This window comes from Prunus persica, chromosome G7, assembly GCF_000346465.2.
Source record: "Prunus persica cultivar Lovell chromosome G7, Prunus_persica_NCBIv2, whole genome shotgun sequence".
NCBI lineage: Eukaryota > Viridiplantae > Streptophyta > Magnoliopsida > Rosales > Rosaceae > Prunus > Prunus persica.
In genome coordinates, this window is record NC_034015.1 from 7,532,150 (window position 1) to 7,603,988 (window position 71,839).

The following is a 71,839-nucleotide window of genomic DNA, read 5'->3' on the forward strand; positions in this document are numbered from 1 at the left end:
TTTGTACTTTATACGTCGTAGTTATATGTAACCGCCGTATTATTTTTTTGAAATGGTTTTATATGTAAGCAACTTTTCGTCTACTTGACTTACACATTAGTTGTTTTTATATTCTTATTTTATTTAAATCTGTCATCCAAAAAAGAAACTTTACATATTGCAGAATATTAATTTCCTTCGTTTTAAATTTCCTCCGGAAAAAAAACTCTATTTATAACGCACTGTAATTGAAAAATAAACTGAAAGGTCACGGGAAAAAAAATTCTATTCATAATTTAAAAATTAAAATCCACGTCGGTTATATTAAACCTAACGACGTTAAATGAAATGATTCCACGTCGAACGAAAAATATTTCGTCGTGTTAGTTAAAAACGACGTAGTTAAATGTAACCGCCGTATTATTTTTTTGAAATGGTTTTATATGTAAGCAACTTTTGGACTTACACATGCACTGTTTCCAAACCCGATTAAAAATTTCAATCTCCAGAGAAACCTTTTCGTCTTTTTTCCTTGTCAGAGCATTGTCAGAGTTTCTCATCGTCTTCCTCTCGTCTTCTTCGTCGTCCTTGAACTTAAACATCGATCATCTTCCTCTTGCTTTCATTGCACGCAAAAGGTAAGCTTTCATTTTCACTATTTTGGTTACTGTTTTGCATGCTCATACGTTTTTTGTTTGAAAAATCTTTTTACCTTTTTTCTGGCCAAAATCATTTTACTTCTTTCCAAGTTTGATAAAATATACAGACAAAGAGGGAAAGTTTCCAACTTTGAAGACAACTACCTCAACTAAATAAGACGACGGTAGACCACGACGGTTCGTCAGTTGTTCTAGCGTCGTCTGAAAATTGACAAAGTTGTTTTTAAAATAATAGTCTTTTTTTATATGCTTGTTTAATTGCAGGTTTGATTTCTCTGAACAATGGTTTTTGTTTTTCCCTTATTTGATAAAATATAAAGAAAAAGAAACTAGGGTTGGTATCTAATATAGACGACAAAATATCTTATTGTTTTACGTCGTGTGAATGTTAATACCACGACGGTGTATTACTATTAACGTCGTATGAACATAAATACCACGACGTTATATAAATAATGGTTTTAAACATTTATTACGTCTGAGATTATTTCATTGCGTCGTCTAAAATCATATCATACGTCGTATTTTTTTAATTACGTCTGAGATTATTTCATTGCGTCGTCTAAAATCATATCATACGTCGTATTTTTTTAATACCGTCGTTTGTGTTCTTAATGTTTTCCTGAAATATTTTCACTTGCAGTTTTGTCTGTTAAAATGGTTTCTCAACAACAAACTAAGGATTGAAGTTTGCTTCATCATCTGCTGAGACAGAACCAACCAGCCAGACAACAATCTCTGATGATTCAAAGACTGGTCGAGGTATGAGCACAATGCCTCGTGTTGTGAAGAGAAAGCTTCAGAAACTGAGGCCAATTGTTGAGTACAATAAAAGGGGGAAAGGTGTTGGCCAAGCACATATTGAGATGCAGTCGTATATTGGTGTGTTGGCACGCTCCAGGATCCCACTTGTGGACAAGAAATGGTCCCAAATCCCCAAGGATATAAAGGAGCAGATTTGGGAAGCAGTTGACATGGCTTTTGTCGTAGGCCAAGGGGGCAAGACCTCTGTTTTAGCTTCTGCTTCCAAGAAATGGAAGGATTTCAAGTCTACACTAACGAGGCATTATATCCTTCCATACACCAATGACAGGGAGAAATTAAGCCAACCCCCTGAAACATATAAATTCATAGAGAAAGCACAATGGGATGCCTTTGTAGCTTCAAGGCTATCCAAAGATTTTGAGTCTGTGCATTCTCAACATGCACAGATTAGGGAGAAACTCGAGTACAATCATCGATTGTCTCGAAAAGGATATGCTGGATTGGAGGATCAATTGGAGGAAACCATGCCTGGGGTAGAAATTGATCGATCTACCTTATGGAAGAGAGCTAGACAGGACAAACATGGTAACATCCCTGATCCAAAGGTGGCAGAGAAAGCAAAATTAATTGTAAGCCTACTATCACTCTGTTTTAAATTTTTATTAAACTGTGAATTATTCTTATTACGTCGTATGTTATATTTTTCGTCGTGTGAATGATATTACCACGTCGAAAAGTTTTTAAAAACGTCGTTAAAGGTCTAAATAGGAATCACTACTAATTTTCTGTAATTATAGCATAAGACGTCGGTGGTTCATTTTCGCGTCGTTTGAATGATATTACCACGTCGAAACTTTTTTAAAAACGTCGTTAACGGTCTAAATAGGAATCGTCGTGATAAGTTATAATAACGTCGGTTTATACGTTATTGCGTCGTGTGAAATTATATAATACGTCGTTTGTAAATAAATAACCGTCGTGTGTTTTTTTGTTTATCTTTGTTTTAGGATGAATTGCAGAAACAAGTCTCGGAAGGCAAAGTCAGAGTAGATGGCAGCAATGATGTGCTGACCATGGCTTTGGGCCCCGAGCATCCAGGCAGAGTGAGGAGAGTTGGTGCTGGTGTTTCCCCAAGGCAATATTTCAATTTGCCCAAACCACAGAGGGTGAGCTTTGACGACCGTTTGAAGGACAGTTTAAGAGTTCTCCTTCAAGAAGAGACTAAAAAGATGGAGGCTAAGGCAAGGGAAGAGGCCTTAAGGATGGAGGCTAGGACAAAACAATTGGTAGAGGCTGAGAGGGAGCATTTCCTGAGTCAGCTTTCCCAATTAATTCCCAATTTTGATCCAAGCATGCTTAAACCAAGAATTAGCCAAAGCCCCAAAAATCCAATGTCTGACAAAGCTAGCTGCTCTGGAGGTGATGTGAGATCCCTACATTTGGAGGATGATACTGCCAAAATGGGGAAACATCAGCCAGATGAAGAGAAGGAAGAAGAAAAAAGAGATGAAGAGAAGGAAGAAGAAAAGGAGAAAGAAGATGAAGAAAAGCATGACGACAAGGTATGTTCACATAACTTTGCCTTTTTTATTTGTTTTTCAAAATTTCAGACGTCGATATTTTTATTTAATCCGTCGTTTGTTTAAAACTTAGACGGCGGACTTTTTTTAAGACGTAATAAAATATTTAAACGACGGTTTTTGCACCGTCGTTTAAATGGTTTCAGACGACGCTTTATTCATAAAACCGTCGTCTTTATTGAATTACCACGACAGTTTTTTCACCGTCGTTTAAATACTTTTAAGACGACGTTTTATTCCTTAAACCGTCGTCTTTATTGAATTACCACGTCATTTTTTTTATTTCTTTAAACAGGTTATTGAAGTTGGTGCTTATTCAAATATGGAGGCGCCATCTTCTTTAAAAACCCTTTGTCGTTTTGTGGAAACGACACTCCTGCCTGAGGATAAGACACTCCAATTTACAATTGATAAGGAGGTGTTTGGTGGTGAGCGCGATACCTTCTTCCTGCCTGAAGATATTACACAATTTGCAGGCATGGAAGAAATTGGAGCTACTGTATTGGCTGTATATATGAGGTTTGTACTTCTAAAATAATACCTCGTTGGTTTATATATTGCGTCGTCTTAACTAACTAACCACGTCGTCTTAACTAACTACCGTCGTGATAAATATATTATAACGTCCTCATCTATTTCAGTACGTCGTGTGAAATATTATAATACGTCGTTTTTTTATACATAACCGTCGTGTTTGTTTGTGCTGACTTGTTTATATTATTTTATGTATTTAGGTACTTACACGATGTTTTGAAACAAGACAATATGTGCAGCATGGTTGGCTTTATCGACCCTGCTACAGTTAGTGCCAACTCTGGCATAATAACTGAAAGATCACGACTGGTAGCAGCTCGACTTCAGAAGACAGACGGTGAACAGATTTTCATGATGCCTTACAATCCAGGGTTAGTCTAAGGCCTTAGGATTTTGTTTTTATGATTTTCAATAAATGACAGCTTATAAACTAACCACGTTGGTGTTTTATTTTATTTAGTCGTTTGAAACTACTAACCACGTCGGTATTTATTTATCGTCGTGATAAATATATAATGTCGTCGTTATCTACTTTATTTCGTCGTGTGAAATACTATAATACGTCGTTTTTGTAAATAACCGTCGTTTTTATATTAATTTTGTGCAGCCGTCATTGGATCTTGCTGATTGTAAGAGCAAAGAAGGAGACCGTCTATTTTCTGGATCCTCTGCCAGGTCATCGTGTGGTCGACGAAGAGGCGAAAAACATCGTGAACAGTGCTTTAAAAATATATAATACCCACATAGCCCGAGCAGGACGTAAAAATGTAATTTGGAAAACTCTCTCAGGCACACCAAAGCAACCCAGCAATGTCGAATGCGGGTATTATGTGATGCACTTCATGAGGGACATCATCATGGATCCTTCCTTGGGGTTTGAGAATAAGGTAAGAAGAAATTACCTTCATACATTTCACGTCGTTTTTTGTATTATCAACGACGGTCATGTAAAATTAACGTCGTTGAATGGATATACTACGTCGGTTATGAAAAATATCGTCGTCTGTGATTGAATTTCTTTTTATTTATAAACCCTAATAGTCATTGTTTATGCAGTATGCCAAGGGAAACCAGGAAGCTTCATACCCCCAAGAAGCCATTGATGAAGTCCGGAATGAATGGGCAGAGTTTGTTTTCCAAATTATTATACAGGGCAATTATTAAACACTTGATATTTATGTATAATGTACAAATTTTCTCTATAATATGTAATGTAAAAATTTGTTGAGGTTTTCTTAAATTAAAAAAAAAACAAACATACAAATTGCTTAACCGACGTGTAATACTTTTCCAACGACCTAATAAAGTTAAAAACTGTCGTATTTTGTTGTTTCGTGTTTTAAACAAATACGACGTAAAAATATAGTTAGACGACGTTCTTTGAACAATTGAGTCGTTTATGGTTTACAACATCTTCAATTTCTTAAGGGTTCAGGGTATCATCGACGACGTTTATGTAACGACAGCGGTTAAGTCGTGGAATATATATTTTACGTCGTATAGTTAAATAGCCGCCATGGTTTCTCATTTTAACGACGTCATTTTAACGACTTAGTAGTCTATTACAATTTACAACGTCTACAATTTATTAACACCGACGTGGTTTGTTGTTGTGGTAAGAATATTTTATTATTTTTATATCAAAATATTCAAAATAAATTTAAAATAAATCAAAAAATTGAAAAGTCAACTCCTATGAAGTCATTGATATATTTTCTTCCACATAAACCTTGAAAAAATTCATTTTGAATAACAAAAATTTAAAATGACCATCCAAAACAAAATTATTTTGATGAGTCATAAAATCACTTCTAGTTTTATGGTTTAGGGTTTAGAGTCTAGGGTTTAGAGATTAGGGTTGTTATTTATTGGGGTTTATTTTTAAAGTATAATTTTTGGGTAGTCTAGGGTATATGTTAGGCTTTAAAACCATAAAACCTTTTATAAACTTAATTTTTTAAATTGTATAATTTAGTTTTATGGGTTTAGGGTATTAATTTTTAACGACGGTGGTTGCGTCGTGGAATACATATTTTACGTCGTACAGAAAAACATACGACATGGTTTACGCTTTAAACGACGTCATTTTAATATGTAAGTCAGTTTATATAATTTACAACGTCTTTAATTTCTTAACACCGACGTGGTTTTTCAGTCGTCGTTATATAAAAAATTCAAAATTAATTTAAAATTAATCCGAAAAATGAAGCTTCAAAATGAATGGCCTTACGTTCTTAATCCGAAAAATGAAGTTTCCGTCGTGGAATATTAAATTTACGTCGGTACTTGTAGAACTTTCGCCTTGGTTTTTCTTTCGACGTTTTAAAACGCGCGAGCTCTAAAAATTTTCGCGCGACCTAAATTTTTTTAGATTTGGCTCTTATTCTTATACTTCGAACCCTGAAACCTAAAATTTTTAGATTTCGCGCGACATAACATTTCGCTCTCTCACTTCTGCTCTAATTAAAAGTTGCACTCTCCAGGCTCCGTCGAATCTGTGAGCTCGTCCAACCTGTAAGTACAAACCCTATCTTTCCCTTGTAAATTCATTGAATGATATTAGGTTGTTTTGTTAAAGGGTTTTATGTGTATGCTTTGCGATCTGTTAATAATGTGCTTATAGGTATGGGTTCATGGATTTTCTGTTTAATGGGTTCATGGATTACATTATCTGTTATGTTGAATTGGGAATGGATTTAATTTTGTCGTATCTTTTAATCACCCTATGTTATGTTGAATTGGGAATGGATTTATTGTTTTCATGCTTGGTTTCATGTATATGTTGGTTTCTTGCTTGGTTTCATATATATGTTGTGTTCTTAATGGGTTTTGTGTTCTTGAAAATAAACTGAGACACGACGAATTTTAAGGCATACGACGACGATTACACGACGGTTTTTTTAAACTACCGTCGTTGTATTACTTATACACGACGGTTTTTTCATAAATGCCTAATAGAGAATATAATGATGTTATTGGTGATGAAGTCTTAGGTGATGTGATAATTGAGTGTGAGCCATTTACTAGAGGGATGTCAAATGTTGACACATTTGATGAACTGGTGGGTGAGTTAGGCGGTCAAAATATTCGAGATGGGTGTGAAGATATATGGATTGAATGATGCTTATGTAATTGGCAGTGTATGACATTAATTTTGTAATATATTGTAATGTGATTTCTTCACTTTCTACGTTCAAATAAAACACGACGTTATTGTGAACCAGTTATTCAGCATATTTACCGACGTCTTAAAGCAACGTAACAATGAAGAACCACGACGCTATTGTGAAGCAATTATTCAGGATATCACGTCGGGGAAGGATTAAGAACCGCCATGTAATTCAAAATAACACGACTCCAATCCCATAATACCGACGTCTAAAAAACGAGATATATAATCTGAACGTTAAAAAATACGACGTCATCATACATTTTCCACGTCGCAAGTTCTTTTATAAACGAAGAGGAACGAAATGAATTCCGACGGAAATTCATTATAACCGCCGTCTAATAACAATTAAACGACGTTATTTGTAATACGGCTCTCATCATAATCGACGCCGTCTATATGTTCTGTAATACGGCTCTCATTTATTTGGAACCGACGTTGTTTAGAAGTTCAACGTCGTCTATATTATTAAGTGCGTCGTGAGTAATGATGATAGATATAAATACAACGTCGACTATATAAATGCCACCGATGTTGTTTCGCATTTCAACGTCAACTGTATAAATACATACGTCGTAAATAATGACACTGACAACTATTTCCACGTCATCTTTTTTAGAAAAATCGAAGTGGAAAATTTATTTCACGACGGTTGTTTGTAAATAAGAGAAGTAGTATATTTCAATAACGTCGTCTTCTCATGTATTTAAAGACGTCATATTTTTTCTTGTCGTGTAAATTATATTTAACGGCGTAGTATTTTAGTTGTCGTCGTTGTATGTATATCTTGCGGCCTTGTTCTTTTAACATGTGTCATATTTTTCCTTTTTAACGACGGTGATTTGTTTGAGTTGGTCGTCTATTCTCATCCTCGACTATTTTCTAGAACTTTTAGCAGACTAAACACGTCTGTTTTTATTGTTTTCCGACGTTGTTTTATTTAACAAACGTCTAATATTTATCGTCGTTGTTTGTTTCTGAAAATATGACGTATAAATTTTGTAATACGACTCTCATATATTTGTAACCGACGTTGTTTCGTTTTTCAACGTCTACTCTATAAATACATACGTCGTAAATAATGACACTGACAACTATTTCCACGTCATCTTTTATCGAAAAATCGAAGTGGAAAATTAATTTTACGACGGCTGTTTTTATATATGCGACGTAGTAGGTATCAATAACGTCGTCTTCTAATGTATTTAAAGACGTCAAATTTTTTATTGTCGTGAAAATGATATTTAACGGCGTCGTTTTTTTATTTTCGTCGTTGTATGTCTATCTTGCGGCCTTGTTCTCTTAATATGTGTCATATTTTTCCTTTTTAACGACGGTTTTTTTAGAGAGTTGGTCGTCTATTCTCATCCTCGACTGCTTTTTTAGATCTTTTTGCAGTACAAAGACGTCGTTTTGTATTTGTTGATGACGTTGTATATTTTAACAACGACGGTGATTTAGCGTCGTGGTTTATGAGGGAAAAGATGACGGTGGATTCCACGACCATTGAAAAACCGAATACACGACGGTGATTTACCGTCATCTTTTTGCTTTTTTGTAGTAGTGTAGATTTAATACTTTCTTTTAACTTTAGAATAAGACTAGTAATGTGCCCGCACGATGTTGCGGATTTTGAAATCATGTGAAACGTGTATAAAGTCGTGAAAATATGCAGGAAAAATTATACTATTTATATAAACATGGAGATCTAAATAGTGATAGGATGCTTAGTTTAGCAAGCTTAAGTTACAAAAAATAAACTAATAACATGTTTTATGTGATGCTTGTTATGTGAAAATATTGGCCATATTTTAATAGATCAAGCAATTATAAAAACATCAAAATATGTGGTGTTTATATATACGGTATTTGGTGGTGGAAGGGGATCTAGGTCTTGCTAGCTCTACTGTACAGGTGGCTTACGTTCTTTCTCCTCCTCTGTATAGGTTTTGACTATGTTGGGATAAATTTGGAAAATAGTAGGTATTAGTGTATATAAATAGAAATATTTGAGCGAGGGCAATAATATTATGACATAATCAAGTTAAAAAATAAAACATGACAAACAACAGTCTAGATACATCAAGCATCTATTAATCTAATGGACAAAAGTATAAACTCAATCTATTATACCAATTGAAAACAAAATCAGAACAATTGTGACAATTATTAAATAGGTATAGAGAATTAAGCCAAAACACTTGAGCTTCGACAAAATCAAATCAAGGGGTGTTGATTTTGTTGCTATAAATTTGGTAAATGGTTTCTTATCTTGTTAAGTATCAGTGTCATCCGACAATGCCATTACAAAATTTCGGTTAACAAAAAAAAGTATAATGGATGCGAAGTTCATACATTTGATTTTAAAAGTACTAAATCTTGAACATGCCCGGTTCATAACCATAGTCAAATCTTTAATATAACATATACTCAGTTCATCAATTCAATGAAAAATCAGTCGTACCACATATCTAAATCATAATTTCAATGAGAAAAACCTCTATACAATACTATTCTCCTCTGTTTTTCTCTCTCTAGCAGTCATTAACATCCTCATCATCTTGGTCTCTCACTCTCTCTTTATCTTATACATGTTCATTCATGTTCATATATTGGCAGCAAACCACATCAAAAAGCTGCTGAGATAGTTTTTAATATCTCTAACATGAAATCACCAAATATATATATATATATATATATATATATATACTACACAAAATTAATATAAAAACACATGAACATAAAAATAGAAAATAATAAAGAAATAAAACTAATATTAACAACAATAGATTATTACACAATATAGAGTAACCCATCAACAGCTGATGAATTGATTGTTTTTGTTGGGGACGAAAGCAAGTGTTTCTAAAACAAAGAATAAAAACATAAAAGTTTTTGAATCTTAGATTCCCTTTTTAACTTTTTGTTCCTTTTTGTATGTTTTCCCACAATGTGAAAGTCAAAAACATAAACGATGTGAAAGTCAAAAACAAAAAAACAAAAACAAAAAAAGCCAGGAACCCATGTTGGGAGTTCTCAAGTACCCAATTACCAAAAGACTCAAAGGATTCACCAACATGCTCAGATATTGTAAACATCTAAACCTATCATCATAACTACAACAATAATAACTACAACAGATCATCAAAGCAGCAGAATCAATTTGGGCAAGGAACCAAAGGATTCAACAGCATGCTCAAAAACCCATCACCAAATCATTAATCTGTTAAAAAATTGAGGGGATTCAAACCTGAAGAGAAACGATGGAAGAACTCGCAGATCAAAAATCACTCAAACGAACGTTGGATAGAGGATGAAAGATGGCTGAACCAACGAAGAGCAGATGAAATGAGATGAAGAATTAGAGAAGACGACTATGATCTTTGAGGCCTTGAAAGTACCCATGTCTGAGAATTGGAGAAGACGACTATGATCTCTGAGGCCTCTCTCTCTCACTTCTCTTTGATGAAGCGGCTTTGGTTTCTCCAAAAAGAAGCGATCAGGCAAAAGGGTTATGTCGCCATGCATCAGGACAAAAAGGCCATTGTACTATTCATTAGTCAACATAATTAAGAGGGCAACCAGTTAAGTAGGGGCACAAACGTCATTTCACTATTCCAAAGCTACAGTTTAGGAATAGTAACTCGTTGGATTCAGTTTTAGTATATATATTTATAATTTTTTTTTAATTTTAAAAAAGAAAGAACCAAAGGAAGCCGCGGGAAACCACCTCCCACCACAACCCAATCCCCATCCTCGCACTTCTTCCACCCAACCCAATAGTCCATGGATTAAGAAAATAAAAATTAAGAAAGCAAGCTGATTTAGGGACTCAACAGGTTTCTGAAGTGTGCTGGTTATTTCTTTTGGGTTTGTTGATAATCATTTGTATAGAAACCACAAAGGGAATAATCAATTTTTGTTATTTCCAGTAATTTCTTTATGTGGTTCTTTTTTTAGATTAAGCAGGTGGCCAACCAAAACCCTTGGGCGATTGGGTTGGGTGGTTGGCAGTGCAAGGTAGGAAGATTTGGGTGGTCGTGGGAGTTGGTTTCCGGCGTCTTTGGTTCTTTTGTTTTTTAAATATTATTCTAGAGGGCAAAAGGCCAGCTGTAAAAAAAACACTATAATTTTTTAAAATGACACATAGGCACATTTTGAATAGAAGTACTACTAACTGACGTGATAGTACAATACCATTCTATAATTTCTCGACATTAAGGGGGGTGTATTCAATTTAGATTTTAAAAGATTTTAAAGAAGTTTAAAAGTTTAGGTGTATTCAATCACGATTTTATAGAAGTCTATTCAATTCTAGGTGTATTCAATTCACACTTTTTAAATTCCATTCAAATTTGGATGTATTCAATCACGACTTGAAAATACTTCATAAAAGTTTGGGTGTATTCAAAAACTCATTGATTTTAAAGGAAATATAAAAAGTGATGGATTTCGTTTGATAATATACTAATTTTAAGCCATGACAAATTTTTGCTTCTCCCTAGAAATTTTGATAGATATATTATTTTTATTCTCAAAATACGTTTTTTCGCCACTTCTACTACCACCATCTTATCATGACTATCACCATAGTCGTCGTCCCCTCCACCACAACCACAACCACCACCACCACCACAGTCATTGTCGTCGCCGCCACCACCACCACCGCCATCTACACCACCACCCACAGCCGCCTCCACTACCAGCCCCACCATCACCCCCATCGTCACCACCACTACTGTCAGCACCATCACTGCCATCGCCACCACCTCCACCATCACAGCCACGGCCACCACCCTTACCCTCACCTCCATCACCACTACCACCCCCACTATCAGTCCCATCGTCACCACCTTCATAACCACTGCTAGCATCTTCACCATAACTGCCACTGCCACCTCCACCACCCCCACCTCCACCACCCTTATTGTAACAACCCGATCCTAAATTAATTTTTAGTTTTTAATTTATTCTTAGAAAACATAATTTTGCCCCTATAATGAATTATTAGAGAAAATGGTGACTTGTTGACCGGGGAGACTTTGGTAAAATTGTTACATCTTGGTCCAAAAAGTGTTAAAATAATTAAAGTAAGAATAAATTTAAATGAGGAATAAATTGAAATAAACATTAAAACAAAAGGATTTGAATTAATTAAGGTTTTTGAGAAATTAAAATATTATTTAATATTAAGAAGGGGCAAAAATGTCATTTTAAGTTTGGGAAGGAATTTAGAAATTTTGATTGGACCATTGTGTAGAGCACATCGAAACGAGTCCGTAGACACATAGTGGACTCGAATTGGGATTGTAACGAAGAAATGACAATTAAAAGAAGTTCAGTGGCATAACCGTAAATAATTCGAAGTTCAGTTTTTTTAAAACCCAGATTTTCTGCAGTTTGGGAGCTCGACCAGCTGACTTCCAAAGGTGATATCTCTCAACTCCGACCACCAATTAAAGGAAGACTGGTCCCGTTAGAACCACCATACTTCCCTTTTCCAGTCACACCCATCTCAGCCTCGATCCGCCATCGTGGTGTCCGGAAACCGCCACGAAACAGGGCGGTTTGGACAGTTTTTGACTGAATTTCGTGGAGCTCGTTCGGACACCTACGGCCACCATTTTCTTCGAATTTGGTATGTTTTTCTATCCTTTCAATGTGTTCTAGTTGATGGTTGGGTAGGATTTAATCAATTTCTAGTGTAGGCAACTCGATTTGTAACCCAAAATTTGGCAGGATTTGGGGATGAGATTCCGGCCACTTCCCATCATTTTTCGAGGTAGGTCCAAAAACAAAAGTGGTTCCAAATAGGGTGTTATACCTAGGATAGGAGTTTGGGCTAGCGGTTTGGAGTACACCCTGCTAAGAGAGAGGTTTGGAGTACACAGGTCCGCCACTGGCCACAATGTCAGATTCAGAGAGAGGTTGACCAACAGCAGCCAAAACGTCAGCAATTTCTTTAATACTGTGAAGATAAGTCGTCATGGAAGAGTCACCTTTCGTAATCGATTGCAAACGAGACCTCAGTTGATGGATATTGGTGCGAGAGACACCAGCAAATCGCTTTTCCAAAAGAAGCCACATATCACGTGAGGATTCCACACCGACGGTGTGGGTGAGAAGATCTTCGGAGAGAGTCAAAATGAGCCAAATCATGACACTCTGATCACGATCATACCAGAGATCAAATGCAGGATTAACAACAGAGAGACCAGCTGAAGTCGAAATAGTCTGAGGTGGAGGAGGCTCCGATCCAGTGATAAGCCCCAAAAGCTTGTATTTGCGCAGCACCAAAAGGAAAAGATTCTTTCATAGAAGATAATTGCCAGCCTTTGAGTTTAATCAGAACCATTCCAGCAATATTTTGCACCATAATTGAAGAAACAGTGATCGATGAAGAGGAATCCGACATCGGAATGTGAGACGAGGGAGGATCCGAGATCGGAATGTGAGAGGAGGGAAGATCCAAAATCGAAATGTGAGAAGAGGGAGGATTTGTGGTGGAGAGTGAAGGACGAAGATCAAAAGCTGCCATGACAAAAGAGCTTAGGGCAGAGAAAGGAGTGTTTGGACAGCGAGAAAAGGCAATAAACGACGAGAAAGGGAACCAAAGGGAGAAGTCGTGAGACGTTAGGCTCGTGATACCATGTAGATTAACTGAATATTCTCATTCACTTAATGTAATTATGATTACAATGCTTATATAACATACAAGTAAACGTTATAGGAGTGACAGCTGTACAAGATCTGTTGCAACAGATTTAACAAAAGATAGAGTTAGTTCTAACTAATCACATGAGCTTGACTCAAGTCTTTGACTGAGATGAGTGGCTAGGATTGTTTTCAGTAGTAGCTCTATCAGAAACATCAAGCCCAACCACATCACCATGGCATTGTCTCCTTTCACCTTTGGACTGGCCATAGAGGAAAATTCCATAAACCACAACCACATGATGATGATCAATGAAGGCAACGAATCTGCGGAGTCATTTCTTCATTGTCTTTCTCCTCATCAACAAGTTGATCAGTTTGAGTTCACACTGTCTTCGCCTATGTGCGGCGGCGGCGACTCCAAGGTGGTTAAGAAGCTTAACCACAATGCCAGTGAGCGCGAACGTCGCAAAAAGATCAACACTTTATATTCCACTCTTCGTTCCTTGTTTCCAGCACCAGATCAAATGGTATGTACACACACTGATCAATTATTTATTGCAAATTGTTGTAGTGTTTTAATCTTAGTTCTTATAGAGTTGTCAACTTTGCGTACACAAAATACATGTATTAGAATATGAGTATCCAATCCAAATTCCAGGTCCCAAGATAGGCCAGGCTTTAATTCCCGAACGTGGAATTCACTCTTAACATGTAGTGCAGAAAAAAAACTAAGCAATCCAACCGCAATTTCACGGGCCGTGAAATACATACCGGAGCTGCAATAGCACGTGAAAGGACTGATTCAGAAAAAGGAAGAACTGTTATCAAGACTTCGTAGGTTGCAGCAGCAAGGAGATCCAATTTACAATGAGAAGCAAAGCAGAAGTGCAGCTTTTAGCTCGTTATCTGCTTCTGCATTTGCAGTGAGTTGGCTCAATGACAGAGAAGTAGTGCTTCAGATTTCTTCATATGTGGTCCAGAAGAGTCCATTATCACAAATCCTGGTTGATTTGGAAGAGCAGTGGCGGACCTGTGCAGGAGCAAGGAGGTGCAGTGCACCTCCGGTCGCCAAAAAACTCCATTACAGATGTTGGAGTTGCACCTCTGCTTCAGACCAATGACGCACACCACATGTTCGATGAAATGTGCAAACCACTCTCCGCTGCTGCTGATGCGCGCTGCACGTGAGTTTTTTTTTTTTTTTTTTTAACGAAGCCTGGCCAAAACGACGTCGTTTGGGTCCAGGGTTTTTAAATTAAAATAAAAAGAAAAAAAGGGAAACTGATGCTGTAATTCGTGGGCTTTTTGTGGGCTTTTAGAATTCCTTAATTAATTGGGTTTTAATTGGGAGTTCTCTTTATTCAATTGGGTTTTGGGAATTCCTTAATTAAGTAGGATTGAGATTTCTCTTTACGAAAAACCAATTTAACATCACCCAATTTCATCAAAGTGTGTGTGCATCACAAGATTGCTGTGTTTTTTTCCTTCTTGAGTACACCAATCCAAAGTAAGTCGAATGCATTTTTTTTTTCTTGAGCAAACGCCAATTTTGTTTATTCTTTTTTTAATAATTTTTTTTTCTTATTTAGCTCTCTCTGTATTAGTAAGATAAGTAGCAAACTCGAGGAGAAAGAGGTTACGTGACACGTTATTCCAGGTATAATTAATTTTAATTTGTTTATTTTTGATAATTTGATAGTGATTTATTTATTTAATTGATAAATTATAGTCAATTAGTCATAGTAATAAATATAAAATCCTTATTTTATTTTTATTGTACAGTTATGGAACGGTACTTTCAGAGAAAGAGTTTAAATCCTCCTTCAAATAATCCGTCTAGTTCCAACCCTCCTTCAAATAATCCGGCTAGTTCCAACCTTTCCTCAAATAATCCGGCTAGTTCAAATAATCCATCTACTTCACATCCTCCCTTGAATAATTTGAGTAGTCCAAAACGATCGGAGGTCACTGAGTTTGATGAAATATTGGCTAATCTTCCTACAGACCCTAGACTTAGACCTCCAATGACTTATTATGATCCCAATTTTCAAGAACAAATCCGAAGAGCCTATCTGCAAAGGGGTCCTTGTCAGCCTAAAAGCCAAAATGACATGCCTCAAACACTTATGGGGGAGAGTAATCGACGTTTTCTTGTGAAATGGTTTGATTCGTTTGTTTGGTTGGAGTATAGTAAAGAAAAAGATGCTGCATTTTGTATTCATTGTTATCTTTTTAAATGCTACTTTGATAAACAAGGAAAGGCTGGAAGCGATGTCTTCACTGAGAAAGGGTTTAAAAATTGGAGGAAGGGACCTGAGAATTTTAGGGACCATGTTGGACAAGTTGGAAGTCTTCACAATAAAGCTACACAACATTGTACAGATTTAATGAATCAGAAGCAACACGTTGAAACCATTGTGATCAAGCAGACAGACCAAGCTCGTAGTAATTATCGCATTCTATTAACTGCCGCACTTGATTGCACTAGATATTTATTGCGACAAGGTCTTCCTTTTCGTGGTCATGTTGAAAGCGAAACATCTAGCAATAAGGATAATTATGTGGAGCTTTTGCAATTTCTTGCCGATCATGATGAGAAAGTTTCGTGCCGTTGCGTTTGAGAACGCTCCAAGGAATCTCAAGCATAGTGCTCCTAAAATTCAAAAAGAACTTGTCAATTCTTGTGCCGCTAAAACCATTGATGCAATTATCAGTGATATGGACGATGCATTCTTTTCTATATTGGTACATGAATCACGTGATATTTCAATAAGAGAGCAAATGGCGGTGGTGTTACGTTATATGAACAAAAAAGGGCAAGTAATTGAAAGGTTTATGCGTGTCTAATATGTCTCTGATACGACTAGTAGCATATTGAAAGAGGCAATTGAGCAGTTGATTTCTTCAACAAATTTGAGCATGTCTAGGCTACGAGGACAGGGGTATGATGGCGCTAGTAATATGAGAGGTGAGCTCAATAGTCTTAAAACACAAATTTTGAGAGAATATCTACAAGCATATTATGTCCATTGTTTTGCACATCAACTACAACTAGCTCTTGTAGCCGTGCAAAGGGAAATGAAAACATTGCTACTTTCTTCACAATGGCTAGTAGTGTCGTTAATATTATTGGAGCATCGTGTAAGCGTCGTGATGCACTTAGAGAGCAACAACAAAAAGATATTATGAAAGCTCTTGAAATTGATGATCTTGAAACGGGGCGAGGGTTAAATCAAGAAACTACTCTCAAACGTCCTTGTGATACACGTTGGAACTCACATTATGATACTTTACTTAGTGTTAATACTATTTTTCATCCTGTGGTGAAGGTGCTTGAATGGATTGTTGATGATGTCAACCAAGATAATTTAGGTGAAGCAAATAGGTTGTTGAAAGAAATACAAACTTTTGACTTTGTGTTTCACCTATATTTGATGAGATTTATATTGGGAATCACAAATAATTTGTCAAAGGCATTACAAAAGAAAGATCAAGATATTGTGAATGCGATGATGTTGGTCCAAAGATGTAAGCAAAAGCTACAATCCGTAAGGGATGATGACTTTGATGATTTGCTTTGCGAAGTATCAATATTTTGTGGCAACAATGATAGTGACGTTCCTAACATAGATGATTTATTTGTACCACAAGGGAGATCAAGACGTAAAGCTCAGAAAATCACAAACCGCCATTATTATCGCGTGGACCTCTTACTATCATTGATAAGCAACTAGTGGAATTGAATAATCGCTTCACTGAGGTAAATGCTGAATTGCTTCCTTGTACGGCATGTTTGAGTCCGGCTTATAATTTTGCAGCTTTTGACAAACAAAAAATACTTCGTTTTACTAAATTTTACCCTCAAGAATTTAATGACCTAGACCTCATGAAGCTTGAAGATCAACTTGGGCTTTATATTGTTGATATGCAGAGCAGCACAGAGTTTTCATCATTGAACAGAATTACTGATTTGGCCGAAAAATTGGTGAATATATGAAGGAGTAAACTATGTGTATTTATTTCTTATATTGGCTTTAGTTTTATCCGTTGCAACTGCTTCAGTTGAGAGAGCTTTTTCAGCTATGAATATTGTGAAAACACCATTGCGTAACAAAATGGAGAATCAATGGTTGAGTGATAGCTTGTTGTTTACATTGAGAAAGATGTTTTTTCTTGTATTAGTAATGCAAATATAATGCGACGTTTTCATGATATGAAACCTCGTCGGCAACAATTGTAGGTTAATTGATAAGGATGTTTGGTTGTTTTCCTTTCTTTCTTGCCCTTTTTTTTTTTTTTTTTTGTTGAGCTCTTATCTTTTAAAAATTGCACCTCCGTTGAAAAATTCATGGGTCCGCCAGTGATTGTGGCCCACATTCTTGGAGGCTTTCTTGAGGAGTATGATCCTCTTGTTACGTCTATTGAGGCTCTCCTTGAACCTGTTACTTCAGATGAACTTCATGGCCTACTTCTTAGTCGTGAAGCTGTGATTCTTAAGCGGCAAGCTCGTACATATTCTCAGGCCCCCTTTCATGCCTATGCAGCTACTGCTGGTAATGACAAATCGTTCAAGCCTTGGCAATCTCATGGTCGTGGTCGTGGACACCATCAATTTTCCGCTAGTTCCCCTTCCACCAACACCTTTGTTGCTCGACCTTACAACTTTGGACGAGGCATTTTACCAACACCTAATCACAGTTCTTCTTTCGGCTCCTTCTTCCCATATTCCTCTGTTGATCGCCCTTTGGTGTGCCAAATTTGTGACAAGAAAGGTCATTCTGCTCTCACGTGCCGCCAACACCTAAATCTCTCTTATAATGCTACTCAGATTCCTGCCCAATTTACTATTCCTACTGCTCATTTTGCTCAGTCCACTATGCCTCAATCTACTACCTCAAGTCCCTCTGGCATTGTTTGGCTTGCTAACTCTCGAGCCTCAAGCCATGTTACTTCTGATCTTGGCCATCTTTCCAATCATTCCCCTGAGTCTTTGCGTATTGGTGATGGAAAATCTTTGCAAATTCATCATGTTGGATCTGCTATCATGCATACTCCTCATGCTTCCTTTAATCTGCAAAATGTGTTGCATGTTCCTAATGTTGCCCATAACTTTCTCTATGTCTTTCAATTTGTGCGTGACAATCATTGCTCACTGACTCTTGATGAATATGGTTTCTCCATCAAGGACAACATTTCACAGCGGATGCTATGTCAGGGCCCTGTTGAGAATGGTCTCTATCCTATCTACTGTTCCTCCTCAATCAAAGCTTCCTTTACTCTTCCATCTGCTACACCTACTGCTTACTTCGTGTGCAAGGCCTCTTTTTCTACTTGGCACAAAAGGTTGGGACATCCACCTCAGTCGATGCTTCAGACTATTGTAAATAGGAATAACTTGCAAGTTACTAGTCTTGCTACTGCTTCTATGCCATGTTCTGCTTGTGTTCTTGGCCAAGCAACTAGATTACCTTTTCTGTCTTAAGGGTCTGTGTCTAGTAAGCCTTTGGGGCTCATTTTCTCTGATGTTTGGGGTCCAAGTCCCGTTGAGTCTTCCTCAGGTTACAAATACTATGTATTGTTCGTTGATGATTTCACCAAATATAGTTGGCTTTATCCTCTTCACGCAAAATCCGATGTTTGTTCTACTTTTCAAATCTTCAAATCTGAAGTTGAGAATGTTTTGAATGCTTGAATTACAACACTTCGAAGTGATTCCGGTGGAGAATATCTTAGCAAACAGTTTCAAGAATTTCTTAATACTCATGGCATTGTTCATCAATTGAGTTGCCCTCACACTCCTCAGCAAAATGGAATTGCTGAGAGGAAACACAGGCATATTGTGGAAACTGCTCGCACTTTTCTCTGTGATTCTGGTCTACCACATAAGTATTGGGTTGATGCTTTTCAAACTACCTTGTATCTGATTAATAGGCTGCCCATTTCGGCTTCTGTATTATCTCCATGGGAACAGTTGTTTCACAAATCACCAAATTATCAAGCTCTCCTCGCTATAATTTGGTAGGCTAGCGCTGCAAATGGGTGTATCGGGTCAAGTGCAAACCTAATGGTTCAGTCAACAGATTTAACATTTAAGGCACACCTTGTGGCCAAGGGTTTCCATCAGCAAGAAGGGTTGGACTATCATGAGACTTTTAGTCCTATCGCCAAACCAGTTACAATTCGATTATTGCTTAGTTTGGCAGTTCAATATGGCTAGTTTTTACATCAACTAGATGTCAGTAATGCATTTCTACATAGCTACCTTCACGAGGATGTTTATATGGAGCAACCTCCAGGCTTCACCGATCCGTTGAAACCTCACTTTGTCTGCAAGTTGAATCGCTCTTTATATGGTTTAAAATAGGAGACTCGTGCCTGGTATGATGAGTTGTTTTAGGCTTTGATCAGTTTAGGCTTTCAGTCTTCTCAGGCTGAAACCTCTTTGTTTATTAAAGCTGGACCTGATCTTGTGTTTGGCTCTTCTCCTTCTGCCTGCCAGCAAGTTATTCAACATCTCAGCTCTCAATTTCCTGTTAAAGACCTTGGTCCTCTACACTACTTTCTTGGTCTCCAGGTTACTCGAACAGATCGTGGTCTCTTTTTGAATCAAACCAAGTATGCTTATGATCTTCTTCACAAGACTGACTTCTTGGGGGCCAAAGCTATTACAAGATATTGTTGTATTAGGAAATAATATTGTAATATATTTACTTTCCTGTATTGTTCTAGGTCAAATCCCACCTAAAGTGGATCACAGCTTCTAAGCCTTAGAAATAGGAATTGTAATGTATATATAACCAGGTCTGTAGACTTTTATCAATACAACGAAAATATTCAGCCAATCCCTTATTTCTTGAGATGGTATCAGAGCATCCTGGTACGTGATTTTTTTTCCCAAACCATAGCACCCCTCCATCATGACGGGTGAAGAGCAGACATCACCAAAAACCAATTCCAAACATTCAAGCACCAGCGACACCAATCCCAGTATGGATTCATCACATCCATACTTTGTTTTTCATTCAGATCACCCCGACCTCATGCTCGTTCCCATAAAATTGAACGGCACCAATTATCCATCTTGGAGCAAATCCATGATTCATGCTCTCACAGCCAAGAACAAAATTGGCTTTGTCAATGGATCCATTAAGCCTCCTTCAAAAACTGAACAGCCGACAAAATATGCTCTCTGGAATCAATGCAACAGTATGATTTTATCATGGTTAGCTCACTCGGTGGAGCCTGATCTAGCCAAGTCAGTCGTTCATGCCAAGACTGCCCATCAAGTGTGGCAAGATTTCCAAGACCAATTCTCACAAAAGAATGCACCAACAATATATTAGATACAGAAGTCCATTGCCTCTCTCTCACAAGGCACCATGCCAGTCTCCGAATATTACACAAAACTCAAAGATCTTTGGGATGAATTGGAGACATATCAAACCTTGCTTATCTGTAACCAGATGAAGGCACATAATGAACAAAAAGAAGAAGATCGGATGATGCAGTTTCTTATGGGCCTTAATGACACCTACAACGGTGCTCGTAGCAACATCCTCATGATGACGCCATTGCCAAATGTTCGTCAAGCCTACTCACTCGTCATTCAAGATGAAACACAGCGCCAAATGGCCTCGGGTTCCACAGAAAATTTTTCCATTGCTGCTGCGATACAGAACCACTCTCACAATTTCTCAAATCATTCCAAACATTGTGCTCACTGTGACAGGAACGGCCATACAATTGAAGAATGTCGGACGTTAAAGTTTTATTGCCCATATTGTGATAAGAATGGCCACACTGAGGATCGATGCAAATTCAAAAATGGGACATGGGTTTCCAACAGTACAGGACCCCAGAACAATCGGCACCACCAAGGACATAGAGGAAATCTACAGAAACAGAAACCAGGAAGCAACCGTAGTCAGCGAGGATCCTTTCATGCTGTCAACGCAGCAGACGCAACCCAAGTTAGGGCTCAGCAGCAATCCACAGTGGCACCATTGTCTCATCCGCCAACCTCTCAACAGAACCCTCTCCATGGGCTTTCTGCAAACCAGCTTCAACAACTAGCCCATGTTGTCTCTCTGATAAATTCAAATAATGCTTCTGGTAATAGCCATGCTTATGCTAATGCCACAGGTCTGTCTCAATTTCCCATTGCCTCGATTAATTCTGTATTCACCAAACCTTAGATTTTGGACAGCGGAGCTACTGATCACATCACGTCCGACCCCACACTTTTTACACAAACAAAGTCTTCACAAATACCAATTGTCAATTTACCCACTGGGTCTTCTGTCCAAATCACTTCCACTGGGACAGTCCCGTTCAATTCAGATATCACTTTAGATAATGTCTTATGTGTTCTCTCTTTTCGCTTAAATCTTATGTCTGCTAGCAAGATTACTACCTCTCTAAATTGTTGTGTCCTTCTATTTCCCACTTTCTGTGTCTTGCAGGACTTGGCTACGGGGAAGATGATTGGCTCGGGTAAGCAGCATGGTGGTCTCTATTACATGTCTCCATTGCAGAAAACACCTGTCACTTATCAAGTTTCTCATCCCTCCCATTTGTGGCACATGCGCCTTGGACACCCGTCACCTTCGCGTCTTAAATTACTGTCTTCATTCTTGCCTTTTAGTCCTCTCTCTTTTGATGACAGTTGTAGTGTTTGTCCCATGGGCAAGCAAACTAGACTTCCGTTTCCTTTAAGTTCAATAAAAACTCATGCTCCTTTTGAGTTGTTACATTGTGATATTTGGGGTTCACACAGAGTTCCCACACATTCAGGGGCCCATTTCTTTCTTACCATTGTAGATGATTTTACTCGATGCACATGGCTCTTTTTGATGACACATAAATCTGAAACACAAAATATTCTCAAATCTTTTGTTACCTTTGCTCATACTCAATTTCATGCCACCGTTAAGGCTATTCGGGTAGACAATGGTTCTGAATTTTTGTCCATGAGAGATTTTTTCCAAACTCAAGGCATCGAATATCAACGCACTTGTGTTTACACTCCACAACAAAATGGAGTCGTTGAACGCAAGCATCGCCATATTCTCATTGTAGCTCGCGCATTGCGTTTCCAATCCCACTTGCCTCTATCTTTCTGGGGTGAATGTGTCTTGACCGCTGTCTATCTCATTAACCGCCTACCCTCCCCACTATTATCCACCAAATCCCCTTTTGAACTACTCTACAATCACCCACCATCATTTGATCACATGAGAGTTTTTGGTTGCCTCTGTTATGCCACAATTGTCCACCCTACTCATAAATTTGACCCTCGCGCTCAACGTTGCATCTTTGTTGGATACCCCACTAGTCAGAAAGGTTACAAACTTTACAATTTAGAGACTAAGAAATTTCTCGTTAGTCGTGATGTCAAGTTTTGTGAACACACTTTTCCTTTTTCTCACATTTCCACCCCCACAGCTTCCACTTTTGTGCCGCTCCACCTTTCACACGCTGGCCTTGATCACATTGATCACTGGACCCAACACACCCAACATGCTGAGCCTGGCCCCCCACTCGAGCCATCCCAACTGAGTCTCACCCAGCCATCCACACCTGACACCCCTCCAATCACGTCATCCCATGGACCCGCGCCTGACGAGCCCTCCCATCTTGACAGCCTAATCCGACCTGTGTCTCCCCAGCCCCCCTCACACGTCCCAACATACCTGTCCCCCCTTCCAGCCGATCCTCCTTCATCTCTTTCACCCACTTTCGAATCATCTCTCATGCATAACCATCCCCCCAACCCCATTCCTTCTATTCCCCTTCCACGCCAGTCCCTTCGTCCTAAGCAACCCCCTGTTTGGCATAAAGATTACCACCTGTCCAACCGAGCCGGTCACTCAACCTCAGCGCTTTGTTCTGCATCAGGTACTCGACATCCACTTTCTCACTTTCTTTCCTACTCCCGTTTGTCTTTTGCACATTCTGCTTTTCTTGCTAACATCTCAAGTCACACCGAACCTACATCATATGCTCAAGCTATCCTTGATCCCAATTGGCAACAGGCCATGACTGTAGAATTAGAGGCTTTGCAGCACAATCATACTTGGAGTTTGGTTCCTCTTCCCCTTGGTCATAAACCGATCGGCTGCAAATGGGTTTACAAAATCAAATACAGGTCCGATGGCACCATTGAGCGCTACAAAGCTCACCTTGTTGCTAAAGGATACACTCAGGTTGAGGGAATTGACTACCAAGAAACCTTTTCTCCTACCGCCAAACTCACCACCCTCCGCTGTCTACTCACTATTGCTGATGCCCGCCACTGGTTCATCCATCAACTGGACGTTTAAAATGCCTTTCTTCATGGTGATTTGAATGAAGTGGTTTACATGGAACCTCCTCCTGGTCTTCGCCGACAGGGGGAGAACACTGTATGTCGGCTCAACAAGTCCCTTTACGCACTTAAACAAGCTTCCAGAAACTGGTTCTCCACCTTTTCAGACACCATTCAGAAAGCTGGTTATCAACAATCAAAGGCTGATTACTCTCTTTTTACCAAAGCTCAAGGCACTTCATTTACTGCTGTACTTATCTATGTTGACGACATACTTCTCACAGGCAATGATCTTCAGGAAATGGAACATCTCAAAACATTCCTTCTGAAACGCTTCCGCATCAAAGATCTCGGAGATTTGAAATATTTTTTGGGCATTGAATTCTCCCGCTCTAAGAAAGGTATTTTTATGTCTCAGAGAAAATATGCACTAGATATTTTGCAAGATTCAGGACTTCTGGGGGCACGCCCATACAACTTTCCAATGGAACAGAATTTGAAACTAACTCCCACAGATGGAGCACTGTTGCATGATCCAACTAAGTACAGAAGACTAGTTGGTAGACTGATTTATCTCACTGTCACAAGGCCTGACATAGCCTATTCCATTCGAACATTGAGTGAATTTATGCATCAACCACGAAAACCTCATTGGGATACTGCCTTACGGATCCTCAAATATGTCAAGGGTACTCCTGGTCAAGGTTTGTTATTTCCTGCCTCTAACAATCTTGCCTTGAAAGCTTTTTGTGATTAAGATTGGGGAGGTTGTCGTGCCACAAGGAGGTCAGTTACAGGATATTGTGTTTTTCTTGGAAATGCCCTCATCTCATGGAAATCCAAGAAACAAACTAATGTTTCTAGATCATCAGCTGAAGCAGAATATCGAGCCATGGCTAATACTTGTTTGGAGCTGACTTGGTTGCGCTACATATTACAGGGTTTAAAGGTCCTACAGACAGTTCCTGTGCCATTATTTTGTGATAATCAGGCAGCTTTGTATAATGCAGCAAATCCTGTTTTTCATGAACATACAAAGCACAGTGAAATAGATTGTCACATAGTTCGAGAAAAATTGCAAGCCAGAATGATTAGTCCTTCATATGTACCTACACGCTTCCAGCTGGCAGATGTGTTTACAAAGGCCTTGGGAAAGGATCAATTTGTGACACTACGAGACAAGTTGGGTCTTCATGATATTCACTCTCCAACTTGAGGGGGAGTATTACGAGATATTGTTGTATTAGGAAATAATATTGTAATATATTTACTTTCTTGTATTGTTCTAGGTGAAATCCCACCTAAAGTGGATCACGGCTTCTAAGCCTTAGAAATAGGAATTGTAATGTATATATAACCAGGTCTGTAGACTTTTATCAATACAACGAAAATATTCAGCCAATCCCTTATTTCTTGAGAAAAGCCTGCGCCACTCCTCTTGGATCCTTTAAATTGGACAATTCTAGTCCCCTCTTAGCCGATCCTACCTTTTATCAGTCCACTGTTGGTGCTTTGCAGTACCTTACATGAACCTGGCCTGACTTGGCTTTTACTGTCAATCAAGTCTGCCAGTTTATGCATCAGCCTCGTGAGTCTCATTTGGGCGTTGTTAAGCATATTCTCCGATATTTGAAAGGTACTTTGGAGCATGGTCTTTGGTTTCAGCAAGGTTCCACTCATCTTCACGCCTACTCTGACGCTGATTGGGCTGGTTGTCCCATTGATCGCCGGTCCACAAGTGGCTACTGTGTGTTTTTCGGTTCCAATCTCATTTCTTGGTCTGCTAAGAAGCAACCCACTGTTGCTCGCAGTTCTACTGAAGCAGAGTATCGTGGTATTGCTCTCGCTGCTGCTGAGTTAGTCTATATCTCCAAGCTTTTCAGAGATATTGGTCTATACCTTGCTAACCCACCAACTTTGTTATGTGACAATCAGTCTGCTATGGCCTTGGCTTCAAACCTGGTCTTTCATGCAAGGACGAAGCACATTGAGGTCGGTTACCATTTTATTCGAGAGTTAGTTCTTCTTGGTTATGTTCGTTTAAAATTTGTGAGCTCCTCATATCAGCTGGCTGACATCTTCACTAAGTATCTCTCTACTGCTCGATTTCAGTTTCTTTGTTCCAAGCTCTCAGTTTGCACTGCACCCTTCACCTTGAGGGGGGCTGATAGAGCTACTACTGAAAACAATCCTAGCCACTCATCTCAGTCAAAGACTTGAGTCAAGCTCATGTGATTAGTTAGAACCAACTCTATCTTTTGTTAAATCTGTTGCAACAGATCTTGTACAGCTGTCACTCCTATAACGTTTACTTGTATGTAATATAAGCATTGTAATCATAATTACATTAAGTGAATGAGAATATTTAGTTAATCTACAGTTTCTACATGGAAATACGCATCTTGACATGAATATTTATAGATAGGCATAAATACACAGGTTCCCAGCTAAAGATTTGTTTATTAAATAAAAGCTGGGATGAATAAACTAATTCCTCCAATATAAATACTCATCACAGGTTTACTTGTAAGGACATGACGAATGGGTTTGTTCATTTAGGTGAATTATAAATACTATATTCAGACCCCAAAAAAAAAAAAAAAAAAAAATTACCTATCGTCATTATGCATAAGCCCATCATCATTATGCATAAGCCTATTGATCAAATTACTCACTTCCATTTCATTCTCATTCTCAGTATATATACATTTTCTATGGGAGAATGGAAAACCCTAAACACTCCATGAAGAAACTCCAAGTAAAAAAGTCTTAGTCGCCGCCCCTTTGAGGGTTGGCGGCCTCCTTCCCTACCTCCTCTCCTTTCCTTTCATCCATTCTTTTCTCCTTTCTTCCATCGTCTCTCAGGATTGTTAATTTATTTTGTGATGTGAAAGCAATCGCCATAATATAGTCACTGTATTTTAATAATGGGGAAGAAATTTTAAATTTGAGACATATTTCAGTATTGGAAAGGGTATTTTAAATTGAGAGGAGAACAATATTAACAAAGTATACATGTCTCCAAATCATTGAATCGTTGCTCAAATATACTAATAGAAAGTATAGAATGTATGAAAGTATAGGAGAATAGATGCAGAGAGAATCAGATATTTTAAAACCTTTTAAATGTCAACAAACAAATTTTCTCATGAGTGTTGAATACACTCAAGGAACGTAATTCGTAATTTGAATAGCCTCAGGAAGACTTGGAATCTCACTGAAATCTGTTGTAATCTCTCAAGACACCTATGAAGAAATTTGAGTAATGTGTGAACAAGTTTGTGTTCTTGCACAAGCTTTGATCCCTCTTTATACACGGCATATCGATCGTACCACTTTCCTATTTCAATTTGAGTGAGTGAGTCAAATCCTATTTCAATTTCCTGTTTTGAACTCCTTGCGGGACTAGGATTGCATTGGGCCACTTTCCTGTTTAAGAACACTTTCCCTATCTATCTATTTAAAAAATAAAGTCACAAACTAGGCTGCCATAAATTCAATACCAAACAAGAAGACGAAACAAGAACTCATGGCAACGTTTGAAAGCTCATCATGTTACTGATATTCCTTCTCTGAACACGTATCTTAAGAAAATTAATGATCATTTTGTCTAATCAGCTATGTTCAAACTTCAAATCACAATGGCCCTTGCGTTCGTCACCAAAACTGTGCTCATGTTTGCAAGACTGAAGGTTTCAGCAGCGGCCATTGCCGAGGGCTTCTTCTACTTCGAAGATGTATTTGCACAAAGTAATGTTAATTGGTTCACGGTACTGGAATTGTATATTGCTCAGAATCATTTGAATGGTACTATTCCACTCTATTTGCAACGTGCAAAACATGATAGTCCTTTCTCTGAGAAGCACCAAGTTATCAGGAGAATTTCCTTAAGTATGAAATTTGACTATAGATGTTGCATACAACAATCTCTCAGGTAAACAATTAAGTTTTGGTTCTTCTATTTTCATCGCAAATAGTCCTTGAGATTTGTGGAATTATCACATTTCGTCTTTAATATATTTTTGTGTGACATTAATGATCCTTAAGGATACTCTGTATTGGATACATATGTATAGAAGTTGAGTATAATAAGTGGTGCAAGACTAAACACATGTACACATACTAAGACTTATATATAGACTATTGACCATTCAAAATGAAACCCAAAAAAGAAAGAAAAAAGAAACCACAAATAACTTATCCGCTCGCTAATGGATGCTATGGAGACCCTCAAAGTCTCTGCTGCATATGTATTAATTCTCAAACCTACCGGTCACCAAAGACTTATATTTGAATATCCAAGATTTTCACATCTAAAAGAGTATATAGCCGATGGATGTAAGTCGTGGTCCAGGGAAGGAGCCACTGGATGAGAGTAGACTTTGGCCACAATGGTCGTAATTGATGCGGAAAAAAAACAAAAAATTGTGAGACTCTTGATTAATATATAGGCCAATTAGTCTAGGAGCGTATGAGCTTTTATATGCTTAAATTCGTCACGTTATATATGGAGACTAGACTAAAAAACTCCTATCTCACGTTGTTTGAAAATTAGGGTAGGACAACATTTGATGTAAACACCATTTGGGATTTGGCATTTGATTTATTTTTTCTACTACATGTTTCACTTACCATTAAAAAATGAAATAAAAAACATTGACGTTTGAAAATGCTCAAATCCTAGTTGACAATGAAGGTGTAAATGAGCCGAGTCAAACCAAGTACCAAGTTGCTCCATCTCTGCTCGGATGATATTATTGAAGCTCAAACTCGGCTCAAACTCAAATAAAGCTCGTACAGATGTGGTCAAGCTTGGTTCAAATGATTGTATCAAGCTCGAGCTCAGCGCCGCTCAAGTTTTTATTTGGCTCGGCTCAACTCATATTTTGAACGAGGATGAATTTAAGTTTGGTTAAGTTCCTTTATTGTGTCAATCCGAACCAATCGAACTCGAACTATATCAAGCCCGGTAGTTCAAAATGAATATAACCAATATTATGTGATAGTCAACAAATAAAGATCAGAAAGTAAAATAATAAAAAATGGAAGTTTCCTTCCCAAGACATGAACAGGTAAAATAGGATTTGAATCATAGTCGACTAGCTGATTTAATATAATTGAAACTTCCTTTTGTTTTGCATTTGATTTAGTATAAATTAGTTTTGATTTAGGGAAATTCTATATCAACCCCATTATTTGCTCTTTGCACCCCATAATCTCTTTACATCTCACTGAATTTTAATAAAATTTCGAATTATAACCCATTTTTCTTTCTAAATTGCCCCCAAGAACCCCATTCCCTAACTTACTGTGTAAATCTCATCCCATATCATACACCACCCATTGAAAACCCCCCTTTCCGTTCAGATACACCCCATCTGATATCAAACCCCACCTCATCCCATATCAAGCCTCATCCCTCCCCCTTTTCTCGAAAATTCCCTCCTCTTGCAAACACACCCCAGCATATTTACAACAAGCCCCACCGCACACCCCATCCCCTTTGCAACATAGCCAACACCTCACCCCGTCGCAAACCACCATCGCCTCAGCCATCGCAAACATCCATCACGAATCTGTCAAGTTTTCACAAATCTTTCGAAGAGCAAAGGTTTGATTTCAATTTTGATTTCTATATTTATGTTTCTAAGTGTTGATTATGCCTAGGTTTAATTTCACTTTTAAAAAGCCAAAGTCTGATTTTAATTATGGATTTAACTTTGTGGGTGTATGGTTCAAACCTGATTTTACGAATCTGAATTTTTGTTTTGGTGGATTACCACCGAAATGGTTACATTGCTTCAGTGGTAGTCCACCAAATTTGAACCTGAAATTAATTTTACTTTTGGTGGGTTACTACCGAAATCGTTACCTTATTTCGATGGTAGTCCACTGAATTTGTTTCCATTTTTCAAAAGATGCCCACCGAATGTATTTCGATTTTTCAGTGGTACTCCATCGAATATGTTTTCTTTTTTCAATGATAGTCCACCAAATTTGTTTCGATTTTTCAGTGATCATCTACCGAATACGTCACCGAGTATGTACTTAATATTGTTTGTTTTTAGATATGAAGAGGACTCGCAGAGGTACTACTGAGGCATCATCTTCTCGACCTAATAGACAACGTCCCACAGGCTCAACAAGAAGACAGAGAGCAGCTCCCCAAGATCACTTTAAGCATACTACAGAGGTTGAAGATGTAGCTCCTACTCATGATAGTACATACCTTAAATTTTTTTGAATTAGACAATATGGAACTAGACGCAACCATGTTTCTTTTTTTTTTTTGGCACTACAGTGGTACTTTTCTTCGGTTTTAGTTTTAGTGAGGCAGTGAGGCTTTGCTTTGGTTTATTTTTAGGTAGAGCAGTGGAGGCCTCAGCAATCTCCTATGCCACTCAATATAATTGTGTTCGGATAACTTAGTAAGCAATTGTTGCATTTTGGTTCTCTCATCAAATTCTTTGGTTCTATTTCGGATCCTAGCATTGTATATTGTCTTCATAGTTGAAACATTCATTGCATCTCTATCCTTTTTAATAACTCATTTTATTAACTCATGAGGAGACATGCTTCACAGAAGTTGTTCCAATGGGTGTCTAGTATAACATATCCAAATTTCAGCCCAATTAATGATAGCTAGAGTCCTTAGCCTGTCAAACACTGAACCATGCTCTAGGAGGATTTTAATATGTAGCTGCCAGCTGTTGAGCCTTGTGCTCTGCACCTCCCTTGAGCCATGTGCCTCACTTCAGCATTATTTGACTTTGGACCTGACATGTTGAGCAAATTAGGGAGGCATTTCAGCTATGGAAGTCAAAAAGGAGCAAAACATGGCATGCTTAATTATGGGGATCTTGTCTGCACAAATCAAGGACCATTTTTCAGGAATTCTGGTAGGTTACACATGGGAGACAAATCAGTATGGGAAGTCAAAAAGATGAACAAAAGTCAAGCTTTCCATAAAGAAACCAAGAAATGTCCACCAAAGCATTTATTGGGCAGCTGGAAAAGTTGGCATTTATTGGGCAGCTTAGGCAATTGGGAGCAGCTAAGAGAGGTGTGTTTCACCAGCCAAAGGGGAGCACGAAATTGCACTCTATAAATAGAGAGTTGCACACTCATTCAGGAGGGAAGGCAGACACACACATTCATTTCATCCATTACTCTCACACACACATTCAGATTCACCATAAAGAGAGAAGGGAGCTTGGAGCTGTCCTGGGAACTTCCTTGCTGCCATCATCTAGTTCTTCTCCTCTCTTTATCCTATCTATGTATTTCTTATTTTCTGTATTCATAGTTATGTCTAACTAATCCATTTAGTTAGGGCTTAGGATGAAGCCCTAGTCATGAATATTCAATGTTATGGATGATTTTATAGTTAATTGATTTCCTTGCTTTTATTATCAAGTTGTTAATCTCCAGTTTATTAGGTGCTTGATGTATGTTTCTTGGAGTAGCTAACTAGGATTTTATGCATCTAGCACAGGTTGGGAAGGGGTTTAGATTCACCAATTCTACTCTCCTTTCACAAGCAACATATGAATGGCCTAAGAATCATTCAAGGGGTTAATAACCATAGGTTGACTAGGACAGATACCATGTTCTAGGACTTGTGTGATTATCATATTCTCAAGGAGCTTAATGACTCTTGTATGCTTTATTCTTAGTAGATACCATGCTTAGGTTGCATATTAGAGATCACGTGTTGTGTAGATACCATGCATAATCACATGCCTTAGGAGAATCATGCATCCTGCACCTAGATACCATAGGCTTGTATGCGATAATCTATTGTTGATGAAGCTTGAGTCAATTTCTATGCATTCATAACTTGGATAGGAAGACTAGTGGTGGATTCCAAGGCTCTAACACCTCTCAATCATTGTTTCACAACTTGTTCATTGCTGCTAGTGTTTACTTTCGAGCACTTTCGTTTCACTTTCTTGTTTTCATTTCAACAACAAAACCCCCCATTTCGAGTGCGTGTGTGGTGCTAGGATTCTGTCCTAGACCTTGAGTAATTAGCAAGAGGCATTGTTGAATTCGACCTTGCCTTTAGCTAGTTAGTCAGTTTCTTTGTTCTATGTTTTTCTAGCATTCTAAGTAATTTAACTTGGAACCAAGTTACCATTCTCCGTGGGATCGACCTCGTATTTACATAAGCTATACTATAAATGGTTCGTGCACTTGCGAGAATTAAAGTTGCTGTTTTTAATAACTCATTTTAGTTGTTAAGAATAGGCTCAACAAGTTTTTGGCGCCGTTGCCGGGGAACCGGTAATGATGGTGCTATAGTTAGATTACTTTGATTGTTTTGTTTTTGTTTGTTTCATTTGTTTCTTTTCGTTGGTTTTTCTTTTAGTATTCAGTTTTTGTATTTTGTTGTTATCTCCATTGAAAGCACTGAATTGACTTCCTTGGTGTGTGCATGTCCGAATCTGACCAGGAGCAAAGTTCACCTGAGCCACTTTCACCAAGAACCGCTGCTGTGCGTGCTGGTTTGAGGAGGAATTATAGTTCTTCAAGCGTTGAATCTAAAAGTTACGAATCTGAAGGTTCAAGCAACATGGCAGAGATTCCGAACAACAACAATGATGAAGGAGGTGGTACGCTTGTTGTCCAACCAAGAAAACCCCTGCGTGAGTTTTCCATTCCCAAAGTCACCAATCAACCTTCGTGCATCGTCTATCCTCAACTCACAGTTGACAGGTTTGAGCTTAAAAGTGGTATGATTCATCTTCTTCCAACTTATTATGGTAATACCACTGAGGATCCTTACATGCATATTAAGCAATTCTTTGAAATATGTGCTACGATCAAAATTCAAAACCTTGATGATGAGCAGATTAAGATGAGGCCATTCCCATTCAGTTTAAAAGATAAAGCTAAGTCTTGGTTATACTCTTTGCCTAATGCTTCAATTCATACTTGGGAAGAGCTTTCTAATAAGTTTTTGCAGAAATTTTTTCCGGCTCAAAAGACTAACAAGATTAGAAAGGAAATTCTTGGTTTCACACAAAAGGAAGGAGAAGCTTTTCATGAATGTTGGGAGAGGTACAAGGAGATGATAAGTTCTTGCCCACACCACAACATAGAGAGTTGGATGTAAATGCAATCTTTCTATGAAGGTTTGCTTGATTCCGAAAGGATGATGGTAGATGCAACAAGTGGAGAAGGACTGATGAACAAAACAGCAGATGAGGCTTTTACTCTCTTTGAATCCTTGAGTGCTAACTCTCAACAATGGAGCCACAATAAAGGAAGAGGAGCTCCTATGAAAGCTGTGGTCTCTGAGGTAAGTACTAATAATGAGATTGCTGCAAAACTTGATGTAATGTGTTCTTTGCTCCAACAGGCAGTGACTGGCCCTCGAGGAAACAAAGTGGAAGTTCAAGACCAATCTTTTGCAGAGCACATGCTAGAACAAGCAAATGCCCTTCAAGCAAGGAATCCTAATAATGATCCTTACTCAAACACGTACAATCCGGGGTGGAGAAATCATCCTAATTTCAGGTGGAGCAATAATTCGAATGTGCAACAATCTCAAGGACCTCCCCCAGGATTCCAAATACAACAAAGGCAATTCCAACAAGCTCCCCAACAAGTGCAAGAACAAAGGGGTGATCAAATGGGAGAATTGCAAGACATGTTCAAGAAGTTCATGGGGCAACAAATGCAAACCAATCAGAATCTTCAAAATGCAGTGAACAAACTAGAAGTGCAAGTTGGGTAGATTGCATCCTCCATGAGCCATAGAGCATCCGGAACTTTTCCGAGCCAAACAGAGGTGAATCCAAGGCATCATGAGCAAGTTAAAGTAGTGCACATCTTGAGAAGTGGTAAACAAGTTGATAATAAGGTTGGAGATGCCAATGAAGAGCAAGAAGATGGAGAAAACGTGGAGATCATTCAGCCACCACAGGGGCAGCCCACAGCTTCCAACAAACAGTCCCTCAATCTTTCTGGAAAGAGCAAAAGCCCTGTAGTATCATCTAACGCTAATCAAGTTCCAATTTCATCTAATGCTTTTAGGCCTATTGCACCCTTTCCCAGCAGGTTATCAAAGTCAAAGAAAGATCAAGGCTTGGATGAGATAATGGAAACATTCAAGAAGGTTTTCAACATCCCATTGCTCAATGCTATTGCTCAGATTCCAAAGTATGCAAAATTTTTGAAGGATCTATGCCCTAACAAGAGGAGATTCAATGAGCATGAACAAGTTGCATTGAGTGAAGAGGTAAGTGCAGTTTTACAAAGAAAGCTACCTCCAAAGCTAAAGGATCCAGGTTCGTTTTCTATACCTTGCATTGTTGGTGATTTCAAGATTCCAAAAGCTTTGCTTGATCTCGGTGCATCCATTAACCTTATGCCATATCATGTTTATGAGAAACTTAACCTTGGTGAGTTGCAAGCCACAACTGTGAGCATTCAATTGGCAGATAGAACTATTCGGTACCCCAAGGGCATTCTAGAAGACGTTTTGGTGAATGTAGAAGGTTTAATCTTGCCAGCTGATTTCTTAGTCTTGGAGATGGAAGAAGCACCAATTCCTGACAATGAATTGCCCCTTATCTTTGGCCGACCCTTCATGGCTACTGCTAAGACCAAGATTGATGTAGAGCAAGGCACTCTCACCATGACCGTTAATGGAGAAACTGTTGCCTTCAAAGTGTTTGATGCCCTGAAGCCAAATGTTGTACAAGATTGTTTTCAAATTGAAGTATTTGGTAATCCAGGGAAAGAGAGATTTGATGGCCTTCCTTTTTCAGTAGAATCATGCTTGCTGAAAAGAGGAGACAAGGAGGAGCAGGGGGCAGCCCACATGTTCAATGCTCCAATTCCTACACACAAGAAGGGGCTGCCCAAACTTGGAGATGTGAATATTCCAATCATTCCTACAATTCATTGTGATTCTATTCATAAACAAAAAAGGAAAAGAAAAGTAGCAAGGAAGCAATGGAAAAGGAGAACAAGCTTGGTGAACTGTCTTGCATTGCATGAGGTGTCGATTGAGCCCAAACCCCCCCATTCACTATAGAAAGTTTGGACGTCCAGCTGAAGACGTGAAACTTAGCGCTTCTTGGGCGGCAACCCAAGGTGACGAGGAGAAGATAGAACATGCGAGGAAGCCTGCTTGCATCCTAATCGCTTCAAAGGGGAGTTTTTCTGAACTCTAACATTTGGTTATGTCTTTCCCTTATCTTCTTTCCTTTCATTAATGAGGCATTGCTTTTTCTTACACTCTAAACATTGAGGACAATGTTTCATTTAAGTTTGGGGGGAATGATTTAGTTATGTTGTTTCAAATTGTCAAATTTTAAAAATTTTGAGTGTGTCTACTGTCTAAAAACGCAGGGTTTTGTGTGTTGTTTCGTTATCCTTCCAAACACCTATGATAAAGACTTGGATTTAATACTAATATGGTTTTTCAGAAATTGATAGTCATTGTTTAAGGTCTGTGTGTGATTCCAAGTTAACTTTGTCCTGCATGCCATGCTTGCACTTATTGAGCACTTTGCCAAGTTAGTCCAACGTCTTGCTACTTAGAGACGTTATGCAATTCTACTTATCTCATGATCTTGGTTTCATACTCTAGAACTTATTTGAATATTTCTTGAGACATTTTGTTGCCATACAATGATTAGGAAGTGATTTAGGCCATGTTTGAACCGTTTGAGCCTTTCTAACCATCTCTCTACATGTATTCATCCCTAGTCATCCCATTTGAGCCTACGTTAAGCCTTTCTTTGTGTAAACAAATACTACCATAATGAGCCTCTGTTTTCTTATCCTTACTTATTGCATGAGCAATTAAAGCTATCTTCAAAAGAGAGTCATAAAGAATGCAAGGTTTATAGAGCAAAAGTGAATAATTGGTGCCGTAACCCAAGTGTTGAAAAGAAATAAGTTTGGGGGTGTTGGTAACTAATCAAAAGAGGTAATGAAGTGTGACCAATGTAGTCACGGCCCTAGGGTGTTATAAGGAGAACATCATGGTGATTTAGAGTAAAGAGCCACAAAATTAGGCCAAATAAACACATTTCAAGGTGCTGAAATTATGTTGAAAATCTGCTCATGTATGTGTTCCTTGCTTGTTACAAAGTTCAGTACTCTCTTATGCTCTTACCTGTGCTTTAAGTGTGCTCAAAATATTGTATATCTCATATCCCTTCTTTCATTCAACCACTACCCTAAACCTCATTACTACCCTTGTAAAGTCCTTTTGATCCTTGGTGTTGCATGGTATTACTGTGGAGAGCAGATTGGATAATGAGCTTATGGGGTTCGGAATTCTTGATTTTGCTCTAAGTGTGTGCGCATGTGCTTATTTGAGTTGCAGGTGTTGTTCGGATTTGGCATTCACACACTACACTTAAGGGTGTCAATGCTAGCTTTGCTTTCTCGTGAATCATGTGTGGAACTTAGATTGTGATTGTTGTGTTTCTTTGGAACCATATACACTGATGATTCTTTGAGGATATTGTTTGGAAGGCTAGTTTCTTATTTCCTGTTTCCTAAGTTGTAGTTTTATTTTGTTTTCCTCGAGGACTAGCAAAATCTAAGTTTGGGGGTATTTGATAAGGTCATAATTTCACGCATTTGCATGCCTTCTTTGCTTAGTAATTTTGTTTAGTTTCTCTTTATTTTGAGTCTCTTACCTATGTTTGTGTGTTTTGTAGGTTAGGACAGCAAAGGGGATCACATTTGATGCAATTCATGCATGTTAAGGGTTGATTGGCACAAGAGGAATATGAGCTTAATGACAGAACCAATTTGGGCCACACTCCTTGTCAGTCCAAATTCGTGGGTCATCTTGCAGGCCTCATTTCAGCAACCTACACTGCTTGGATGAGGAGACAGGCTTCACAGAAGTTGTTCCAATGGGTGTCTAGTATAACATATCCAAATTTCAGCCCAATTAATGAGAGCTAGAGTCCTTAGCCTGTCAAACACTGAACCATGCTCTAGGAGGATTTTAATATGTAGCTGCCAGCTATTGAACCTTGTGCTCCGCACCTCCCTTGAGCCATGTGCCTCACTTCAGCATTATTTGACTTTGGACCTGACATGTTGAGCAAATTAGGGAGGCATTTCAGCTATGGAAGTCAAAAAGGAGCAAAACATGGCATGCTTAATTATGGGATCTTGTCTGCACAAATCAAGGACCATTTTTCAGGAATTCTGGTAGGCTACACATGGGAGACAAATCAGTATGGGAAGTCAAAAAGATGAACAAAAGTCAAGCTTTCCATAAAGAAACCAAGAAAAGTCCACCAAAGCATTTATTGGGCAGCTGGAAAAGTTGGCATTTATTGGGCAGCTTAGGCAATTTGGAGCAGCTAAGAGAGGTGTGTTTCACCAGCCAAAGGGGAGCACGAAATTGCACTCTATAAATAGAGATTTGCACACTCATTCAGGAGGGAGGGCAGACACACACATTCATTTCATCCATTACTCTCACACACACATTCAGATTCACCATAAAGAGAGAAGGGAGCTTGGAGCTGTCCTGGGAACTTCCTTGCTGCCATCATCTAGTTCTTCTCCTCTCTTTATCCTATCTATGTATTTCTTATTTTCTGTATTCATAGTTATGTCTAACTAATCCATTTAGTTAGGGCTTAGGATGAAGCCCTAGTCATGAATATTCAATGTTATGGATGATTTTATAGTTAATTGATTTCCTTGCTTTTATTATCAAGTTGTTAATCTCCAGTTTATTAGGTGCTTGATGTATGTTTCTTGGAGTAGCTAACTAGGATTTTATGCATCTAGCACAGGTTGGGAAGGGGTTTAGATTCACCAATTCTACTCTCCTTTCACAAGCAACATATGAATGGCCTAAGAATCATTCAAGGGGTTAATAACCATAGGTTGACTAGGACAGATACCATGTTCTAGGACTTGTGTGATTATCATATTCTCAAGGAGCTTAATGACTCTTGTATGCTTTATTCTTAGTAGATACCATGCTTAGGTTGCATATTAGAGATCACGTGTTGTGTAGATACCATGCATAATCACATGCCTTAGGAGAATCATGCATCCTGCACCTAGATACCATAGGCTTGTATGCGATAATCTATTGTTGATGAAGCTTGAGTCAATTTCTATGCATTCATAACTTGGATAGGAAAACTAGTGGTGGATTCCAAGGCTCTAACACCTCTCAATCATTGTTTCACAACTTGTTCATTGCTGCTAGTGTTTACTTTCGAGCACTTTCATTTCACTTTCTTGTTTTCATTTCAACAACAAAATCCCCTATTTCGAGTGCGTGTGTGGTGCTAGGATTCTGTCCTAGACCTTGAGTAATTAGCAAGAGGCAGTGTTCAATTTGACCTTGCCTTTAGCTAGTTAGTCAGTTTCTTTCTATGTTTTTCTAGCATTCTAAGTAATTTAACTTGGAACCAAGTTACCATTCTCCGTGGGATCGACCTCGTATTTACATAAGCTATACTATAAATGGTTCGTGCACTTGCGAGAATTAAAGTTGCTGTTTTTAATAACTCATTTTAGTTGAGTTTTTAACAACTTGTTAAAGTTGCTGAAATGCCTCCCTAGCTGAAATGCAAAATCAAGAATTCCGACCCCATAAGCTCATTATCCAATCTGCTCTCCACAGTAATACCATGCAACACCAATGATCAAAAGGACTTTACAAGGGTAGTAATGAGGTTTAGGGTAGTGGTTGAATGAAAGAAGGGATATGAGATATACAATATTTTGAGCACACTTAAAGCACAGGTAAGAGCATAAGAGAGTACTGAACTTTGTAACAAGCAAGGAACACATACATGAGCAGATTTTCAACATAATTTCAGCACCTTGAAATGTGTTTATTTGGCCTAATTTTGTGGCTCTTTACCCTAAATCACCATGATGTTCTGTTTATAACACCCTAGGGCCGTGACTACATTGGTCACACTTCATTACCTCTTTTGATTAGTTACCAACACCCCCAAACTTATTTCTTTTCAACACTTGGGTTACGGCACCAATTATTCACTTTTGCTCTATAAACCTTGCATTCTTTATGACTCTCTTTTGAAGATAGCTTTAATTGCTCATACAATAAGTAAGGATAAGAAAACAGAGGCTCATTATGATGGGATTTGTTTACACAAAGAAAGGCTTAACGTAGGCTCAAATGGGATGACTAGGGATGAATACATGTAGAGGGATGGTTAGAAAGGCTCAAACGGTTCAAACATGGCCTAAATCACTTCCTAAGCATTGTATGGCAACAAAATGTCTCCAGAAATATTCAAATAAGTTCTAGAGTACGAAACCAAGATCATGAGATAAGTAGAATTGCATAACGTCTCTAAGTAGCAAGACGTTGGACTAACTTGGCAAAGTGCTCAATAAGTGCAAGGATGGCATGCAGGACAAAGTTAACTTAGAACCACACAAAGTCCTTAAACAATGAATATCAATTTCTGAGAAACCATATTATTATTAGATCCAAGTCTTATCATAGGTGTTTGGAAGGATAACGAAACAAGACACAAAATCCTGCGTTTTTGGCCATTAGACACACTCAAAATTTTAAAATTTGACAATTTGAAATAACATAACTAAATAACATAACTAAAAATTTGACAGTTTGAAATAACATAACTAAATAACATAACTAAATCCTTCCCCCCAAACTTAAATGAAACATTGTCCTCAATGTTTAGAGTGTAAGAAAAAGCAATGCCTCATAAATGAAAGGAAAGAAGATAAGGGAAAGACATAACCAAATGTTAGAGTTCAGAAAAACTCCCCTTTGAAGCGATTAGGATGCAAGCAGGCTTCCTCGCATGTTCTATCTTCTCCTCGTCACCTTGGGTTGCCTCCCAAGAAGCGCTAAGTTTTATGTCTTCAGCAGGACGTCCAAAGTCTAGTGAGCTTGAAGAGAGTGGTGGAGGCTCCTTGAGTGCTTGAGACTCAATATTGGCATCAAAGTTGGCATCAAAGTAAGGTTTCAACCGATGTCCGTTTACCTTGAAAGTGATGCCATCCTTAATGTTTTGAATCTCCACTGCGCCATGATCAAACACATTAGTAATAACAAAAGGGCCAATCCACCGAGAACAAAGCTTACCTGGGAAAAGCTTAAGGCGTGAATTGAATAAGAGAACCTTCTGCCCCTTCTCAAATGTCTTCCTCAGAATTTTCTTGTCATGATATTGCTTTGTTTTCTCCTTGTAAAGCTTAGCGTTCTCATACGCTTCATGTCGCAACTCCTCCATCTCATTGAGTTGAAGCCTCCTCTTCTCACCAGCAGCTTTCATATCAAAATTGAAGGCCTTGATTGCCCAATAAGCCCTGTGCTCAAGCTCCACTGGTAAGTGACAAGGTTTACCGAAAACAAGTCTATATGGAGACATACCTATAGGGGTCTTATAAGCAGTCCTATAAGCCCACAGTGCATCATCCAAACGCATGGACCAATCCTTCCTTGTGGTGTTCACTGTCTTCTCAAGTATGTGCTTAATCTCCCTATTGCTTATCTCAACCTGCCCACTAGTTTGAGGATGATAGGGTGTTGCCACCTTATGCGTAATTCCATATTTCTTCAAGAGTGCTGATTGTAGCACTTTGTTGGCAGTCTTCTTTGCTCCAAAATGGCCTCCGCATGCATGGGAATGACAAAACTCTAGAATGCTCGTAAAATCACCTTCAGGCACACACCTTCGAATTACTTGGTCTGGACAATGCTTAAATAGATATGGATCATCCCAAAAGTAGTATCTTGCTTGCTTCCTAAGCTTGTCACGTTGGAACATAGATAACCCTGCAGGGAGTTCATTAGTGCACAAATAGTTAACAATATCAGCAAACCAAGGCAATGGATTGAGAGAATTCAAAGCACAAATGGAAAAGAGTTGCTCATCAGGGAAGCTTTCACGCAATGGCAATGAATCCTCCTCTTCGTTAGATACGTGCACCAATCTACTCAAGTGATCAGCCACGACATTCTCACTTCCTTTCTTATCTTTTATCTCCAAGTCAAACTCTTACAATAAGAGAATCCATCTAATGAGTCGTGGCTTGGCATCCTTCTTGGCTAACAAGTATTTCAATGCTGCATGATCAGTGTAAACAATAACCTTGTTAGTAATCAAATATGATCTGAACTTCTCTAAAGCAAATATGACAGCTAACAACTCCTTCTCTGTGGTGGAATAGTTGAGTTGGGCATCATTGAGGGTTCTACTACCATAGTAGATGGCATGTGGCTTCTTATCAACTCGCTGTCCCAAAACAGCTCCAACGGCATAATCTGAGGCGTCACACATCAATTCAAAAGGCAAGCTCCAATCCGGTGGTATAATGATTGGGGCAGTTGTGAGCATCTTCTTCAAAGCATTGAAAGCATTCTCACAATCTTGATCAAACACAAAATCCATGTCCTTGGCAAGGAGATTGCACAAAGCCCTTGTAATCTTAGAAAAATCCTTAATGAAACGCCTATAGAAACCTGCATGGCCAAGGAAAGAACGTACTTCTTTGACAGAAGTAGGTGAGGGCATAGAGGCAATCAAATCAATCTTAGCTTTATCTACCTCGATTCCTTTACTGGAGATGACATGGCCAAGAACTATGCCTTGGTTAACCATAAAATGACATTTTTCCCAATTAAGCACAAGGTTAGTCTGTTCACATCTAGCCAACACCTTGGATAAGTTATGCAAGCATTGATCAAAAGAATCACCAAAGACAGAGAAGTCATCCATGAATACCTCAATGAACCTTTCTACCATGTCGGAGAAAATGCTCATCATGCACCTTTGAAAAGTGGCTGGGGCGTTACAGAGACCAAAAGGCATCCTCCTATAAGCGAAAGTGCCAAAGGGACATGTGAAGGTCGTCTTCTCTTGATCCTCTGGGGCTATGACGATTTGATTGTAGCCGGAATATCCATCAAGGAAGCAATAGTGGCTATGGCCAGCCAACCTCTCAAGCATCTGATCAATGAATGGAAGAGGGAAGTGATCCTTGCTTGTTGCTGTGTTGAGCTTCCTATAATCAATGCAAACTCTCCAGCCCGTGGTCATTCGTGTAGGTACAAGCTCGTTTGCTTCATTCTTCACCACTGTGACACCTGAATTTTTGGGGACAACTTGCACTGGGCTCACCCATTTACTGTCAGAAATAGGGTAAATAATACCAACATCTAAAAGCTTCATGACCTCTTTCCTTACCACCTCCTTCATGTTCGGATTGAGACGTCTTTGGGCATCCCTCTTAGGCATTGCATTGTCTTCCAATAATATTTTATGCATGCACAGTGTTGGGCTTATGCCTTTAATATCTGCAATGCTCCACCCAATGGCAGTTTTGTGATCTTTTAGAACTCTCAAAAGCTTCATTTCATCATTTGATCCGAGATGTGAGGCAATGATAACAGGTAGAGTCTCATTTTCACCTAAATAAGCATATTTAAGGTGTTTTGGCAATTGCTTTAATTCCAACTCTGGTGCCTGCACAATAGAAGGTAAAACCTTATTAGTAGGTGGGGGTAATGATTCAAATTGGTTTGCATACCTCTTTCCAACTTCTATGTAGCTATCCATGCTGCAAACAAGCTCAAGAAGCAAAGGAGAGATCACAGCCTCTAAGTTGTCCACTTCTTCTTTCATGATGCCTTGTGTGATGCATGCATCAATGGGCTCCAAATAACTCATTGGCAATGCTTCTTTCACCATAGTCTCAATTGCATCAAGATGGAAAACTTCATGCTCATCACTTGGAAACTTGGAGGCTTCAAACACTTTGAATGCTATTGTCTCATCAAACACATTCATGGTCAATGTACCCTTCTTGACATCAATAATAGCACCGGCAGTTGCCATGAATGGCCGACCTAGAATGAGTGGTAACTGATTGTCATGAATTGGTGCTTCTTCCATTTCCAACACCAAGAAATCTGCTGGCAAAATTAGCTCTTCCACTTTCACCAAAACATCTTCTAGAATGCCCTTAGGGTACCTAATAGTTCTATTTGCCAATTGAATGCTCACAGATGTGGCTTGCAACTCACCAAGGTTAAGTTTCTCATAAACATGATATGGCATAAGATTTATAGAAGCACCAAGATCAAGCAAAGCTTTTTGAAACTTAAAATCACCAACTATGCAAGGTATAGAAAACGAACCTGGATCCTTTAGCTTTGGAGGTAGCTTTCTTTGTAAAACTGTACTTACCTCTTCACTCAATGCAACTTGTTCATGCTCTTTGAATCTCCTCTTGTTAGTGCATAGATCCTTCAAAAATTTTGCATACTTTGGAATCTGAGCAATGGGATGTTGATTTGCACCTTCTTGAATGTTTCCATTATCTCATCCATGCCTTGATCTTTCTTTGACTTTGATAACCTGCTAGGAAAGGGTGCAATAGGCCTAAAAGCATTAGTTGAAATTGGAACTTGATTAGCATTAGATGATACCTTAGGGCCTGTGCTCTTTCCAGAAGGATTGAGGGACTGTTTGTTGGAAACTGTGGGCTGCCCATGCGGCGGCTGAATGATCTCCACGTTTTCTCCATCTTCTTGCTCTCCATTGGCATCTCCAACCTTATTATCAACTTGTTTACCACTTCTCAAGATGTGTACTGCTTTAGCATGCTCTTGATGCCTTGGATTCACCTCCGTTTGGCTTGGGAAAGTTCCGGATGCTCTATTGCTCATGGAGGATGCAATCTGCCCAACTTGCACTTCTAGTTTGTTCACTGCATTTTGAAGATTCTGATTGGTTTGCATCTGTTGCCCCATGAACTTCTTGAACATGTCTTGCAATTCTCCCATTTGATCACCCCTTTGCTCTTGCACTTGTTGGGGAGCCTGCTGGAATTGCCTTTGTTGTGTTTGGAATCCTGGGGGAGGTCCTTGAGATTGTTGCACATTCGAATTATTGCTCCACCTGAAATTAGGATGATTTCTCCACCCCGGATTGTACGTGTTTGAGTAAGGATCATTATTAGGATTCCTTGCTTGAAGGGCATTTGCTTGTTCTAGCATGTGCTCTGCAAAAGATTGGTCTTGAACTTCCACTTTGTTTCCTAGAGGGCCAGTCACTGCCTGTTGGAGCAAAGAACACATAACATCAAGTTTTGTAGCAATCTCATTATTAGTACTTACCTCAGAGACCACAGCTTTCATAGGAGCTCCTCTTCCTTTATTGTGGCTCCATTGTTGAGAGTTAGCACTCAAGGATTCAAAGAGAGTAAAAGCCTCATCTGCTGTTTTGTTCATCAGTCCTTCTCCACTTGTTGCATCTACCATCATCCTTTCGGAATCAAGCAAACCTTCATAGAAAGATTGCATTTGCATCCAACTCTCTATGTTGTGGTGTGGGCAAGAACTTATCATCTCCTTGTACCTCTCCCAACATTCATGAAAAGCTTCTCCTTCCTTTTGTGTGAAACCAAGAATTTCCTTTCTAATCTTGTTAGTCTTTTGAGCCGGAAAAAATTTCTGCAAAAACTTATTAGAAAGCTCTTCCCAAGTATGAATTGAAGCATTAGGCAAATAGTATAACCAAGACTTAGCTTTATCTTTTAAACTGAATGGGAATGGCCTCATCTTAATCTGCTCATCATCAAGGTTTTGAATTTTGATCGTAGCACATATTTCAAAGAATTGCTTAATATGCATGTAAGGATCCTCAGTGGTATTACCATAATAAGTTGGAAGAAGATGAATCATACCACTTTTAAGCTCAAACCTGTCAACTGTGAGTTGAGGATAGACGATGCACGAAGGTTGATCGGTGACTTTGGGAATGGAAAACTCACGCAGGGGTTTTCTTGGTTGGACAACAAGCGCACCACCTCCTTCATCATTGTTGTTGTTTGGAATCTCTGCCATGTTGCTTGAACCTTCAGATTCGTAACTTTTAGATTCAACGCTTGAAGAACTATAATTCCTCCTCAAACCAGCACGCACAGCAGCGGTTCTTGGTGAAAGTGGCTCAGGTGAACTTTGCTCCTGGTCAGATTCGGACATGCACACACCAAGGAAGTCAATTCAGTGCTTTCAATGGAGATAACAACAAAATACAAAAACTGAATACTAAAAGAAAAACCAACGAAAAGAAACAAATGAAACAAACAAAAACAAAACAATCAAAGTAATCTAACTATAGCACCATCATTACCGGTTCCCCTGCAATGGCGCCAAAAACTTGTTGGCTCCTATTCTTAACAACTAAAATGAGTTATTAAAAACAGAAAGTTTAGTTCTCGCAAGTGTACGAACCATTTATAGTATAGCTTATGTAAATACGAGGTCGATCCCACGGAGAATGGTAACTTGGTTCCAAGTTAAATTACTTAGAATGCTAGAAAAACATAGAACAAAGAAACTGACTAACTAGCTAAAGGCAAGGTCGAATTCAACAATTCCTCTTGCTAATTACTCAAGGTCTAGGACAGAATCCTAGCACCACACACGCACTCGAAATGGGGGGTTTTGTTGTTGAAATGAAAACAAGAAAGTGAAATGAAAGTGCTCGAAAGTAAACACTAGTAGCAATGAACAAGTTGTGAAACAATGATTGAGAGGTGTTAGAGCCTTGGAATCCACCACTAGTCTTCCTATCCAAGTTATGAATGCATAGAAATTGACTCAAGCTTCATCAACAATAGATTATCGCATACAAGCCTATGGTATCTAGGTGCAGGATGCATGATTCTCCTAAGGCATGTGATTATGCATGGTATCTACACAACACGTGATCTCTAATATGCAACCTAAGCATGGTATCTACTTAGAATAAAGCATACAAGAGTCATTAAGCTCTTTGAGAATATGATAATCACACAAGTCCTAGAACATGGTATCTGTCCTAGTCAACCTATGGTTATTAACCCCTTGAATGATTCTTAGGCCATTCATATGTTGCTTGTGAAAGGAGAGTAGAATTGGTGAATCTAAACCCCTTCCCAACCTATGCTAGATGCATAAAATCCTAGTTAGCTACTCCAAGAAAACATACATCAAGCACATAATAAACTGGAGATTAACAACTTGATAATAAAAGCAAGGAAATCAATTAACTATAAAATCATCCATAACATTGAATATTCATGACTAGGGCTTCATCCTAAGCCCTAACTAAATGGATTAGTTAGACATAACTATGAATACAGAAAATAAGAAATACATAGATAGGATAAAGAGAGGAGAAGAACTAGATGGTGGCAGCAAGGTAGTTCCCAGGACAGCTCCAAGGTCTCCCTTCTTTTCAACTAGCTCCCTTCTCTCTTTATGGTGAATCTGAATGTATGAGAGTAATGGATGAAATGAATGTGTGTGTCTACCCCTTTTTTTTTGAATGAGTGTGCAACTCTCTATTTATAGAGTGCAATTTCGTGCTCCCCTTTGGCTGGTGAAACACACCTCTCTTAGCTGCTCCCAATTGCCTAAGCTGCCCAATAAATGCCAACTTTTCCAGCTGCCCAATAAATGCTTTGGTGGACTTTTCTTGGTTTCTTTATGGAAAGCTTGTCTTTTGTTCATCTTTTTGACTTCCCATACTGATTTGTCTCCCATGTGTAGCCTACCAGAATTCCTGAAAAATGGTCCTTGATTTGTGCAGACAAGATCCCCATAATTAAGCATGCCATGTTTTGCTCCTTTTTGACTTCCATAGCTGAAATGCCTCCCTAATTTGCTCAACATGTCAGGTCCAAAGTCAAATAATGCTGAAGTGAGGCACATGGCTCAAGGGAGGTGCGGAGCACAAGGCTCAACAGCTGGCAGCTACATATTAAAATCCTCCTAGAGCATGGTTCAGTGTTTGACAGGCTAAGGACTCTAGCTATCATTAATTGGGCTGAAATTTGGATATGTTATACTAGACACCCATTGGAACAACTTCTGTGAAGCATGTCTCCTCATCCAAGCAGTGTAGCTTGCTGAAATGAGGCCTGCAAGATGACCCACGAATTTGGACTGACAAGGAGTATGGCCCAAATTGGTTCTGTCATTAAGCTCATATTCCTCTTGTGCCAATCAACCCTTAACATGCATGAATTGCATCAAATGTGATCCCATTTGCTGTCCTAACCTACGAAACACACAAACATAGGTAAGAGACTCAAAATAAAGAGAAACTAAACAAAATTACTAAGCAAAGAAGGCATGCAAATGTGTGAAATTATGACCTTATCATGTGACCAAAATATCTCTAGGTTTCACCAAACTCTTAGACATGTCCACCAACAAGGCATTCACCAAACACTTAGACATGTCCACCAACAAGGCATTCTCCTCTTCAGAAAGTCGCCCCACAAATGAATGACCTTGAAGATACTCTGAAATAGGATGGTTGTGTACTCCACAAACCACCTCCAACTTCCAATCATCCCCATCACCAATATTGATACCTTTTAACAAGAATGGGCATCCACATTTCTTGGTACCAGTGTCCCTAGCACATTTTTTTTATATCACTATTTGCATCCGACCTTATATCAGTTGTCTCACTGGACTTGCAAGACATATAGTTACCACTCCTCTCACAAGCAAGTATTACTCGAGGCCTCCTCTTGCCCTCACCTCCATAATCATTCCTTTTAATTACAATGACAATATTATTCATTTTTCTTTGTGCACGAGTCCATCTAAGTAATGCATCTCTACCATTGAATATCTACACATAAAACTCATTATTTAAAGATAAAATTTGAAAGATTAATGTCACGTTAATGATACTTAAAAGGATTTCAGACAAACAAAAACTCAAAATAATTACCGAATAAGTTGTGAATTGATTACTATAGTCCATTACACATTCTGTTCCCACATTGTTGCCTTCAATAGGGGCGTCACCTTGTTTTTGTTCCTTCAATGGGAGTAAGATTAAAATAGCTTGCATTAAATTTGTGATCGACAATAAACTACTGAAAAAATAAATAAATTTCGGTTTGATGCTATTGAAACGCAGGTCAAATTTCGATAACGAACCACTGAACTATGTTCCATGTTACGGTGGATCTCCACCGCATATTAAGTTCATGACCAGTCAAACACAACTGAAATAGGTGCAAATTTTCGGTGGCGTCCCATCGAATTTACCTATCGTGTTCGGTACTGATGTACTGATGTATTGAACGCAACCAGCGACCATCATGAAATACTAAACTTGCAAAACGCCAAAAAATAAACTCATACCTCATTCGAAGCCTCTCTAACTTCAATCTCACCCTTCATGAATAAATACAAGATATTTTTTCACCAATATAAACGTATAAATCTAGGGTTGTAGGAACATATGTGGGGTGTAGTGAGCAATTTTAATTTTAATTTTAAATTTTTTTGTCCTTAACAGTAATTATGTACAAAGGTAAAATAGGTTATTCATGTTTAAATTTAATATGGGGTGTAAAGAGCAAATAATGGGGCGCCAATAAAATCTCCCTTTGATTTATTGATCCAACTTTCTCAACAACAAAAAAAAGATTATTTTCACTCTTAAGATTAGTATAATTTAGTTTTTATTTATAAATGACGTGCAATCATTTATGAATGATATACAATCATTTATGACTTTTAGCCTAATAACTTCGTTTGACAAGATAAATAATTTTTTTTTATACAACAATTAGGATTAGTAAGTCCTCATTTTAGTACTCAAACTCATAAATCAATCAATGTGATTCTTCATCTTTTGGTCTACGTGTCAATTTAGTCTTTACAATCGCATTTCGACAAAAAAAATTTGTTAAATTTAGTCACGTGCAGTGGCATACCTAATAAGCCGCAAAGAGGTGCAGTTGCACCTCCCCTCACCAGAAAAATCATTATGGGTGTTTCAAATTGCCCATTTGTTCAGCTGGTAATGGTGCACATATTTTCTTATTTCCATTTTCAACAAATGTCTTTGTCCTTTTACTTTCATTTATTTTTATATTACTCAACCTACTTAGTTTACAATATAAATAAGGAAGTACCCCCCATTTGGGTTCAAATAAAAATACTAGAAAATCAAATTCCCACCAAATCAAAATATGAAAAATCGGTTTTAGTGTAAAATACGATTTAGGCTAAAAATGATGGCTCATTAAGTCAATATATACTTCATACTAAAATTCCATAAATTCAAGTTCTCTTATTTGATGTGTAAGAAATAAAAGCCACAAAAAATTATGTTGAGAAAATGATTATTTCTAAAAACCATTTTTCATGCTTAGTCAATATTTGTACATAAAACAAATTTTCATGTATGATAAGAATGAATGAAGGGACCTAAGGTCAATCTAGGTAAAAAGCCTCAATCCACAAAGAGTTTTTACCCTTTCAAAATTGCACCTCCTTTAAAAAATTCTTGAGTCCGCCAATGGTCATGTGACCAACTTTAAAGGGGTTATATTTTCATCAAAATATAGCTCATTAGTCCTAAAACTCATGTTGTTGCTCAGCAAGATCATCTTCTCTCCATTTAGGGTTTTACATTTCGTTTCCATCAAAGAGAGAAGATAGCCTTGTTGAGCAAATACGGTATTTATCATGGGTGGATAGGTTCTATTTAGATGAAAATATTGCTTTAAAGTTGGTCACTTTACCAGTTTAAATGAAGAGTTTGATGAAATGCGAGAGGGACCAAACTGATGTGCGAACTAAAAAATTAAGGACCACATTGATTGATTTAAAAATTTGAGGACTCAAATGAAGACTTTTGAAAAGATTAGGGACCATTCTTAATATATATATAATAATAAAATTATTTTTTTAATAATTGAGGAAGGAGGGATTCCACATATAACTTTCGTCAAATATGGTCATCCTTATTATTCTTTCTTTAAAAAAAAAAAAAAGAATTCTAGAATTGCATTCATAATTCATCCAACAAAATCATTAACTATAAAAGTCCAATACAAATTAACCATAAAAGATCATTACAATAACAGAGCATTCATCTTATTATTCCAATGTGCGTAGTTCGTAAAAGAAACAAAGCAAGCTTGAGCAATATGATCTTCAACTTGGTTTGGCTTGTTTAGTCCCTAGCTCTCCATCAACACAAATATATTTTTTAATTAAAAATCATTTGGGGCATTATAAATTTACTACTTACTAAAATTATTTTTCGTGTAAAATAGAGAATTTGGGATATGGTCCAAATAATCACTCAACTTATAGATAGATGTACACTAATTTTAATTCTCTAATTTCTCTCTCTCTCTCTCTCTCTCTCTCTCTCTCTCTCTCTCTCTCTCTCTCTCTCTCTCTCTCTCTCTCTCACTTTACTTTTATATCGTGTGATTACTGATTAGCACGACCTTCTCTAGTTTGTTTTTCCTTTCTCAAAAATCTTGTTTTCTATTTCGTTGTCTCGAAAGAGTCTATTTGTCCTCTTTGATCAGTATATGTTTACCACTAGATCTAGAGCTATTTGGTCTTGAATTTTTAATTTGTTTAATCAATTCCACTAATTTGCTCACAAACCATAAACTTTACAGCATGATATAATTTGGCTCGTTGATTTCTTCGAACATATCTCCATATATATATGATCACACAATTATATTCAAAATACGCAATGCTCGAGTTTTTTTCTTAATTTTTAGAGTTAAGTTGATCCCACGACACTTTTGATCCCTTTTTTTTTTTTATAATTACAATACGTATTGCGTTACACAAATGAGGATTTATCATAGTCAAATATACATCTGATTGATTGATACACACATGAAAATAAAACGAATATTGCAAGGGATTTGTAGCTCAAGTACTTACTTTTGCATTCGAAGTTTTGTGTTCTTATATATCATCTCACAATATCATTTGTATCAAAGGAGCTTGTAGCTCAATTATTTAAGAGCAGTTACGTACCCATCTATTCCAACTTTTGTTTTCGAATTTCCCTCCTTTAGTATGTTTGTTTCAAAAAAGAATTTAAAAAATAAAAGGGATATCCTTTTTTTGTTCCAAAATAGAAATCCCTTCTTGTTTTAGAAGGAGGCCCACTTTTGTTTTCTATAGAAAAAAATAATGGTGAAGAGGACCTTGAAGCACAAAATGCGTGCGGCATGTGTGGGAGGCACAAGCTCTGGTATGTATTCCTTCTCCTATGCTCGTGGATTTGATGGAAGGGCACATGGTAACCACATGCGCTTTCTTCTTTCTCACTAAATATGCCATTTATAAAGCTTATTAACAATACATATATGGTGAAGGCAACCACTACATTCACTTAATATATTCTTGAAACTAAAGCTGTGAACATCACTCGTGGTTGTGGTAGACATATTTGTATAAATCCCAATTGATGTATTTTATACTCTTTCTTCTCTCTAACTAGTAAGCATTTGATTGGCGGCTAGTACTTGAAAATTGTGGGCTGCCATGACTGCGACAATGAGGTTATTCCAAACAGGATGATTCCAGAATGTAGGGGACCATGGGGGCTTTCTTTTATCTGAAGAATCTTGTTGCTTGACAAATTAGAGACCTTCAATGTGCTGCAGACTCGGATTCCCTCTGTATAATTGCAAAGAATGTACCTCTCTTCTTCCTAGTGACGAGTTCTTGATGTAGATGGAGCTGACCTTACTTGAAAACACATAACGGCACGCCATGTGTATAATTTTGAGCGGTGAACTGTAGACTAATATACATGTTATGATTTCGATTAACTTGGCATTTTCTCGTCCAACAAAAAAAAAAAAAAAACTTATCATTTTACTCCTAGAACTATATCAACATTGTCAACTCCAGACTTCTTTCTTCAGCCACTTTGTCCCGTGAATTATACTAAATTGGTCAATCTACCCCCTTCACTGTTATTCCTAACAATTCCACTCAAGATGTCGTAAAGTCACGTACTAACTTTTGAGGACCTCTTGATCTTTACAAAAAGTGCTCAAAAATAAATCAAGTGTTGATGATGTGACTTTCCAAAATGAATACGGCGATAAACGATTAAGAAGCGTACTAACTTTTGAGGACCTCTTGATCTTTACAAAAAGTGCTCAAAAATAAATCAAGTGTTGATGATGTGACTTTCCAAAATGAATACGGCGATAAACGATTAAGAAGCCATCAAAAGTGAGTCATGCGTTAAGTACGTGACTTTATTTGACAGCATTTTGGATGGAACCGCTAGTAATTTGACAATATGAGTGGATTGGCTAGTTTGTATGGTTCAATATAGTTTAGGGAAAAAAGGATATATTACTCTATAAAACGGCCTGAGATCAGGTGTCGTCGGCGGTGGTAATCGACTACAATGTGTTTGAGGAGGTGAATTTCCACGGTAGTGGTCCTCTAATCCTAAGATAACGTGAGGGAAATTGAATTCTCATGTTCTTTAAAAATGCTGAAAACAACATAGTGGTCAAGTTTTCATAATGAACTTGGATTTGATCTCGAAAAACATATTCAGATGTTGTCAAAAACAACAGAAGGAAAGTGTATTGCAAGAAAATAGAAGAGAACATGTAGGTTATCAGAATCGTCCATTCGTAGATTTCATTCGAGTTTGTCTTAGCTTGTAAAATATCTACACATCATGTATCAAATTTCCTGATAATTTGGAGGTTAATTTACTTGACCCATTAGTTAATTTACAGACGAAGATATGTATAAATTTCCACCATAACCCTCAAAATTTCATCAAATAAAAGACAGAGCTAGAACATTATCTGATACAAACACTTCCCAAAACCCTAAAAGCAATGAGCCCGAAAGATTATGCATCACATAGATAAGAATAACATTAAGTGCTAAGATTCAGACTAAAACCAGAATGGTTCACAAAATATCCCACTTTCCCGCCAATGCTTGGCAAATCATCGAAATACAAAATGCAGCACTCAAGGGATAACCAGAGACTGCAAAAATTGATAAAATAAGATGTGTTAAATTGCATATCACTGAATTCAATAACATAGCCACAAGCATTAAAAATTCAAAGTTCAAAACAAGATTAAGAAAGCATGAAGCAGAAATTGACTTGCCATTTGAGGATAAATATTGCATAAACGCACAGTTATGTGCTTGAATTCAATCACATTTTGATCATCAGGTTTTTCAATTTTTCATCTCACTTACCACATAACCACATATGAGATTTCAAACCTAAGAATATTAGTTAATATGTTATTGACTTCACTTCAATTCTTGAATGGAATGTTAACAATGGATAAATGTTTGCATTTGTGCCTAAACATTTCACAAATATTGTTTCTAGTATTGTTATGTTCTTCTGATCAATGTAGTCTTGTCAAAATTCTAATCCTTCAATCAGTTCAAAACTGGAACTATTTTAACCTTTGGAAGTCACACTGATCAAAAGGTTCCGCAAACTTCAAAACAGCAGAAGAAAAATATGCCTAAAAAATATTAAATATTATACTGATGAAAAGCAAGGACATACTTGATATAAAATCATCAGTATAGTCTGTCTCCACTTTTCCATGAGCCATCGCACCAACCTGAAAAATACAGGTACTATAACATAGCTGCAAGTATAAACAAATAATATTCGAACTTATGGCCAAAATGTTAGTTCTGACATACCACAAAAACAAAGTCTCTATTGTTTTCAGCAGCAGCAACATAATTGTGTATGCTAACTAATTTTTCCGAACTGTACGAGAAGCCTGAAACACAAGAATACACCTTCAGTTTTCATTATAGATATGACAAAATTGATTATAAACCATGATATACTGACCTATTTTGCGAGAGTTGACAGGTAAATACTGTGTCACAGGGTTCTTTATCACACGCATAAGTTTCTCACGCTTACCAACAGCAGAAATACTCAGTTTTTGTAGCAGTTGCACTGCAAGGTGGTTGGCAGGATTAAAATAATGACAAAATGCCATCCAGAAAATGTAAAGAACAGAGAAAAATTATTTTGTATAAGATCAGAAATACAGACGAACTTACACATGACACCACAGAACCGCTTAAATGTCCTTGGGATACGAACATGTGGCTTAATTTCAATAAGAACACCTGCTGCAGTTCTCACATACACATTTCGCAACTTCCCAGCTTTATTAATTGGGCTATCCAAAACCATAAGGAGAGCCTGGAGATATCAAATATTTAGTTAGGATCACATAACACTTCATTATACTAGAAGCAAAACAATAAATCCTCTTTTTTTAATAGGAAAGAAAATTCATTGATTAAATGAATCAAAAACAGAAACAGAAACAGAAACAGAAAACAAGAATACAGAAAAATACATCCAGAGTAACAGAACAAAGCATTAGGAAGCAGCAGCCCACCAATCAGAAAAGATAGCAACGAAAGAATTGCCCCTAAACTCTGTCAGCAGCCAAGCCATAATGAAGCCCAAAATTGAACCCTCTCCCACAAGTATTCCCTCTCCTGCCCCTAGCACCATGAAACACCCCTGTATTCCGTTCCATCCAAATTACTCAGAACATAGCCATTATAGCACATCTATACGGGAAGACACCCCTCTTCCTACCTCCAAAAAATTGTGGTGCACACATGATAAAGCCACACTATTCCAGAACAACCCAGGTCAAATCAAACTCTCTAGACAGCCTAACCCATAAAAATGAAGCAACCAGGCAATGAAGAAAGAGGTGATCTGCACTCAGCACCCCTTTTTGAATAATGGCACGTGTATTAACCCTCCTATGAGCAATAGTTCAAGCAAAAACCAGTAGGAGGTACTTTTAACCTTCCAAAGTACAAAACAAGGGCATAAAAGAAGAAAGACAAGGAATTTCCATCAGATGTCGTGAGTAGGATTTACAACCCCTGATGTCTACAACTTCTGAGTTTATCCTAATTTGTTTTCTACCAGCTGCTTTCTTTTATTTTGCTACTATAGGAATGAGTTCACTTTATGCTTATTCACAAAAATTTAAACCCAAAATAAAAAATAAAAAAGAGAGAGAAAAGTGTATGAAGTTCATAAAGAAAAATTTCATGGAATACAATATACATGGGACAATTAGCCGGAGTTGCTAACCTGATGAACGATATCGGGCCTGTAAAGAGCAGGATCTCTGTTGTTCTTCCGCAAGAAATTTGAGTGATCATCAGAATTCAGTAGCTGATAAGTCTGTAAGGAGAAAAAAAGTTCAAATTTTTTTAGAATAAAGACAAAGGGTTCAAAGAAAGCAAAGCAACACCAACACTGCAGAAACAAACTAAACCCAAGCCAGAAAAGCCTAAGCACTTGGCGAATCCAGGATTTATACCCCGAGGGGCCAAAGTGTACAAGTTCCCAATTTTTATTTTAACAAAAAGTACCTTGTAAAATTAATCAATACTACTATCATTCATAATTCATGGAAAAACAACATCACAAGATGAGTTCTCATAATCAATACTACTATCATTCATAATTCATGGAAAAATATCTTGTGGGCCAACGTATTAATCAAAACACAAAACCCTATATCAATTCACCAAACAAAAAGCCCCTAAACAATAATCAACCAATAAACAAAACTACTCTAATAAATCAAACCAATGTGAATAAATCATAAATTTCATTCCCATTAAATATATTATCATTATGAAACACGGTGTGCTGGCTTAATTTTGTAGCTTCGTTTCTACATGGTTGGAGTGGAAGAATAGACAAGGGGTGTGCTGACTTATTTTGATACAAAACAAACGATGGGTTTTCCTTTTTAAACACAAATCATTAAGGAGACAACTGAAACAGCACTACGTTTTGTTTACAATCCAAACGGACCGTTTCACTAATGGCATAGAAACCCAAAAGCAATGCGAACCCCTTGAAATTATTTGAGAAAAAGAAAGGCCTTCTTTTTCGCATTTGCAGCAGCACCTCTATAATTTAGAAGTGCCTGAGGCTGTTAAGTGAAATCCGTGAACATAACAGAAACATAACAGAAGACCCCTCTCTCTGGGGATCATTTCAGCGAACACTTGGTGTGCAGTCTGGGGTCGCCCACCAACCGTCCAATGGGTCGAGATTGGAGCTTCCATTAAGGATATGGGTGGGTTCACGGGGTCAACCGACCCCTTTTGTCCCTCTGTGGATCTACCCCACCAGCTCCTCTATCCAAACATACAAATGAAAACACAAAAATAAGCATAAATAACAGAATAACAATGAAATTGTACCTTTCCAACTTTGGCAACTTCCAAAGAAGCTCTCTCAAGGATGAAGATGGCCCCAGGTCCGTTCTTGGTGCTAAGTTCTACTGGGGTTATTGGAATACCCTCAAGTTCAATTGAGTTACCCACTTTTTCTTCTCCTTCGTTTCCATTACTCTGTTTCTCAACCATAGCTCCCTTGTTAACGTCCTCTGGCTGTGAAGCCTCTGTTTCTTCTGGTTCTGACGCTTCTTCTGCTTCTTCTACTCTTTCATATTTATCTTCCCTCTTCCTTCGCTTCTTTCCCTTCACTGCATATGGCCTCACCATTTTTGTAGCTCGCAGGAGACTCTGAAGAAAGCAGAGATACAATCTCGTATTACATGATTGAGTTCAACAAATAAATATGATAAGAAAACAGAGAAAAAAAAAATCAAAAGGTCCAAAGCCTCACCTTGATAACAGTTCGAAAAAAATCGTTCTCAATCACAACTCAACAAGAGCCAAAATGAGAAGAAAATAATGTGGGGGGAGAGAAGAAGAAAAGCACGAACCAGAGGCTGTGGGTGAATGCGATGCTGCTGCGGCTGAAGGTAGGTTTACAAGAGTTTTTGTTTACAAATTTAATCCCACTTTTTAAAACAATTTCAAATCTGTCCACAAGGGTTTCAAAAATTATGTTTTGAACCCACCAAAGTCTTTTATTTTTCCTTTTTTATCCAAAACACTCTTTCAATTTGCTCACGGTTGCACTCTCAAGTTGCTCCACAAAGTTTCAAATTCTTTCAATTATTTCAATTTATGTGCTAGCAGATACTTCAAATTCAAAGATTAAAAACTCAGCTATGTTCTCTCTCTCCTTGCCATATTATAGTTAATTTTGTTGGAGATTAATTCTCTACTACTTTTGGATTTCTCTCTCTCTCTCTCTCTCTCTCTCTCTCTCTCTCTCTCTCTCTCTCCTTGCACTGCTCTTTGACAATTGCAAGCACCAATTTATTAAAAAAATCCCTTGACCCTTTGCCAGATTTGGAGGTCAGGTTATTTTTTGGTCTGAAAAAAGTTGGTGTCACTGCCTTACTTGTGAATTGTGGTCATATATTGTATTTGTCATCTAAGCTATAGCACCAAATGCTTTTTCTTTTTCTTTTTTGTTTTGTTTATTGGATATATACTTGGATGAATTAAATCCTTGAAGTTCTTATAACTAAATTGAGGCACATATAGATTTTCTTATTATGTGATCACATTGGTTATTAAAACTAATCATGTTTATGATAGCATCACATATGTAGTTTGCTAATCAGGACTACCGTCATACTTCAATTAAGTAAGCAATAATTCGTTAGTGAGGATGGTGTTTCCCCTCTTTTCAATCAAGGTGGCCGATGGAATGAACTTTTGGTCATTCTTTTGCAAGATGCGTAGGTGTGCCACTATCAAGATACTAAATGGATGGAAAAGGTTGGATGGATGTGTTGCGCTTCTAACTTCTTAGCAAACGATTGATCTGCCAAGCAAGAAACCTCCTCTTAGCCTAGATTCGAGGATGGGTTTGTACGATTTGTTTTTTTTTTTTTTTTTGTTGTTGTGATTTTTGGATATTTGAGTGGGAATGAGGACAGAGCCATCAAAGTTAGCCATTAGAAGGAGGCTGCCACTTAATGGGGTTACTAGGATTGGCAATCTTGCATGCACTTCCTGTTGAAATTATGCAACCAAAACTCAAATTCCAAATGACCGCCATGTTAAGAACACGAGCAGGGTGGGGTTGGGTTGCCTTATTGACCAAGTTATTCCTTGCTTCCTAGATTTGCCAATGAAGGAAGAGAGGTTTACTGAGGGTATTTGGACCAGCCATGCCATTGCTTGTGGATGAATTATATTATTAAGAGGAAAAGAGAAGATCCAGTTACAGGTCCACAACAAAATAGAGTCGCCATCTCCATTTATCCATCTCTGTCCTGTAAGTAAGGCTTTTCTAGCATCAAGGAAACCTTCCCAAGCTAAAGAGTGAGACGATATCTTTTTAAAGGAAAAGAAGTGATACTTACTAAGGTACTTTTTGGTAACAAGCTAAACTGAATTAACTGGCAGTAACAAAGCCCACCTAACTCTTTAGGCAAAGACACTTCCTTCCATGACATGTGAGACAATTTTGCCTCCATAAGACAAAAGAACTTCCAGCAACTTTTATCCAGCTCCTTTGAAACCTTGGGGGTCTTTTAGAAGAAAATATTATGGACTCCTAAATATCTCCTAATAGTACTCTTATGTTGAACTTGGAGAATACTGCTAATAATATTTTCCCCAAAAGAAATTCCTAGCCAAAGTATTAATTCTGTAGTTTAGGTTGAACTAAAAAAATAAAAAATAAAACGTTTACTCAAATATTTTGAGGTTTCTAATCTAAGAGTATCCACCATAGACTCCCTAAGTGGCTCCCTATAATTTCATACTGCTTTGTTTTATGCATATTTTAAACTTTTAATTAATGCAAACTTTTTTTTTTTTTTTTGTATAGAGATGGACCAATTATATTGAACTAAAAAATTATTATTAAATTTATGACTCTTTAAACTAGGGAGTATCATTGGAGTTCAAATTTTATAGAGAGCTCCTAAAATAGCTTTTGTGTGTTTTTAGCTAAATTTTAACTAAAAAATAGGGAGCATGATTGTAGATGCTCTAACCCACCATATATCATTTGAGACAAAATGTTCGAATATGTAATTTTTCTTGGCAACATATGAGTATTATTGTGTGGCACTCATTGATGATGTTTTCGTTAGTTTGCTGATTTTAGAATATGTTGCAAAATTTTAGGGGTGTTCACGATTCGATAACCGTGGCTTGGAAGAGTTGCCGACCACCGAACCGGAGGTCATCGGCGTACCTATTTTGGAGACCGCCGCTGTGCCGAGGAGATGCAAGAACAACTACAATTAGCACGCCGAGAAGTTGGTGTGGTGCGGTTTGGTTCGGCGAGCATCAATGGCAAAGGATTGAACTGAGATTAAGGGCTTAAGGACCACTTCGTGGTTGGGGGTATGGCGAGTAAGAAGAAGAAAAGAAGAAGCCGAGAAAGAAGAAGGAAAGAAGAAGAAGATGCAGCTGGCGAGAGGACGAAGAAAGAAGAAAAAGATGGAGAGAGAAGAGAAGAAAGAAGGAATGACGGTTGGGAGACCAAAAGAAAAAGAAAAGGAGAGTTTGTGGGGCAGGGGAAACCCAAACTTTTTTTAAAATGTTTTTTTAGTTCTTTTAGATTGTAATAAATACTACAATTATACACACATTGCATAAGAAGACGAATGAGTCTAGTGGTATTTGGGCCTTGTATCTGTAATCTAAACAAAGATCGATTCCCCATCAACGCACTTACTCTGAGACAAGAAGTAAAAAGGCATGAGTGTTTTGAGTGACGTACTGTGATAATAATTAGGGTTTAGGGTTTAGGGTTTATTATCATCAGATCCTCTCTTCCTTCTCATCACACATAGCAAACAACTACTCCTACCCTTCATTATCATCATTCAAGGCTAAATAAGTGATGCGGAATGGAGATGCCTTGATAGAATAGAGAGAATTCAGAAAAAGACATAAGAAAAGCAAAAAGAAAAACGTGAGGCAGCCAAGTCTAAGGGTGAGAGCTCACAGAGTGGAGGGAGAAATGAGAAAAATTAAAAATGCAAGAGTGTTTTGTGTGATCTATGATAACAATTTCTTCATTTGATCGAGTACTCATGTTTCTCGTCGTGTGTGTTTTATTTCGATCAAGTTGGATGGATTTGGAGAAGTAATGTGTTGTATTATTGTATTATACGATTAATTATGTTAGCTCACTGCAACAACTCCTCTTGTCACACGTCTTCTTTTTCCTCTCTATGCTCCTCAAAATTTTATCCTCAATCTGAGAAGTTGATTGACAACAACGGTCACCCACTCATCAGTAAGTAAATTCATTTCATTACATTTATGAATAAATAACACTACCCCTCTTCGTCTTCATCACACACAACAAAACCAACTTCCAGCAGCTACTCAAATCCTATCTTTCACTTCATCACACATAGCAAGCAACTACTCTTACCATTCACTATCATCATTCATGGATGGTAAGATAAGTGATGCGAAATGGAGGTGCCTTGTGGGGACCAAATCTCATTTGTCGTGGCTTAACCCATATGCCACAACCAAAAGACGTGGGATGATCGAGCTTCCCTCCCACTAGAGAAGTGCGGAGCGAGGGAGACGCAAATCACTCATCTGATCCCACTACAACTTATCTGATCCTACTACCATGAAGTGGGGGATGGGATGCGCAAGGCTAGGAAAGCATGGCCAAACCCAAGAACTCGAAACGCTATAAAAACCTGGCTAGACCTCCAGCTAGAGGGAAAAAAATGGAATTAAACACTCAGAGTACACTGCGCAAATACTAACTTGAGCGTCGGAGTGACTTTTGCAGGTACTCACCCCTCTTCCATTGTTCGACCTCAGGAACAAAGTCCGGAGTTCTCTTTCGACCAAGGAAGCGTGCGGACTTCAGTCAAGAACCTGTGGAGGTATTTCTTCTTGAAAGAAATCCTGCTCCAACAGTTGGCGCCATCTGTGGGAATCTCGCAAAGTTGATCATAAATATGACTGAACCTGCACAGGGAACTCCAAACACTTCCATCCCGAGGAATGCGACGTCCAATCCTCAACCCTGAAGCGTAAGGTCCAACTCCCAGGATAGGGAACCAAGCCTTGCTATTATCCAATTGAGGGAAATCATGAAAGAGCTGCGTGAAACGAGAAAGGTAGCAGAGAAAGCTCTGGAGAAGGCACAGAACACTGCTAGCCATGAGGGCCCAAAAGAGAGCAAGAGGAAGCAGAGACATGAGATTTCTGAGGGAGACTCCTCCAGCAGCACACACTCGAGCATCCGAGACAAGGCCACGGCAGAAGATCAAGACAAAGATCGCGACCTGCATGAAATGGCGAAGAGGGCGAAGAACACTAATTTGCGCAATCAGATGGAGAAGATTGTCAGAGGGTATAAGCCATAAACACCCGAGGAACTAGCTTTGGAGGCGGTGAAAGGAATTTGCAAGTCGCCATTCACGAATGATATCCTGAAAGCCAAGAAGCCAGTTAAGTTCACCCAACCTAAGTTTAAGCTGTTAGAGGGCACTACCGATCCCATTGAGCATATCTACCATTTCCAACAACAAATGGTGCTCGAAGGGGATGACGAGGCCCTGTTATGTAAGTTGTTCCCCTCAAGCTTGTCAGGATCGGCCCTGATTTGGTTTAGACAACTGAAACCAAGGTCTATTGGCGGTTTCACCCAACTCTGTGAAATGTTCATATCTCAGTACATTTGTAATCAAAAGAGGAGAAAAGATGTCACGATCCTATTTAGCACAAAGCAAAGTACTGGAGAAAGCCTTAAAGACTACTTGAGGCGTTTTACGAAGGAAATGTCTACTCTTGAGAAGTGCAATTCTCATACTGCTTCATTGGCATTTCTTGAGGGGGTCATACCTAGAACAAAGATGGACAGGTCTGTAGTGAAGACCCCACCAGTGGCCCGAGTGGATGGAATCATCAGACTAGAAGAAGAAGAGCTCACCCAGTCAAAACGAGCCACTTCCACCATTGCGATCCCAAAGCCTCCATCGGAGCAAAAGGTGGAGACGAAGTGATATTCCTTGAGACGAGCCTAGCAACAGACCTAGGCAAAGCTGACCCTTCACCAGGCTCATGGTGAGTTTAGCCAAACTTTTTCACGAGAACAAGGGCAAAGGTATATTTCAAACGCCGCATGCGATTAGCGAATCCCTAGAAAAGCGAGACAGGAACAAGATGTGCGCCCATCATAACCACTTTGGACATACTACTGATGAGTGCCGAAGTCTCAGGTACCAGGTGGAGGCAATGCTGAGAAAGGGAATGTTATCCCAGTACCGCGCTGAACCTGAGAATAGGGCAAATGAAGATGGTGGGTCAAAAACAATGATCGGCAATATCGCAAATGAAGAATTGTTGGAGATCAACACCATCCACGATCGACAGAATCCCGTGGAAAGAAAAGAGGCTCGATCCCGGTTCGAAAAAAGATGAGCCGAAAAGGTGAGATGCATAAACGGGATCCCATTTGCCTCTGAATCTGCCAAAGCCTTGGAGAAGATTAGAGTCATCTCATTCACGCAGAAAGATATGGAGGAAATTGAGTTCCCTCACAACGACGCGTTAGTGGTGACCCTCCGTGTTGCCAATTCGATGGTAAAAAGAGTGATGATTGATAGGGGAAGTAGCGCAGACGTGTTATTCTGGAGCATCTTCAAAAGAATAAAGCTGGATGAAAAGGAGATTCAGCTAAACCCAACACCAATCTATGCGTTTGAAGGGACAAAAGCTCAACCGATCGGAGATGTGACTCTGCCGATTATTACCGCAGGTAAGACCATATTCGTTACTTTCGTAGTTGTAGACGCGCCGAGAGCGTATAACTCTATAATGGGAAGAAACTGGATTCATCGAATGGATGGAGAAGCATCAACACGTTGCCAGGTGATGAGGTGCATGTCCGAAAATGGGAGAACCACAGTCGATATCAAGGGGGATCAAGTGGAGGCCAGACGATACTACAAAATAACAACTAACCTTAAGGCTGCAACTCCGTAGCAGGGCGAGGATTTATAGCAATTAATGGAGGACCCATCAAAACAAGAGGAGGAGGATAACTTCCGACGATCGAACCACTCAAGGAAGAAGTGTTGGATCCCTCTTACCCTGATAGAAAAATGTTGGTGGGCTCCCTCCTATCTAAAGATAAGGTAGACCAACTAATGGAGTTATTAAGAGAGAATAAGGACGTGTTCGCTTGGTCACATAAAGACATGCCGAGGATTGACCCGGAGATCGCGTGTCATTGGCTGAATGCTGATCTAAACCATCCCCAATATCAACAGAAGCAGAAGAGGTTTGCACCTCAGTGAAATCAAATTATTAGCGATGAAGTAGACCGATTACTCGAGGTAGAATTCATTCGAGTAGTATGGTGTCCGACCTGGGTCTCGAATGTCGTGGTAGTAAGTAAAAAGGATGGGAGATGGCGTGTGTACGTAGACTACATTAACCTGAATAAGGCGTGCCCAAAAGACTGTTATCCGATACCAAAGATCGATCAAATGGTAGATGCCATCGCCGGGTATGAACTTCTCTCATTCCTGGATGCCTATTCGGGGTCTAATCAAATCCCAATGGCAATTGAGGACCAGGAAAAGACGGCATTCGTCACCGAGCGAGGCTTGTATTGCTACAGAGTGATGCCATTCAGGCTGAAGAACGCAGGGTCGACATATCAAAGATTAGTGAACAAGATGTTCAAAAGCCAGATCGGCAAAACGATGGAGGTTTACATCGACGACGTGGTCGTCAAGAGCCAAGAAAAATCCCAACATATCAAGCACCTGGAAGAAGTCTTTAACATACTGAGGAGGTACCGCATGCGGTTTAACCCAAAGAAGTGCGCATTCGGTGTTTCATCGGGGCAATTCTTGGGGCAAATAGTGAACAAGCGAGGCATTGAGCCCAATCCATCGAAGGTGGAGGCGCTGCGGGATATGCCTGATCCAAGAACGCCTAGAGATGTGCAGGTTCTGACTAGGCGAATAACGGCTCTCAGCTGATTCATTTCAAGATCGTAGGATCGTTGTAAGCCATTTTTCTGGGCAATTCGAAATAAGGACAGAAGCATATAGGGGTCGGAACAAAGAGAAGCCTTTGAGCAGCTAAAGAAGTACCTCGCCAGTCCCCTGACCCTGACTATTCCAAAGCAAGGTGAACCTTTGTACTTATACATGGCTGTCACTGAAATTGCTGTACTGCTAAGGGAGGAAAATTTAATCCAGCAGCCCATATTTTATGTGAGCAAGAGCTTAATTGAGGTCGAGAAAAGATATACACTGGCTGAGAAACTCGTTTTAGCTTTAGTGACAGCCAAGCAGAAACTTCGCCAATACTTCGAGGCACACACGATCATAGTATTGACGACCCAACCAGTCAAAACGGTCATGTCAAAGCCTGACCTCTCAGGAAGAGTTACAAAGTGGGCCATTGAGCTCGGAGCATTCGACATTAGATATCAACCTCGGACAGCCTAGAAAGGTCAGGTAATTGCTGATTTCTTAGTAGAATGCTATCCACTTGACAAACAATAGGAAAATCACGATGAAGTCAAGGAAGCAACAAACCTGGATAAGGCCCAATGGGAATTGTATGTAGACGGATCATCTAATCAGGCAGGAGCCGGAGTAGGAATCTTCCTCTCATCGCCTGAAGGAGTGGACCTGAAGTACTTCATCCGATTAAACTTCCCCGCTTCAAACAACGTGGCGGAATACAAAGCCCTAGTGTTGGGACTCCAACTAGCAAGGACACTGAAGGTAGGACGCTTAGTTGTCCATAGCGACTCTCGCCTCATAGTCGGCCAAATAACTGATGAATACGCGACTAAGGATGAACGAATAGGGGCATATCAACAGTTAGTAAAGGATTTAGCCAGCAAGTTTGAAAAAATAGAGTTCGAACGGATACTAAGAGAAATGAACGTTCAGGCAGATCGCTTGGCTCACGCCGCATCAACATCGGTGGAAGACATGAGGATCACCCCGGTGGAACTCTTATCGAGCCCCAGCATACCAACTGGTCTTGGAGTTATGCAGATTGATGTCGAAGAAGAAACGTGGATGACTCCAATCATGAACTATCTCACAAAGGGAACCCAACCCAGTGACCCAATCAAGGCAAGGAAATTACGAATAAAGGCTGCAAGGTATGCCATTATAGATGACACACTTTTTCGTGAGTCTTTTTCAGGGCCATATCTCAGATGCCTCGGTCCACGTGAAGTCGAATGGGTGCTAAAAGAAATACACCAAGGGACACGTGGGAACCACACGGGTGGGAGGAGCTTAGCCCACAAAGCCCTGACCCATGGATATTTTTGGCCTTACATGGCCTGTGATACAGAATATTTTTCACGAAAATGTGACAAATGTCAAAAGCATACACCCCTTATCAGACAACCAGCCTAGGAACTTAACCCTGTTGTAGGGCCTTGGCCATTCGCCCGCTGGGGGATGGACATCGTGGGACCACTTCCCACCGCAGTAGGGGGTAAGAAGTTCGTCATTTTGGCCACTGACTACTTCACCAAATGAGTGGAGGCCGAGGCTTACAAGACAGTGACCCAAACAGATATGATAAGATTCATATGGCGGAATATAATTTGTCGTTTTGGGATACCAAGGGCCATCGTGACGGACAACGGAACTCAGTTTGGTAACTGTAAATTCAGAAGTTACTGTGAGGAAAAAGGGATCATTCAACAGTTCTCATCCCAGAGTTATCCTCAAGGAAATGGACAAGCCGAGAAAACTAATCGTATGATCTTCGATTACTTGAAGAGAAGGCTTGAATAGCGCAAAGGCAAATGGTCGGAGGAACTACCAAATGTATTATGGGCATACCGCACTACCAAACGGAAACCAACCGGCGAAAGCCCTTTTTCCTTGGCATATGGAACTGAAGCCGTCATCCCTACAGAAATTGGATTACCCACAATCAGGACATTGGTAGTAGAGAGTAATGATAATGAACAATAATTAGCTCACAACCTTGACATGCTTGAAGAGCAGCGAAAAGTTGCAGCGTTACGACTTGCCAACTACCAGAACCAGGCAGCCAATTACTTCAACAAACGAGTATGACATAGAAAATTCAAAATAGGCAAGTGGGTACTAAAAAAGGTCATGGAGAACACTAAGGACCTAAACGCAGGAAAATTCGGACGGAAATAGGAAGGACCGTACGAGGTAACAGAGGTTTATGGAAAAGGGGCCTATATGCTGAGGCATATCGAGAGCGGTCAATATGTACCACGCCCTTGGAACGCAATTCATCTGAGGAAGTATTTCATTTGAGTTTTTTCATTTCTTTGTCGCTTTCATATTTCTGTCATTTGCGATTTTTCCCTAAATTGTCCATCGTTCGATGAACGCTTAATGGAACACGTATTTTCTTTACATTCGAACTGTTTGGTCGAAGGCCATGTCTGTTTAAATTAGCATTACTCGAACGCACGTGGTTGAAGACCTTGTGAATAAGAAATTGAATATACTACTCCATGGGCATATAAGGTGCATGGCCAAAAAGCAAAAAGTACGATTGAAGATCGTAGTTAAGATGTGGCCGAAGATCACGCATGAAGAAGTGGTTGAAGATCGCGCACAAGGACGCGATTGGAAATCCGCATAAAGAAGTGATTGGAGATTACGACATGATCGGGGACCATGACATGGTTAGAGATCAAGCAACATGAATAAGAATGCAGATATGATAGGGTTGAAGACCTCATGATTAAACATAACACTAGCATTAGGCCATTATGGCCATAAAAGGGAAAAAACATGAAATGTTTTTTTGGAGGAAGGCCTCTGAATTATTTAACGCTGGAGAATATATAAAACTACTGATTCTACAGGTACGACCCATAAGTAGCATGAGCTAGTCTGACGGTAAGGGGAGACGATCCCAATCCACGTAGGGATAAATCATTTTGGCTACTTGGGCACGGTAAGCGGACACGGCGCGATCTGCATCAGCAAGATCACTTCGGAGGTGAGTCACTTGGGCACCAACACATGCCAGATCCTCCTTGAGTAGGTCGCATTCTATCAGCAGCATGTTATGGTCGAAGTGGCAGGAGCAATGAGGAACACAAGATGGACCGGCTTTATCTCGCTCCCTTGGGGTACTCCTTCTCATCGTAGCCTTCCCTCCACCTCTGGCATCACCAGACCGAGACCTAGACCCACGAAGTGAATCGGGGATTGCTAAGTAATCTAAAGCATTCACCGGAGAGTTGACAAAAGAATCTTGAGAACATATCTCAATGATTCCGTTAAGGCTCTTGGAATCTCGCTGTGAGGACTCCCTCCTTGACAGAGGTGAAGCCCTCCTCCTTGAAGAATCTCTTTTCTTTGGAATATCTGTCCAAAGGGGGGAAGTGGAGTTTTAGCTTGCGTCTATGAGCCATGAGTGGGATAGGTATGTTCACCTAAATATTGAATTACCCTTTATATAGAAGTTCACTTAGAGACGTAGCTCACAAAGGAATGCCTAGTAAAGGCGTAATGCAAAGGCGATAGGATATCCAATCCTTACTTTTTGAATTTGAAAATGGCAATTCATCTTGAGAGGATCTTGGCCAAGTTTTTTAAATAAAAAAAACCCTTAAGCCTCAGGTACTTACGTCAAAGTTAAAATTGAAATTAAGTGGATAACTTATAAAGTCTGATAAAGTGAGCCAGGAAGTCTGGGAACGAACCCAAGATAACCAAGTACATCAAAACGAAGACAAAGCCGAAAGGAAAATACAATAAGTAATGAACGAAGCAAAAGCAACCTAGGGCGCATCGTCAAATGGGTCAGGAGTGGCCTCCGAGGTAGGCCCAGCACAAGTGGAAAATCCAGCAGGTGAAGTGAAGCCTGAAAATCCAAGGACGGGCCCTGTACTGGCAATAGACGATACAACATTAGCGCTAGGGACAACGGTCCCAACTGACCCAGAATGGGTTAGCCCATGAAGGGCTGCCGGTGGAATCCTGCGATGAGGGATGTAACCCGTCGGAGGACGATCATCATGATGCATACCTTTAAAAAGTTCGTAGCCAGCAGGGTCAAATTCCAACTCATCATCATAGTCATCTGGGCCCGCCACAAACCTGTGCTCAGAGGGTTGTTGACCTTGAATCCAACCGTATCGGAATTGCCTGGCCATCTTGACCCTGATCTGCTTGGTGTTGGCCTGATACTCCTCGTCCCTATTACATGCGGCATCCACCAGTTCTTGCTTAAGGCGATCAACCTCCATCCGTACAGTGCTTTGGCCGCTTATCAGGTTTCGTAGTTCGTCCCGTTGCTGTTCAAGCTCAGTCTCACATTCCTTGATGCGATTCCCGCTAAGTTCGAGGGTTGCTGTTTTTTCGCATATCTCACGGTTCAACGCCTGAAACCTCGCCATTTACGCGTTGCGAAGACCAACCATCTGCGAGAAGTAAAAAGTGAGCATTAAACAGGCAACTATGATAAGGCATGGCAATTGGATGACACCAGCACAAATCCCAAACGTACCACGTTCAAGCACTGTGATTGGTAGCCCCACATCTGTTCATTAGTTATGGTCGTGAAATCGTTCTCGCCTAGTGAGCTAGCCGAAGTGGGGGCATGAGGGACTTGCTGAGGCCGACACAGAGTGCTCGAAGCAGATACATTGGGTGAGCCCAAACCCAAGATGACCTGTGAAGCATGGTGAGATTTCTTCGTAGACCCGAAAAACTCGGGCTCTTTTCTGGGTCTCCTTTCCCTACGGCCCAAGACCAACAATGAGCGTAGCGCTCACATATCTGACTGATCAGACTCAAACCCGGATACGCAGTCCTCGGAGCTGTGTTGAGCTAACTCAACCTCCCTTTCTTGAAAGCTAGCTCGAATACGAGACGCTGAATCCTCAGTGCAACAAAGGTCAACGTCGACGGAGCAAAATGTCTTTGAACAAGTTTATTCCACGCAGGCTTGGATCAGCTAAACTGAATGGGAGGTAAGTCTCCGAACGACGAGCAGTGGAGAGACGGATAAGAGTAGCAGGGTCGAGAAAGCGTGTGATATCCCACCCTCGACCAGCTAAATTCTCCTCCAACCAAGTGATCCGGTTCTTAGAAAGGAGACATCTTTTGTCCGAAGGAAGTACTACAAAAAAGAGGTTAGTTAGACCTGCAAAAACACAATAAGCTGTATTTCAAAGACATAAATAGTATACCAGGTTTTTGGCCAAACTCCAACGAAATAGGCAAGTTAGACATCTTAGGCGCCGCCCACTCCTCAGTGATTAAGAGAGGTTGGTTTTTCCAGTACTTGGTGGAAATGGGCTTACAAGTAAATACCTTTTTACCAGACCCGGACGTAAAAAAGAAGTAGTGACTTTCCCCCCTAACACAAGCCAAGTTGTAAAGGTAAATGAAATCCTTAAAGCTAAGGGACACACCCCATTTCAAACCGACAGCTAGAAACCCATATATGAGAAGGTAAGAATTCGGGTTTAGCTGCATGGGGTGAAGGCCTAGGAAGAACAGAGCATATGAAAAATGGGGTAGAGTGGAAACCTAACATGCTCTAAATGGGCCGACGAGAGAATTAAGGAACCCCGAGGGATATATACCGGCCCCAGTGTACATATCTGACCCCAAAGGCAGAGGATCGATCCCCACGTTATCGGGAACACATCCTCTAGTGTAAACCTTAAGTATCTCGTAGTTCGGTGGGAGACCACAGGACTTAGGTCAAATCTCGTGGTTCGACATGAAAATAGAAAAGATGAAAATATTACTTACTAGGTAGTGGCAAGAACAAGAACCCTTCGACGGAGTTCTCAAACGCACAGAACACTTTCTTCTCCCTTCGCGCCTAGAGCTTGTATGTGAAGAACAAAAGCAAAGTGTAGACGGTTTTACAGGTGAGTGCATCTCTATCGATTAGCCTTTTTATAACAGGGGAAAAATTGGGAAAATAATTCACAGAAGTCACGGGAAGAGGTTTTTCATAAGCAAAGATAAGGTTCGCACGGACAGCTCGGATATTTGCCTTATGTTCTGGCAACAAAGCCTGGCTTGACATGACCAATCGGAATTATTTTTACCCAGCGCATGCGCTTCCTGACATAAAGTTGCATGCGCTTCGACAAAAGACAAGTGAGAGCAACATATGTGACCAATAAGTGATGCAAAGTAGTACATACACCTACGGAGCTAGGTTTGTTCACCCCCTCACGCAAAAACTAGATCGTGGACCTCTTGGGAGTCGGTAAAGAAAAAAAAAAGTCTATGAACACCTCGGGTCGATTGAGAAACCGAAGGCCCACAGGTTCGGAAGGACAGCTAAGGGGTTTTTGGGGCCTGTAGGGACAGCTCAAGCGCGCAAAAAAAAAATCATCATGAACACCTTGGGTCGATTGAGAAACCGGAGGTGCAAGGGTCCGAAAGGATAGCTAAGGGGTTTTTCGGCCCGCGCAGACGACTCAAATGCCAAAAAAAAAATGTGTGAACACCTTTGGTCGGTCGAAAAACCGAAGGTGCACGGTTCCGGAAGGACAGCTAAGGGGTTTTGGGCTCGCGCGAATAACTCAAATGCAAGAGAAAAAGAGAAGAAGAAAACCAAAAAAAAAAAAAAGTGCTTGGACACCTTAGATCAATTGGAGAACCAAAGGCACATGGGTTCGGAAGGTGAGCTCATGAATATTGGAATCCATTTGAGATCGGCTAGCAAAGAGAAAGCAAAGAGCACGGGGCCCACCGAATTGGCAAAAACTCAAAGTCAAGGGGATGGGATCGGCCAGGAGAGAGAAACTAAGGGACATAACACCTGAGGATGGGATCAGTCAAGAGAGAGAAACCAAGAATTATGGTACCCATCGAATTGGCAAAAACTCAAAGCCAAGGGGATGTGATCGGCCAGGAGAGAGAAACTAAGGGACATAACACCTGAGGATGGGATCAGCCAGGGGAGAGAAACCAAGAATTATGGGATGCACCGAATTGGCAAAAACTCAAAGCCAAGGGGATGGGATCGGCCTAGAGAGAGAAACTAAAGCACATGACACTTGGGGATGGGATCAGCCAGGAGAGAGAAACTAAAGCACATGACACCAGGGGATCAGCCATGAGAGAGAAATTAAAGCACATGACACCTGGGGATGGGATCAGCTAGGAGAGAGAAACCAAGAAGTATGGGACCCACCACGTTGGCAACAGCTCAAAACCAAGCGCACCACAACTGGGGTCGGTCAGCCAAGAGGAAAATGCACAGGGGCCTACCAGATCAGCAAAGGCGCAGAAATCCAAAATAAGTAAAAGGGCCCACTTGCACATGGGGTCGGCTGTCCGCACTTGGATACACCACATAGGGGTAACAGTCTACAGTTGGAACTTGAAAAGTTAGCAACGTGCATGAAAGTCCACATTTGAATATTTCACATGCAAGGTGCGAAAGTAACATGCATGGGTTGGTGATAAGCCAATAGGAATCATGTTTTTGGGCTTGACCAGCAAGCCCAAGGGAAAAGGTATGGCTTATTTAGGCTCAGCCATGAGCCCATCCGGATGACATGTGCTCAACCAGAAGAAACCCTGTTCCAAAATCCCACTTAGATCATTTTTCCCTCTCCATCTGCGTAGCATGTAGAGAGGAAAAAAGAGGGGCACTGTGGGGACCAAATCTCATTTGTCGTGGCTTAACCCATATGCCACAACCAAAAGACGTGGGATGATCGAGCTTCCCTCCCACTAGAGAAGTGCGGAGCAAGGGAGACGCAAATCACTCATCTGATCCCACTACCATGAAGTGTGGGATGGGATGCGCAAGGCTAGGAAAGCATGGCCAAACCCAAGAACTCGAAATGCTATAAAAACCCGGCTAAACTTCCAGCCAGAGGGGAAAAAATGGAATTAAACACTAAGAGTATGCTGCGCAAATACTGACTTGAGCGTCGGAGTAACTTTTGCAGGTATTCACCCCTCTTCTATCGTTCGACCTCGGGAACAAAGTCCGGAGTTCTCTTTCGACCAAGGAAGCGTGCAGACTTCAGTCAAGAACCTGTGGAGGTATTTCTTCTTGAAAGAAATCCTGCTCCAATATGCCTTGATAGAAAAGCGAGAATAGAAAAAAAATGCATAAGAAAAGAAGATAAAGAAAAAAAGTAAGGGAGCCAATTCTAAGGGTGAGAGCTCAGCAAGTGGAGGCGGAAGTGAGAATAAGTAAAAATGCATGACTATTTTGTGTGATGTGTGATAATAATTTCTTCACTTGATTGAGTACTCATGTTTCTCTAGTGTGTTCTATTTCAATCAAGTTGGATGAATTTGGAGAAGTAATATGTTGTATTATTATACAACACGTTTTTAATTATGTTAACACACTGCAGCGACTCCTCTTGTCACACGTCTTCTTCTTTCTCTTTATGCTGCCCAAATTTCATACTCAATCTGAGAAGCTGATTGATAACAATGGCCACAC

At 39.3% G+C, this 71,839-nt stretch overlaps 7 protein-coding genes and 2 pseudogenes across 7 annotated transcripts; 7 read left to right on the plus strand and 2 right to left on the minus strand.

Annotated features, from left to right (window-relative positions):
* Nucleotides 12,111–14,567, plus strand: LOC18769923 (annotated as a pseudogene).
* LOC109950364 (zinc finger MYM-type protein 1-like) lies at nucleotides 15,128–15,964 on the plus strand. Its single transcript, XM_020568932.1, has one exon. The coding sequence runs from the start codon at nucleotides 15,128–15,130 to the stop codon at nucleotides 15,962–15,964; it is 837 nt and encodes a 278-aa protein (XP_020424521.1).
* On the plus strand, nucleotides 16,448–17,077 carry LOC109950365. The gene has a single exon (XM_020568933.1). The coding sequence runs from the start codon at nucleotides 16,448–16,450 to the stop codon at nucleotides 17,075–17,077; it is 630 nt and encodes a 209-aa protein (XP_020424522.1).
* On the plus strand, nucleotides 20,723–23,665 carry LOC109950366. Its single transcript, XM_020568934.1, has 3 exons — nucleotides 20,723–21,485; nucleotides 21,806–21,836; nucleotides 22,120–23,665. Exons 1-3 carry the CDS (start codon nucleotides 20,723–20,725, stop codon nucleotides 23,663–23,665), a joined length of 2,340 nt encoding a protein of 779 aa, XP_020424523.1.
* On the plus strand, nucleotides 23,705–24,865 carry LOC109950367 (uncharacterized mitochondrial protein AtMg00810-like). The gene is made up of 2 exons (XM_020568935.1): nucleotides 23,705–24,353; nucleotides 24,408–24,865. The coding sequence occupies exons 1-2, from the start codon at nucleotides 23,705–23,707 to the stop codon at nucleotides 24,863–24,865; spliced, it is 1,107 nt and encodes a 368-aa protein (XP_020424524.1).
* Nucleotides 32,087–33,391, plus strand: LOC109950368. The gene is made up of 3 exons (XM_020568936.1): nucleotides 32,087–32,712; nucleotides 32,806–32,953; nucleotides 33,014–33,391. Exons 1-3 carry the CDS (start codon nucleotides 32,087–32,089, stop codon nucleotides 33,389–33,391), a joined length of 1,152 nt encoding a protein of 383 aa, XP_020424525.1.
* Nucleotides 39,411–44,656, minus strand: LOC109950369 (annotated as a pseudogene).
* Nucleotides 52,101–56,307, minus strand: LOC18771096 (ribosomal RNA small subunit methyltransferase nep-1). Its single transcript, XM_007203807.2, has 8 exons — nucleotides 56,175–56,307; nucleotides 55,748–56,071; nucleotides 54,618–54,710; nucleotides 53,552–53,696; nucleotides 53,334–53,444; nucleotides 53,177–53,259; nucleotides 53,034–53,091; nucleotides 52,101–52,488 (listed from the first exon to the last, which is right to left on the minus strand). The coding sequence occupies exons 2-8, from the start codon at nucleotides 56,048–56,050 to the stop codon at nucleotides 52,409–52,411; spliced, it is 873 nt and encodes a 290-aa protein (XP_007203869.1). The 5' UTR covers nucleotides 56,051–56,071; nucleotides 56,175–56,307; the 3' UTR covers nucleotides 52,101–52,408.
* Nucleotides 60,937–61,410, plus strand: LOC109950370. The gene has a single exon (XM_020568937.1). The coding sequence runs from the start codon at nucleotides 60,937–60,939 to the stop codon at nucleotides 61,408–61,410; it is 474 nt and encodes a 157-aa protein (XP_020424526.1).

Bases quoted from the DNA above. Each gene is read 5' to 3' on its own strand.
- LOC109950370 (XM_020568937.1), top strand. From the start codon at position 60,937: ATGGTGCTCGAAGGGGATGACGAGGCCCTGTTATGTAAGTTGTTCCCC.
- LOC109950368 (XM_020568936.1), top strand. From the start codon at position 32,087: ATGTCCGAATCTGACCAGGAGCAAAGTTCACCTGAGCCACTTTCACCA. The intron at 32,713-32,805 runs GTACAAGGAGAT...TGATTCCGAAAG, and splicing joins TTTCATGAATGTTGGGAGAG to GATGATGGTAGATGCAACAA. The intron at 32,954-33,013 runs GTAAGTACTAAT...TTGCTCCAACAG, and splicing joins TGAAAGCTGTGGTCTCTGAG to GCAGTGACTGGCCCTCGAGG.
- LOC109950364 (XM_020568932.1), top strand. From the start codon at position 15,128: ATGGAACGGTACTTTCAGAGAAAGAGTTTAAATCCTCCTTCAAATAAT.
- LOC18771096 (XM_007203807.2), bottom strand. From the start codon at position 56,050: ATGGTGAGGCCATATGCAGTGAAGGGAAAGAAGCGAAGGAAGAGGGAA. The intron at 53,445-53,551 runs GTAAGTTCGTCT...ACCACCTTGCAG, and splicing joins GCGGTTCTGTGGTGTCATGT to TGCAACTGCTACAAAAACTG. The intron at 53,092-53,176 runs GTATGTCAGAAC...TGTATTTTTCAG, and splicing joins ATAGAGACTTTGTTTTTGTG to GTTGGTGCGATGGCTCATGG.
- LOC109950365 (XM_020568933.1), top strand. From the start codon at position 16,448: ATGGCTAGTAGTGTCGTTAATATTATTGGAGCATCGTGTAAGCGTCGT.
- LOC109950366 (XM_020568934.1), top strand. From the start codon at position 20,723: ATGCCAGTCTCCGAATATTACACAAAACTCAAAGATCTTTGGGATGAA. The intron at 21,486-21,805 runs GTCTGTCTCAAT...TGTGTCTTGCAG, and splicing joins TGCTTATGCTAATGCCACAG to GACTTGGCTACGGGGAAGAT. The intron at 21,837-22,119 runs GTAAGCAGCATG...GGGTTCACACAG, and splicing joins GGGGAAGATGATTGGCTCGG to AGTTCCCACACATTCAGGGG.
- LOC109950367 (XM_020568935.1), top strand. From the start codon at position 23,705: ATGGAACCTCCTCCTGGTCTTCGCCGACAGGGGGAGAACACTGTATGT. The intron at 24,354-24,407 runs GTTTGTTATTTC...TTTGTGATTAAG, and splicing joins CAAGGGTACTCCTGGTCAAG to ATTGGGGAGGTTGTCGTGCC.